The sequence below is a fragment of the Lactuca serriola genome, chromosome 7 (genome assembly GCF_051521515.1).
Source record: "Lactuca serriola cultivar US96UC23 chromosome 7, Lser_US96UC23_V15, whole genome shotgun sequence".
In the NCBI taxonomy this organism is placed as follows: domain Eukaryota; kingdom Viridiplantae; phylum Streptophyta; class Magnoliopsida; order Asterales; family Asteraceae; genus Lactuca; species Lactuca serriola.
The window spans coordinates 7,714,820-7,786,908 of NC_136414.1; the positions used below are offsets into that span (position 1 = coordinate 7,714,820).

At 37.5% G+C, this 72,089-nt stretch overlaps 3 protein-coding genes across 5 annotated transcripts; 2 read left to right on the plus strand and 1 right to left on the minus strand.

Moving 5' to 3' along the window:
- Nucleotides 1-17,628: 17,628 nt before the first annotated feature.
- Nucleotides 17,629-21,155, plus strand: MEE50 (ARM repeat superfamily protein). 3 transcript variants are annotated; one of them, XM_079010119.1, is made up of 4 exons: nucleotides 17,629-17,754; nucleotides 18,454-18,733; nucleotides 19,442-20,095; nucleotides 20,190-21,155. In XM_079010119.1, exons 3-4 carry the CDS (start codon nucleotides 19,489-19,491, stop codon nucleotides 21,032-21,034), a joined length of 1,452 nt encoding a protein of 483 aa, XP_078866245.1. In that variant the 5' UTR covers nucleotides 17,629-17,754; nucleotides 18,454-18,733; nucleotides 19,442-19,488; the 3' UTR covers nucleotides 21,035-21,155. The 3 variants fall into 3 exon arrangements, with proteins under 3 accessions (XP_078866245.1, XP_078866246.1, XP_078866244.1); XM_079010120.1 differs by lacking the exon at nucleotides 17,629-17,754 and adding an exon at nucleotides 18,835-18,906 and having other exon boundaries at nucleotides 18,385-18,733; XM_079010118.1 differs by lacking the exon at nucleotides 17,629-17,754 and having other exon boundaries at nucleotides 18,386-18,733.
- A 1,383-nt stretch (nucleotides 21,156-22,538) lies between these two features.
- LOC145061677 (Pentatricopeptide repeat (PPR) superfamily protein) lies at nucleotides 22,539-25,881 on the plus strand. The gene is made up of 2 exons (XM_079009213.1): nucleotides 22,539-25,507; nucleotides 25,622-25,881. Exon 1 carries the CDS (start codon nucleotides 22,577-22,579, stop codon nucleotides 25,334-25,336), a length of 2,760 nt encoding a protein of 919 aa, XP_078865339.1. The 5' UTR covers nucleotides 22,539-22,576; the 3' UTR covers nucleotides 25,337-25,507; nucleotides 25,622-25,881.
- Nucleotides 25,882-26,534: 653 nt separating this feature from the next.
- On the minus strand, nucleotides 26,535-31,089 carry LOC145061863 (phospholipase D gamma 1-like). Its single transcript, XM_079009442.1, has 11 exons — nucleotides 30,817-31,089; nucleotides 29,202-30,686; nucleotides 29,005-29,121; nucleotides 28,724-28,918; nucleotides 28,395-28,640; nucleotides 28,161-28,229; nucleotides 27,927-28,074; nucleotides 27,701-27,849; nucleotides 27,452-27,622; nucleotides 27,168-27,365; nucleotides 26,535-26,975 (listed from the first exon to the last, which is right to left on the minus strand). The coding sequence occupies exons 2-11, from the start codon at nucleotides 30,546-30,548 to the stop codon at nucleotides 26,682-26,684; spliced, it is 2,934 nt and encodes a 977-aa protein (XP_078865568.1). The 5' UTR covers nucleotides 30,549-30,686; nucleotides 30,817-31,089; the 3' UTR covers nucleotides 26,535-26,681.
- Nucleotides 31,090-72,089: the final 41,000 nt, after the last annotated feature.

Here is a 72,089-nt window from a genome sequence, read left to right on the forward strand (position 1 = left end):
TGTCTCGCTAGTTCGGAGCCGTATAATTTTAGAAATGGACCGGTTAGATCCCTAGCTATGGTAAGCTTGGGGTTCCTCAACATATTGATTATGGAATGGTAGCAAGGATTGGGATTTCTTTTTGAGCATTGAGCAGCAAGGGGTAAGCAGGATCGAAGTGGGGGAGAATCCTCCGAGTGTGCAAAGGTAGGAGCACGTAGACCCAGAATGAGTGTGCGACCTCTGAGAAGGAAAAGAAGTAGTACAACGTTTGATGGATTGAGGAGTTCAGGGTTAGGAGTTTGAGAAACTCCCCATCAACTAGTGCATGTAATGGTGATGGTTAGTACGTGGTTGGGAATTCAGGTTGGAGGATCACCTGTAGGACTCGAGTGAGTCAGAAGGAGGATCTTGAGAACTGATAGCACGGGGTGCTTTCGTGCTAGCGGTCAGTGGTAGAAAGTGTTGTAAGACTACGGGGCAGCCATAGCATTCACTAGCGGTCAGTGGTAGAAAGTGTTGTAAGACTACGGGGCAGCCATAGCATTCACTAGCAGTCAGTGGTAGAAATGTTGTAAGGCTACGGGGCAGCCGTAGCATTCACTAGCAGTCAGTGATGGAAGGTGATGTAAGACTGCGGGTAAGCTGTAGCATTCCATAGTAGCTTCGTTAGCGGAGTTGGGGCGAGGCCCTTATCTCCTAGTGATCAGATAGGGATCAGGAATGGGTAGTGGATAAGAATGGAAGGGAGTTTGCCTGTATAGCCCTAGAGAGGTGAGACCTTGGGAGAGGCCGCTCTTGGATATAGTCCGGTGAGACCCGTGGGCGAGGCCTGTATGAGAGTAGCAGTATAGGTGAGACCTGAGAGCAGGGTTGCTCAGTAGTATGGTTGGGTGAGACCCGTGGGCTAGGCCCGAGCGAGAGTGGTTAGACAAGTGGAACTAGAAGGATAGAGGCGGGTGAGACCCGTGGGCAAGGCCCGTGAGTTTTAGCAGCACAGGTGGGACCTGGTAGGGACCTTAGTGTCAAGATAAGGGATCGAGGATCCCAAGATTATAGTGCCTGAATGGTAGAATAGATTGAGGAGTTATAGGTGGTCGAAGTTTCTTCGAAAGTCGCTGGGAGCGACTAGGAGTTGTGTTGGGACTAGCGACCGGTTGGAGTCGGTAATCCAGATATTGATAGGTTGGTAGGGACCAGGGTGGTCTCAGTTCATCCGGAAGGCAGATAAGGAATAAAAGAAATTTTCAGTCAGTAGCAGTGCGGGTAAGCAGTCTATGGTGGAATTCAGTTAGTTGATCGTGGGGTGCTCGACACCAAATTATAATAGAAAGAAATGCCCAGTGGATACTGGCGATAATAACCCGTACTGGAGGTAGCGGTAGTAATAGATTTGGTGAAGATAGGATCTTCACAGTGGCAGAGGAAATAGTTGGTTACGGAGCATCGCCTTGGGAAGGCAAGGAAATCGCGCAAGGAAAGAAGGGGTGAACCCCTATGGGTTCAATACAGTACTCAAAGAGTACCAGAAGGATTGTCGGTTGAGTAAGTTGTGTTTCCAGAATGTTCAGGGTCAGGGTTGACCCGAGATTATTATCCGCAAGGATTAATGTTAGTCGGAATGACCGGGCGAAAGACCAGCGAAGGTAGGCAGCTGGTGTTGGATCAATTAGTAGAGTATTGGAAGCAGATCGCAGGCGATTGGCCATAGCAAACTTCGAGGACGGAGTTTAGTTTAAGTGGGGGAGAGTTGTAACACCCAAAGTCAGGAAGGCCAAGAAAGGAAAGGAAACCCTAAGTTTAAGGGATGACTCGTCGAGTCCAAGGAGGAACTCAGCGAGTCCGAGCGGTATCCTGGTCAAGGAGTAAGTGACCGACTCCGCGAGTCGGCCAAGGAGACTCGGCGAGTCTGGTCTGAATGAGGAAAACCCTAAATCCGGGACTTGGAGCCTATTTAAACGTCTCATTCTCTCCTTAGGGTTCCTTTACTACCTCTCTAACCCATAACACCGAAACCTAAGCCCCATTGTTGCTCATTCAGGCTTCCAAGCCATTTTTTTGGTGATTTGAAGGAATAAGGAAGAGGGAAATCATTGAAGCTTCAAGGATTGGCCTTAGATCCAGAGTTTGTGGAACCTTTCAGAGTTATTGAAGGTACTAAGTTGTCTCCTTCATTTAGATATGTTCTAGTTATGAGTTTTGGGGCTTTTAAGCCATGTTTAGATATTTATTTGAGTTAGAAACTAGATCTGAAGTTGCTACTTCGGATCTAAACACATTTTGGCCTTGTGAAGCATAAAGTAACTGCCCTTGAGTTGATTATAGAGCCTCCTTTCCTTAAACCCTAGTTTATGGTGTGTTTAGCCTATATCTCCTTCTCTACACGTAAAGTTTGCAACTTTACATGAGGAATAGGCTTGGGAAGGGTAGATCTATAGTTTTGAGTCCATGCATGACTCAAAAGTCCTCTGCATGTATGAAGATCTGAATGGACTCGGCGAGTCCTTTGAGTGGACTCGGCGAGTAGCATGAAGATTAGGAGGAACTCGACGAGTGGGATGAACAACTCGTCGAGTCGGATGAAGATTGCCTTGGACTTGGCGAGTTTGTTCTTGGGCTCGGAGAGTCAAGTCGCGAAACCCCAAACCCTTCGAGTTGAGACTTGAATCAGTGAGTCGAGTGGAGACTCGGTGAGTTGGACAGGTCAGGACTCGAAAATCGGTAGACTTGGTGAGTCATGGACTGACTCGACGAGTCGAGTCGCGATTGGAAGGACTTTGAGCATATGCACTCGGCGAGTCAGTAGGTAGACTCAGCGAGTAGGGTTGACCTAAAAGGTTGACTTTGACCAGGACTTTGACTTTGGCCAGAGTTAACTTGGTTGACTTTTGAGAAGTCGGTTAGGCTAAGTGTTGTATTGATATTGGTAGCTCGGGGAGCTAGCGGAGCCGCGGTTCAGAGAATTGTGGGTCAGCATCCAGAAGGTTATCAGCAAGTTCAGCAGTTCGAGGTGAGTTTCCCTTTGTGTGAATGGGTCTAAGGCCACAATGCCGACCCATGTAGTTATGAGTAGAAGACCCGGGGGTTAGCCCTAGGCACAATTTGATAGTATGATATTCAGGACGAGGTCCAATGATAGCGGGCGGGTGCCCAAGGAATGGTTTATATGATAGTTTATACCTGTTGTCTGTGTAATACATGTATGTGCCTGGTAGGGAGGTGAGTGTGGGCGAGGTCCCGTACCTCACCAATAGCAGAGTGTGGATGGTGTTCCACATCTCATTAGCAGTAGAACAGGGGTGAAGCCCAAATTAGGGAAGGAGTGAGTGTGGGCTAGGCCTGTATCTCACTATTAGCAGGAGCACGGACGGGGTTCCATGACTCATCAGTAGCGGGACAAGGGCGAGGCCCAGGATAGGCGAGGCCTTAGGACAGGATCTGTTAGCATGTGTTTAGTTTATGAGTTGCGATATGTTTATGTGCTATTATATGTTAGCGGGCAGGGCCCAGTGACAGGCGAGGCCTAAGTGAAACAGATTTGTATCCGAGCGGGGCTCGAAGCCAGGCGGGGCTTGGAGCGGCGTGGCCGTTGTAGCGGGCGAGGCCCGAGGCAGGGGGCGAGGCCCAGGATAACGGGCGTGGCCCAGTATGTGCAGTATGTGGTAGGGTGGGGAACTCACTAAGCTTCGTGCTTACGGTTTTTAGTTTTGGTTTCAGGTACTTCCGGTAGCGGAGGGAAGAGCTCTGGGTGATCGCATCGCACACACCATAGATTAGACAGCCTGGGAATGTTTTACTCTGATAACGAACATGTGTGTTGGAAATTAATACTCTGATTATGTTTTGAATTGATGATTTTGCTTTAAGTAATATTTTATTAAAAGAAATTTTTAGTCTTGAATTTTGGGATGTTACAATAAATAACCTACTACCCAACTACCAGGGCGCTGATCCAACAGAACTAGCCATCACTTAACTATCCATTCCTCTAGGATACTAAGCTAACAAGGCATATCCTCATATCATTATCCTATATACCAGGATACTAGGAAGCATATCATCACACAACATAACAAGCTCTAAACAACAATTCAAAGGGTCGGCCTTGGTGCCTTAGACCCTTGAGTACAGTGAGGAAAACTCACCTTGCAATTGCCGAAATCCTGCAAATCTCTGACTGCTGACTCACCGGAAATCCCAACTATCACATGAAAATCATCACATTAGAATCCATCATGACTTTCTAGGCCAAGTGCCCACAACACTCATTAAATCCATCTTCCTTGTATTGGGCCAAGTCCCAAAACCAAGTCCTTATGCAAAGCCCAATATTGGCCCAATTTACTAAATTGAGCCCACATTTCTAATCGAGCCTAGATCCAAGGTCCATAATAATTACTGGGCCAAATTACTCCATCTATATTGTTCAGTCACGGCCCAAGCCCAGCTAGCCCATAAACAACCCAATACTTCACGACCCAAAATCGAAAACCCAACAGAGGGTGTACGCACGTCTGTACCGAAATCCTTCCATGTGCTTAATGGCTTAAGCAATTAAGCCCATATGTCAGATCTAGTGACAAAAAGGGCCTAGGACTCATAAAGTCTTAATCTTTATCCTTTTGGATGTCCATAAAGCTCTTAACTCAAGGTCTTAACCCATTAAGACCTTCCTACTTCTTACATGGGACAACCAAAGCCATTGGGACCTCATTTTTCTTACTCAAGACCTCTCCAATGGTCTGAAAGGACAACTCATCTTAACCAAAATACATCATGCATCATAATGGGGGGTTTTTTGGGACAAGAATGGTGTCAAAACTTCACCACACTTAGATCTACACAAAATAGATGCCAAGCAAGAAGCGTTATACCTTTAGGAGCTCTTGAACTACCAAAAAAACTTCAGATCTATACGCTGGCCTTCTTCCTCTACTCACTAGATGCAACACCTTCTTCTCAAAACACTCCAAATTCACTTCAAAAGCTCACATACTCAAGAAGTTGGCTAGGGTTTGGGGAAAACGGCTCTAAGCAGTGGAGGCTAGGGTTAGGGATGGTTATGAGCTCTTAAAGTCGTTTAAATAGCCTCCACACCCGAAATATTAGGGTTTGTGGATGATAGACGTACGCTGGGCGTACATCCAGTACGCTGGGCGTACGTCGAGGGACTCCCGTGTTCATTTACTCCGTTACGTTGGGCGTACCCAGCCAAACATGTGCATGCATGATTAGCATGCATGGGACACCTTTGCCAAACTTTTCCCCCCCCCTTAGGGACCGTTGATGCCAATATCTTTAATTTACAATACCTCCTTTATCCTAAGTCCGTTCTCGACGAACTTTGTATCCACGTAAAGGTGGCGAGAAGCCCCACGCTTCTAGCAACACACCCCGGTCTGAAACCTTCTCGAATGAAACCCATGGCCCATAAAAGACTGAAACGCCCTTACTCTTGATCTCGGGAATCCATAAATAATTACTTTTAGAATGGGGCGTTACAAAAATATTTTATGTTAAGAAAATAAAATAAAATATAAAAGGTTATAATATAGACAACCATGCCTAATTTCTCATTTATAGCCAATATTATGCACAAATTAATGTTTCCAATGTATCAAGATGAAGCTCATTCCAATGAAGAGTGACGTGTCTTCCACCAATACTAAAGAACGATTCAGAAGCAATTGTAGACACTCGTATAGCCAACAATCCCTAACAATTTGTTGCATAATATTATATTTAAGACCATTAGTCATGAAAGAGGATGAAGGAGTTGTAGACGCTGTTAACTGTTATCCCTTGTTTATTTTGTAGTAATTTGTGTGATATTTGGTTTGATTAGGTCCTTTGAACGAATTAGCATGCGAGGGACGAAACAACAGGCAAGGCCTAAGCCATTTATGGTTTCGTTGGAAAAAATGAAAAAGAATATTTTATATACTGCAATGAAACCACAAGCGAGGCACGAGAGTTAGTCGCATCTATGGTTTTAGTGGCTATTTTTGCAAAATCATTAAGGAAACTTATGTTAAGCCCATGCAAGGCACTTTAAAACTCGAACCGAAACCGACCCAACATGTAGAACCAAACCTTAAAAGTGACCCATGGAACCAAAATCGACCAATTAGGTGTATTATTTATGTAATTAGAAACTTATGTTAAAGCTAAGAACTAGAAGGATGAAATCCATTGAATGACTTTGCGATATTTGTATTATTTATGCAATCTAAGTTTGAGGTTGCAATACATCGGATGACTTGGCAATCTTAGTTTATTTTCAAACCCAAAACTCACATGTTGAAACCCAAAACCAATGAACCCATGGATTAAAACCTAAGGCCACCTGAAGTGGATGGCATAAAGACGTGTGGGAGCTGATGTGTCAGCCCCCTTCACGCGTGAACACCGTCCCAACCTCCGGTGGGTTGGGTGTGATGTGAAGCTGGAGACGGAACAAGATGCATGAGGTGATTTGTTATTCTTTGTTGACCGTTGAATGTTACCGTTTGTAAAAAAATAATTAATTAATTAATTAATTACCACACCCACCCTTCTCTATATATCAACCTTTTCTATCATTTCAAACACACAAACATATTTTCAACACAAACACTTAACCAAAAAAAATATTCTTTCCTCGTGGATCCAAACCAAAATACTCCACCCACCCCGAATACCTTAAACCCTCCAAATGATCCGTTATCAAATATTGGCTACATACAATTGTTATCATCCCCCATTCAACAACAACCTCTGTTCACCAATCTTTCATACCACCCACACTACTACCAATAACAACAACAACCACAATTCGTTCAACCCCAATTTTAAGCCTTTTAACAACAACCTTCTCTGCCATTTCAACCCCAAACTTCCCAACGTCAACAAACTTCACAACCATCTCAAGTTCCATTATCTCAATCTCAATCCATAAACCTCGACAATGTCAATGACGACGAAAGGGTTCAAGAAACAGAACCAATTCGAAGAAGGCAAAAAAAAATCAAAAGATCCAACAAAAAAGAAAAAATACGCAATGGACCGAGGAGGAGGAAACTTTAGCTAAAACTTGGTTTTTCATATCACAAGACGGGGTGTCGGCAACACGCAATCGGGTCAAAGCTTTTGGAATCGTGTTTTAGACCACTTCCACACGTTATTAGGAAGGAAAACGAGTCGGACATACGACTCGCTCAATGCAAAATGGCATGACCTTCGAGCGGCTTGCACCAAATTTAACGACATATTTGACAATTTTAAAAATATGCATCGAATTGGTAGCAACGATTTCCACATTTTATCAACCGCGTTGTACCAATACAAAATTACCAACAATGGTAAACCGTTTGCCAGCCAAAAAGCATGGGAAGTCTGTCGTAATGGTTCAAAATGGGTTCTTTATCTGGAAACGACGCATTCGGGATCTACCGCCGGTTCCAACAAAAGGCCGAGAACATCCGAGTCGGACATTGGTGTTAACCTCGATCACAGTGATGAGTTCGACGCCACCGAAGGGGAGGGTCCATCGGACGTCCAACTTCGTCGATTACCGGGAAGGGACAAAGTGAGAAGGGGAGCGTATTCTAGCGGTAAATCAACCAACGAAGACGTACTAGCGAAGAAAATCGACAAAAATCTAAATATTTTAGAAAAAAATTTTGATTCAACGGAGGAACAACGTCGACGACAATTGGCACTCATCGATCTTCAAATTATAAACACGATGCCACAACCGAATCTCGACCCGAAAAATTTAAGGGTGTTTATGAAAATTCAACAAATAGTTCTCGACAAATATTGCAATTAGATTCTATGTTTTTTAGTAATTTAAGTTTAATTTTCAATGTTATTTTTATGTTTTTTTAGTATTTTAGTTTTCATTTTCTATGTGTTTTTAGTAATTTAGGTTTAATTTTGTATGTTTTTTTAATTAATGTAATGTGGTTTCAATTAATATGAAATATTTTATTATGTTTTAAATTATGTTTTTTATCTAATTTAATCATAAAAAAAAATTGTGGAGTGGTGACCATTTTCTATGTCTAGTGGGTTGGTGGTGAAGGTGATGTAGGGGAAATGTGGCACCACTTTTTCGATGGATTGACGGTGATCGCTCCCCACAGCCTAAATCCCAAAAACCAACCACATAAATGAAAAACCAAACTCTTTCAAAACCAAACCCAAGGGGTTTGAAAAACCTAAAAAGCAAAATTATCGATTTTATTCGGTTCCTTTACTTTTACCTAGGGATGTCAAAAATCCCCATGGGACCCCGATACCGTACGAGACTATTTTTTTTTTTTTTTTTAAAAAAAGGAACGGGAACGGGGGCAGAATTAAACACCGTTTTTTTCGGGACCGGGTTCGGGAGTCGATATTTTTGTCTCGTACTCCTACGGGGGCCTGGGTTGTACATTTAAGTAAAAAATATATATTTAATATAAAATACATATACAAAATAGATTTTCTAATTTTAGGTTTAAGTTAGGTTTGACTTTCCCGTTTACAATTCCACTTTCCCTTCTTCATTGTTCGCTTCAATGTGAAACGAATACGACGAGTCGACGACTTCACCCAAAAGGCCAAGACGCGACGATACGGTAAATTGGTAATTTTGATTTTCTGTTTTTGTGTAATGCTGATATGGTAATGCTGATTTAAGCTTTTAAAGTTTTTAAAATTAGTCTTTTTAGCCTAAATGAAAACAGTTTTTTAGCAAAAAAAAAAACCAATTTTAAGCCTATAAACCGCGGAACGGAGGCGGGACCGGGGGCAGGACCGGAGGCTATCTAGACGGGGATCCGGAGGAGGGGGCAACAACTGATTTCAAGGGCGGGGACGGGACAATTATTTCCGCTCCTGTTTGGTCTCATTTACACCTTTTACCCAAATAAAAAACTAGTCACCCACCTATAAAAAAAAACGATGTTATGAATGAGTGTTGCTATTGGCATCTAATTAAATGGTCAAAACCATATTAAAACCCAAATTGAAATGACAGTCTATTCAAACATATTATATTAACCTATTAAACAATTATATATTAAATTTGATTTTGTATCTAACTTAAAATAAAAAGTCTTATAGTTTACGTATTTTTTTTTTCTTTTCATTTTTTTAACGGCATTTTCCTTTTCATATATATATATATATATATATATATATATATATATATATATATATATATATATATATATATATATATGAAAATTTTCTAATAAAGTTCTAATATTTTGGGTAATAATACGGTTTAATCTTAATTTTTATTTTTTAAACAGAAAAGTCTCGATTATTTTATGTTGTCCAAATTAACGAAACAATCCTTATTTTTTCAACATAAAATGACAGATTAACGTATAAAATTAGATATGCATTATTTAGTATGGGTATGATGGGGGAACTCATTAAGTTTTATGCTTACGGTTTTTAGTTTTGGTTTCAGGTACCTCTTCATCTAAGAGGAATGAGCCGGCGGGGTAGTAGCGCATCACACATTCACAAATGATATTTCGTATTTGAGAAACCTGTGATTGTAATATGATATTATACTATTTACTAATATGGTTTTGAGACTTGTGATTTGTGACTTTATTTTTGAAAGGATTTTAATGATGTTTTCCGTTAACTATTTTTACAAGTAATATAGTCTAAAACAAAAAAATTTGGGTCTCGATTTTGGGATGTTACATGTTGATACTTTTTTTGGATATTTCCAATATATATATATATATATATATATATATATATATATATATATATATTATTATTATTATTATTATTATTATTATTAAGGATATTGCCAATTTCTTGAAAATTAAGAGGTACAATATCTATTATCTCATGTACAATAATATTAAGCTTATAATCACATAGTATAGCTATACACTGTATTAGGTATTAGATGGTACCCTAATCTTCTCTCTACACACAACAACCGCCATCACAAAATAGAAACCCTATTCTTTCTGTCTTCTTCCTACACACAACACTACTCACCAAATCAAAGCCACCTGAGACGGACCCTAAAACTTCAATCAAGATTTTGGGTTCTTTCAATGGATTAGAATGTTTAATCGATGGCACACGTGACATAATCATCTACAACCCATCAACCAGAAGACATTTCAAGCCATTTCAATCACCTCAACAAGTTCTTCATTGCTCAAACCGGATCGAATTCGTGTATGGATTTGGGTGTGCATTAAAAAACCCTAATCGACCGAGCATATGGTGGCGAGCATCCACCACTACCTCCTTTGTGCAAATACTTGATCCACGTCACCTGCTAAGCTTCCGCCTATGTTGTCGGTAGCGACTCCGTCGGAATCTCTGCTCCAATTTGTAACTCCGTCGGAATCTCTGTCGACAGCGACTACGAACCATTCAGGTACGCAAAAATCGATCACATAGGTATTACAAATAGGCAAATGTTTGTAGAAAACTGTTATACCCAAATCAACTTTTCATGTATTAAATCTATTGTTTGGATGATGGTCAGATCTGAGTTTTAGAAGGTATTAAAACCTGCAAACTTAAAATTGGTCCAAATTGCTTCTGCAATCTTATGTGATTTTGTGGAGAGTATGACAAGCGGGAAGTGACAAAGTTAGAGCACATCCCCAAAGCTATTGTTTACCCCAATGGAAATCAACCTTGTTTTTTGCCAAAATTTAAATTTATTGAGTGTTTGTTGATGTTAATTAACCACTCTTATTTATTCTTGAAGTATCTTCCTACAGTTTTCCCAAAATACTCAATCATGAAGCATATTTACCAACATTAATGGAGAAACTGTATAGCATTTCTTTTTTGACCTAAAACACAAAATTTCTTGTTTACATGAGTATTTGAGAGACAGAGAGAGATAGAAAGTGAGAGAGAAGATTAGTTGAATTTTTTCGTTAGTTAAGATGGGGTGATCGAAGATTCTTGTAATGAGGATTTTGTGCATCACTACCCTCATAATTCTTGAATTCAAACTGTTTTTTTTTTGTACTTAAAAAGCTGTAGTAACAAATAATGATTTTTTGGGGTTGATTGTGGTAAGGTTTCCAACTTTACCTAATATTTGTTCTTACATGTATTTTTTCTTGCTTTCTTTGATTATTTTCAGGAAAAAATGGGCAATATCCTTAAGACTAATATTTGTTCTTACATGTATTTTTTCCTGCTTTCTTTGATTATTTTCAGTCAAAGAAACCATGGAAGGCTAATGGAGAGGTTAGACTTTCTTTTATGTTTCAAAGTGTTCTTGATTATGACATATATAACCATTGTAATTTGCTTTTACTTGATACAAACTATCGATTGACAATGGATTAAACAGGTTAGTGCACAAGCCCAACAAACAACTCTTTTGTGATGGAATTATAGAGTGAAATCATCTAAATTGTAAAATCCTTACTGCAACTATTTCCTCTAACCTAACATTTGATATTAAGTCATCACTCACTCACTGCAACTCATATATCTATGGTTTATACACGTATAAATATTACATATAAGATATGATATATCCAAAGTTTGTCAATTTACCGATTTGCCCTTGGCTAAAAAAATACAGGATGGATTCAACCGCATGACTTCAAACGAAGCTCCTACTTCTCCAATTATGGAACAATGCCCACCTGCTTACATCGATTATCAAGGAATGAATATCAGAAACCAAGCCGAAAGAAAATGGGCTCTTGTACTTCATGTTAAGTTTCTTGAAATAATTAAATAAATTAAACATTTTTTTCTTATTGTTTTTGATTTTTCTATTTGATTTTTTTAATTAAATTTGCAGATGCAATTAGTTTAATAAAAATATCTTGCAACAAAAAGTTTTACAGGTAAGCACCTAACTTCTTGGTGTTCTTTAATCATGAAAACCATCCTTAAAAAGTTTGTCATGTATTCTATAAAATGGGAAAAAAATTTGTTTACTCATCTACCTATGGTCTATACACGTATAAATCTTACATATATGATATGATATATCCAAAGTTTGTCAATTTACCGATTTGCCCTTGGCTGAAAAAAAATTCAGGATGGATTCAACCGCATGACTTCAAACGAAGCTCCTACTTCTCCAATTATGGAACAACGCCCATCTGCTTACATAGATTATCAAGGAATGAATATCAAAAACCAAGCCGAAAGAAAATGGGCTCTTGGACTTCAGGTTAAGTTTCTTGAAATAATTAAATAAATTAAACATTTTTTTTATTGTTTTTTATTTTTCTTTTTACAGTCTCGAGCACATCCTCATGAGATAATGACAGTGGTTTTGAAAGCTTTGCAAGAGTTAAACGTGTGTTGGAAAAAAAATAGGTCATTACAATATGAAATGCAGGTGGGTCCCGGGTGTGCCAAAGGCATGGTGAATGATTCTATGCAAAGTAGTCATAATTATTTTGGAGATGAGTTGACTATTGTTGAAAATGATGGTGCGTTGACCTCCCCTAATGTGGTCAAATTTGAAGTCCTGGTAATAGCTTTATTTTTATTTCAGTTATTATCGAGTTATTTTTTTGCATTAAGAATTATTTTGTTTTGTTTGGTATGATGGAATCGGAAGAATGGAATGAAATTGAGCATTCCCAAAGGCATTTGAATTCTGATTCCTTCCATTTTGTCAATTTTCATTATGTCCTGGATTGGAATGAAAATTGTAATATAACCCTTTTTTATTTAAGTTTTTTTTTTTTTTAGAATTTCATGATATTTAATTAAATGATAAGTTTTTTTTCTAAAAATAACTAGAAAGAATTATTTTTATTTTAATGAAAATATGATAACAATATGATTAATTTTGGTATGAATTTTGACAGTTAGTATTTATGGTATGATTTAAAGTATTTTTGGTATGACTTTTGACAGTTAGTATTTATGGGATGATTTAAAATATTTTTGGTATGATTTTTGACATTTAGTATTTATGGTATGATTTAAAATATTTTTGGTATGACTTTTGCTAGTTAGTAATATCCGAAAATACATCATATGATACATTATTCCGTCTATAAATCTAATATATTATATTCTTATTTTTTACTTTCACATCACAATTCACCAACAAGGAATCGGGAACTAGAAGACTACTTCATTGCATTGCATTACATTTCGTGACATGAATTCAAGTTCTCTTTACTTCTTCTATCTGTTTGATGAATCTTCTTCTGTCTTCTGTCTAAAGTGATAAATTTATTCTGTTTGAAATGATAAAAATCTTATGTCTCAAATACAATTCTTGATTTTCTACTTTACAAGATCGAATTTGGTGTAACCATGTGAATATTGTTTTTAAAAATTGCATCCAGGATGAGGTTTAGATTTTGTTGTTTTCATCATGCTTGTTTGTTTGATTATCAATTCAATATATTGTTGTTCATGAATGGTCTAAAGTACTATTCCTGTTGTGATTTTAGTTTGATTATCTCACATATACCTTGGCGAAGAAGTTATAATCAACAGCCCACGGTTCTTCTTCCCTGTTATCTTTCTTCCGTTTCTGTCCCTGTTTTGATTTATGCACATCAACCGTTTCTGTCCCTGTTTTGATTCGTCAATGTCCTCATAACGTATTTTTTAAATTATTATATGTTATTTCCTTATTATAACTTGTATATACATATAATTTTACCTTAGCCCAGTTCTAGAATTTGGAGCCATTTTGGTATAATTAACTACATAAATATAGAGTATATAGCAATGTATAAATTTCAACACACAAAATGAACAATACACATATCCCATAAAATCATAATCTCATTGATACAGTTTTATCTCTACCTAACTATTTGTAAAGGAAAATACAAGAAGATAATAAAAATATTGTAAAGTATTAATTAAAGAATACTAAAACTAGAGAGAACTAATAGTAAAGATTGCATATTTCAACATAATATTGATATATTCAATTGGATCGAGATAATAATTGATTCATATTAGGTCCATTATACGACCATATTTTCTTTTTTGTTGTTGTTGTTATATATATATATATATATATATATATATATATATATATATATATATATATATATATATATATATATATATATATATATATATATGCTTTGGGTTTTCTGTACTATTTAATGAACAAATCATGTAATAAAAACTCTTATTGCCTGAATATTTCAAATTTACAATACATATATTATTATATTTTGGGCATCTTAAATCGACATAGTTTTTTTTATATAAATAATGATGTAAATCAATTCTACATCAATCACATCTGACTTTCGTTTTGTAAAATCATGAATGGTCACATTTACGTTGATGCATTTTCATTGTTACTAAACTACCATTTGTGGTATATTTTGACACCCGTTCATGTGGATTTCATTTGGAGGGACTCGAGAGCAAACAAACTCTTCATGGTTCTCATTGATCAAAATGTATGTTTAAAAAATTATTTACATCTTATTTTCATTTGCATACTTTATCATAAGTATTTTGTTTATGAAAATATTACATTTTCTATTACAGAGAGAAATTGTTAGCAGTTGTTCCACAAATGATGCATGTAAGTAATTTTGTATTTAATATACTGAGTAAATTACACGAATGGTCCCTATGGTTTGGAATAATTTGCATGTTTGGTCCCTAACTTATTTTTTTAACTCGGAAGGTCCTTGGTGTTTGTTTTTGTTACGCGCATGGTCCCTACTGTTTGTTTTTGTTGCACGCTTGGTCCTTGTTTTACCTAAAAAGATTATTATTTAAATAGGGAAAAATGGCGGGGTATGTAAGGTAAGGTGAAGGTGGGTGGGGTTGGAGTGTGTTTATTTAAATAAATTAAAAAAACAAGGGGAAAATAGTCTTTTTAGGTAAGACAAGGACCAAACGCGTAACAAAAACAAACAGTAGGGACCTTCGAGTTAAAAAAATAAGTTAGGGACGAAACGCGCAAATTACCCTAAACCATAGGGACCATTCGTGTAATTTACTCTAATATAATTAATAATTCATATAATATAATTAATAGTCCATATATTATCGATTAAGGGATATTCCATAATTATCGTTGATTTAAGGATATAATTTCTATCTAATTTACGATTCTTAGTCCATCCACAACTGCATCAGTAACATCGATTATCGTTGAAGATAACAATATGTACGTTTTTCAAGCCAAATAAACGATGTCAGACTGGTTTGATTATAGTAGCGACGATACCGACGATGATGATCAATATGGCGATCAATCAATCGAAAATAATCAAAATTATGAAGACGATTACTACCAATCGGATGATCAATCTAGCGGAATAAATCAATACTCCGATAATGCGAGTGAAGGTAACATTATCAATATCATTTACATACAAATCGTGTATTACAATCAATAATGAATTTGGATATATATATGATGAATTCTTTACGTTTACATAACGTTGTTTTTTCTGTTATTTTATTATAATGTGTGTACTTGATTGAGTAAATATGTGTTTATGATTAATCATATACGATTGATGTAGTAACTAATGAATAAAATTAGATAATCGAGACAAAAAATAAATTTTGGGATTAAACCATAAACTTACCCAAAATATTGATACTTTTTTTTGGATATTTCAATATATATATATATATATATATATATATATATATATATATATATATATATATATATATATATATATATGGTTAGGATCGTTTTAGAACCCATATATTCATGAGAACCCAACAACCTTTTTATTTAAGATTTTTTTTTGAAAAAAGTTTATGCATTTCCAAATTCATTTGGAATTTCAGTCATAAGTAGATTTGAATTATACATTACTTGTTGTAGGTTGAAGTATAAACTATGTATGGATGGATTGTACCTAGTTAAAGATTAAAGACTGAGTTGAACGTTAAGGTTCTCATAATATGTGTTGTGCCTACAGTTTTTGGTTTAGATCAAATAGATTAGACCGCATATAATCAGGTGTATAAGTAGAAATACTACGTGTATAAGGATACTCAGTTGGCAGCTCTTGAGTTGGTTGATCTTGAGTTGGTGGGTCATGGTTTAAATTGAGATGAGTTTTTCTGACAACGCGATTTAGTTTAGTAACCTCCTTGCTAAATTTAACTTAACATGTCTTGATTGTTTTTCGTAACAGTGAAAATAGTAAATTACTAAAATTGTTTTTATGGTTTGGTTAAAATTACACGTTTGATCCCTAACTTTTATTTTGCACCCGGATCGTCCATTTGGTTTGATTTTGTTACGCGTTTCGTCCTTATGGTTTGGTTAAAATTGCACATTTGGTCGCTAACTTTATGTATGTAAGGGACGAAAAACGCAATAAAAATCAAATCATAGGAAAGAACCGAGTGCAAAAAAAGTTAAAGACCAAACGTGCAATTTTGACAAAACTGTAAAGATGATTCAATAAAATACTCTAATAAAAATGTCATAAATTGATCATTCATTAAAATTATAAATTTAAAATGTTAAAATATATCATTAATAATTAGTAAAAAAATAAATTTTATTGGAAATGAATTTACATTTAAAGTCACACTAAAAATAAAATATTGAACGTTTTTAATCAACGTTATTTAAAGATATTTATAACTCGGATAATTTCTAAAATTTATAATTATTTTCGATCTTTATATTTTAATATGTTAATAAAATGTACATAGTACTAATTAAGAAATATAAAATATAAATGCCCGTCAATGGTATACATTCTAAGATTATAACATATATTTTTATTTATATATTTCAAATAAATAATCAAATTATTTGAATTTGAAAGTTATTAGATTTTGAAATGAAAAAAAAGTGTAAGGTTTTATTTTAAAACTTATATACAAGTTAAAGGAGCTAAAATAAAAAAGAGAGTAAGAAGAATTGAAATCATTTAAGCAAGGCATTCGATTGGATTGTTCGGATATCAATTCAGTTTTTAATAATTGTTTATATAAGAATCATGGGTAACCAGCTCAGCTAATTATATGACGCAATGGCTAACGGTGTTTTTGACCATAAAAATTTGAGTTTTGTAGAATGACCAAGAGATTCTAAGAACCCTTTTGAGAAAGTCTTTTACCTTCTGAGAAATGTAAATAGTAACGAAGAATTGATGTGGCAGGGAAAAAACAAAAAAAAAAGGTTTGTTGCATAGTTCCTCATCATCAGCACACATCTGAGAAACTGTTCTCCGACTAATGAAATCCCGATTTTTGTCATGATTTATTTTCTTAAATTTAAAATTACATAATAATTATTTAATCGATATTACTAGAATTAAAGTGCTACATTCATCTTATAGGAATTTAATATTCGATTTGATTAATAACTAATTACTTCAAAATGTATTTAACAATATTATTCAAAATATATACTTTTAGAAAAAATCTTGAATATTTCAATTTTTGTCATGGTTAGCCGAAGAACGATTTCTCAGAAATGTGCTGACGAAGAACACATCTTCATAGCCTCAGCCAACTTTCCTCAAAACCCTTCGAGTAAGGGGCTATTTGATAGCCTCTTAATTGAAAAATTAAAAGATAACCTTTTTCAGATTCTGGTTGGGTTACCTATGAATAAATAAAAGCCTCTTCATTTTTTAAAAGCCACTTAAACATTCGGAGTTATACTGAGTATCTGAATAAAAATAAGAGACGTGCTGTAGCACCGCCACCCTCATCGTCACCTTTCTAAGCTACGACCTCCGACGCTAAGCTCTGACAGCGTCGATCTCCACCCTTGCTCCTTCGTCGGTGCGCATCCGCAGGCATTGATAGGGTTGAAATCCAATCATTTTGGAATGGTTCAAGGTAACATTTGTTTTTCTTTCTTGCCCTAAAAATCGGTTATTCTGAAATTGTTATCAAATTAGAACCCTAAAAATCGATTATCAGACGCTAGTGTCGATTGTGTACCCTAAAAATCTATTTTTATGCTAATTCTTTGATTGTTAGCAACTGTAATTTGTTAAGAGAAGACGTGAATGATCTTTGTTATTTATTGAAATCTATTATAGACATATGCTTCAGAAGTCAGCAATGAGGAATACCAAGCTTTGGCATTATCAATTCTAAGATTTTACAATGTTTTCTTTGGTGTTGCAGAGATATATCCATAATTCTTTTTCAAAAACTCTTTTTTTTTATTATTTTTTTTATCTCTTCATTTGTTTTGTTTGGATAACCTGGGACTACTTCAGTTTGAGTTTCAATTGGGATAGATTTGCCCTTATGTTTTTGTTAGTTGTTGGAATGAAGAAATAGCAAAAACATATCAGCTAACTGGATTGTATGACTGTGAGTAATATTTGAAAAGGAATTCTTTTATGAGTTATGCATATGAATTATATGAAAATTGGCAAATGTTTCCAAACAGCCCCTTAACTATGCAAACGTTCCTCAGAAAGGCTTTCGCACCCACTTCCTTTTGTCATTTGATGAAATTGCCCTATTTTAACCTGTAATCAATATACTGACGTTGCTTCTTCTCCATTGATCATCGCCGCTCAGGGTCCATCGACTTGGCTTCTTCTTCTCCATTAGCGCTGTTTCTCGTCATCTGTTCTTCATCATCGACTCCATCTTCTTCATCAAGTTGCTTCAACAATCGATTCCTGATTTCGAACTGCAACAATCTATTTTAGGGGTAAAAAATCAAGATTAGAAGGGAGACGCACAGCAAAGAGGAGAAGGCCTGCTCATCGTCTTGTTTTCTATTCCATTACGCCTCCCAAAGCTTCTGCGCTGATCCATCCGGAATTCGACATCTAGAATCTCATCAAACTCACTAGTAAGTAGCTTCAAATTATTGTTTTTAGTACCAATTGCTAAAGTAATTTAGTACCTGTTGCTGAACCAATTTGATTTTCCTTTTGTGGTATTCTCTTAAAGAATGATTGCAGGAAGGCACACAAACTGTTTGATAAAATGCCTGAGAGAAGTGTCTAGATTTTTGGTTTCTCGGTACTCATTGCTGCTGCTCTATTCTTTATAGTTTAAAGTTCTCTACTGTTGTAGAAGGCTTTGTGTTGTTTCCTATAGCCAGTTCATGCTTTCACTGATGCTAAAATATGATTCTACTCAAATCTTTCATTGAACACTCTTTTAGGAACTGTTAGCTTATAGTGGTGAAAATATTGAAGGAACTATTGGCAATTGTTATCATTTTGGGATTGCATTTGGTTCTGTGGCTTTGCAAGAAGTTTATGATCATGAACATTTGTTGTTAAAGATGAATGTGCATGAATATAAAAAATTATCTAAATAATTATTGAATTTAATAAATTGTGATGTTGTAAATGTAAGTATTTTTCAAAAAGATTATTATTAATGATTCAATTGAAGATAAAGTAATATATGTAAAATAAGAAATAATCCACAATATATAAGCATATCCTTTTGGGTCATTTTACATATACAAGGAGTTTATACCCCACAGAACTATTCCAACAATTATGAGTTTTCTATTTGATCAACTATGTTGCATTCATTTTTGTAGGCACATCAACCGAGTGATTGTTTGTGCTTCTTTTATTGGATTTCAAAATGGATTCTGCAATTTCATTGGAGGAATCTATACCAGAAAGCATCCTTCAACCTTTCTTTTCTGCTACAAATTCATCAACACTAAACAAAGCTTTGGAGAATCTAATAGAATTGGCTAGAACAAAAGAGGGTCGATCTGATCTTGCTTCCAAGAATATGCTCAACCCAACCCTTCAACTCTGTAAATTACTATCATACCCTTCTTCAGGCGACACACTTTTATTGGCTCTTAAACTCATCAGAAACCTATGTGCTGGAGAATTACGAAATCAGAATTCATTTATCGAACAAAATGGAGTTGATATTGTTTCGAATATAATCAGTTGCAAGGAAATTGTTAACGATTCAAATCATGGGCTTATTCGAATGGGATTACAAGTTGTAGCAAATGTTTCATTGGCTGGAGAGGAACATCAACTTGTTATATGGAATCATATTTATACTTTGAAGTTTCTTGAGATTGCAAAGATTAGAAGAAAAGAAACCTGTGACCCTTTGTGTATGATCATCTATGCTTGTGTTGAAGAGAACCATGAACTGCTTGACAAGTTGTGTTCGGATCGTGTTTTGCCTCTTCTTGTTGAAATTATAAGAACTGCATCTGAAGGTATGTTTCTTGATTCTTATTCCTTTGAATTTGTTTTAGTTTTCTCAATTTCTTGAGTTTGACTTTTAACTCGTTTTATTTTTATGTGCACTAGTGGGGTTTGGAGAAGATTGGGTGAAGCTAATTCTTTCAAGAACATGCATTGAAGAATCTTACTTCACACCCATCTTCTCAAACTTACAATATCATCATCCTTCTATTGAAACTACAAATACCTTCACACAAGAACAATCCTTTTTGTTAAGCATCCTATCCGAAATGATAAACGAGCAACTCGAGCATATTACATTATCCAAGCTTTTCACTTTAGATATTTTCAAGATCCTAAAAACCAGTTTAGGTGTTGTTGATTATGCTTCACGCCCAAAATCCGGTCTCCCAACCGGCTCAAATGACATCGATGCCCTCGGATACTCTCTCTGCATATTGAGAGACATCTGTGCATTTGACCCTCGCAACAAAGAGGGTCATGTGGATATGTTGCTTTCATTAGGGTTTATCGAAACGTTTCTTGATTTGCTTCGTGAACTTGAACCTCCTTCAATAATAAGAAAAACAATGAAACACGCTGAGAATGAAGAAACGAAAACAATCAAACATTCGGGTAAAGTATGCCCTTATAAGGGATTTCGTAGTGATATTGTTGCGGTTATTGGGAATTGTGCGTATGGGAGGAAGCGTGTTCAAGATGAGGTGAGGGAGAAGAATGGGATACTTTTGATGTTGCAGCATTGTGTCACGGATGATGAAAACCCGTTTTTGAGGGAGTGGGGTATTTGGGGTGTGAGGAATTTGTTGGAAGGGAATGTAGAGAATCAAAGGGTGGTTAGTGAGTTGGAAATCCAAGGGTCGGTTAACTTACCCGAGTTGTCTAATCTTGGGTTGCGGGTCGATGTCGATCAACTGACTCGACGTGCAAAGCTTGTAAACATGGCTTGAAGCTCCTCCCTCTTACACAACATTGTCTTTGTGTTTATGTTTGTTGACTATTTTCCTAGTGATGTCCTTACATTTTTTATAATTACAAATGCAAATGAGAAAAATATATTGACATACTAAATTTGAGGTTCGATTAGTTTATTCAAATATTAAACACAAGACACAACATATGTATTTTGTTACGTAGAAGTGGTAGAACTAGTGTTCAAACTTTTTATTACCCTTCTAAACAAACACCTAAAATAGTGCTCTCAATAAATAAAAATTCATTATTAATGCTCACATAATATAAGCTATACAATTACCAAAATGTGACGTATAACTCATTTTAGTGTTTAAATAGGAGATTTGAATGTAAATGGTATGTAGCTTGATGGTTTGAGAGTGACTTTGTGACCGTGTTTCGCATCCCCTCCATTCCATTTTTTTTTTTTTTTTTTTTCGTGGGTAAATAAACTGGTTCTGGAATAACCCACCCAGGGATGCGACCATGTACCCCTTCAGCTTTCGGTTTTTACAACTTTGGGCCATCTTGCAAATTATTTTACAAATTGGCACAAACGCTTTTTTATAACTCTCCTAGATTTTTATTTATTTATTTATTTATTTATATACAATTTTAGTCCAACTTTCAAGTGGTATAAATCCGAATATATTATTCAAACATGACATATTTTCGGTTTGAAAACCCATTTTCTTTTATATTGATGTAAAATATGTTTTTTTTTTTTTTTTTTTTTCCCCTTTATGTCGTTATAAATTCCGTTTTCATATTTTACGTAATACTCACTATGATATGCATCAACTATATTCGGCACTGTTGGCTAACCTCCCAGACAATAAAAAGGCAAAACTAGTTTGCTTGATAATCTTCACTTTGCTTTGTATGTCGAACGCAAGGAACAAGTTGATCTTTCAGGGAGTCCTCAAACCGGTTCCAAAACATATTGATGATGTCCAAGTGTATTCTTTTCTTTTGGCAAAAAAAAGTATAAAAATAGTAAAACAAGTTTTGACATTAGACATGCTTTTTCATTAATTAAAATATCATCTTAACGTTGATGCTATCTCGCTTCCATGTAAATCTTCTAGCATCTAGTTAGATTTTATATATAAACATGTTCTAAAAGACATTAACATGGTAATATATACCTAGACAATCATCTTTCGATTACGATATGGATATGGAAAATTGACAAATACATTTCACCTTTCAACATTAAATAACTAATACAAGTTCGATGATAAATAATTGAGTTGATTTTTAGGTAGTTAACTTAGCATCCTAAAGCTTCCTCATCAATAAGACAATAACTCATGATTTTGCAAATTAGTATTATGCAATGTTTCGTTTTTTAGTTAAAATTCCAGCTTTAAAGATAACATTTAGATAATATATTCTGAAAGGCTGAAATACTTCATAGGCCCATGAGGTGATACTGATTAATGTGTGCCCAACCCATTAAGATTTACAAAGCCCACAAACCTTTCAAGATTCCAATTCCCCCTACCTTGCGTCTTTCTTCCCTTCCGCTGCAACCAATGTGCAGACACATCTTCGCCCTCAAATGGATTGGTAACTCGAACTTAATCGTTACATGGATGATGATACGATCAACATGCATCCTCCAACAACAAGCCCCAGATCACTTCATCAACAAATTCAAATATTTCTCTTCATTTCTCCTCCATTACTCTGTGCCTCCTTCTTCACCCATTGAAGAAACGGGAGAAGATTCCGCATCTCATTTACTCTCTCTCCTCTCGCTACCCAATTGGCAGAAAAACCCACGTCTCAAAACCCTAATCCCATCGATTTCCCCATCACATATCACCTCTCTTTTCAACGATAACCCTAACTTGAAGCCACAAACAGCTCTTTCATTTTTCAATATCTTGTCACAGAGATCTAATTTTAGACCTAGTGTTGAGTCTTTTGCATCACTGCTTACGATACTGATCAAGAATCGATTTTTAAATGTGGCTGAAAAGATCCGGATTTCGATGGTGAAGGCTTGCGAAACGGACGACGATGCGAGGTTTGTTTTGGGGTTTCTGAGAAAAATGAATGCTGATGATGATGAAGAATTTGAATGCAAATTTAAGCTCAGTATTAGATGTTATAATACATTGTTAATGTGTTTATCAAGGTTTTCGATGATTGACGATATGAAATATGTGTTTCTAGAGATGTTAGATGATAAAATCATGCCGAATATTTACACTTATAACTCAATGGTGAACGGATACTGTAAATTGGGGAAAGTTGATGCAGCTGGCCTGTATGTTACCAAGATTGCTCAAGCGGGGCTTAGTCCTGATACTCATACTTATACATCCTTGATTCTAGGCCATTGCAGGAATAAAGATGTCGATAGCGCACACAAGGTGTTCGATGTAATGCCTAAGAAAGGGTGTTGCAGAAACGAGGTTTCTTATACCAATTTAATTCATGGGTTTTGTGAAGAAAGTCGTATTGACGAAGCTCTGAAGTTATTTCACCAAATGGGAGATGATAATTGCTTCCCTACAGTCCGTACATTTACTGTTTTGATTTCTGCATTAAGTAAGTCAGGTAGAACAGCAGAAGCATGGGCTTTATATAGCAAAATGAGTGAGAAAAGTTGTGAGCCGAATGCCCATACTTACACTGTTCTCATAGATGCAATGTGTAAAGAGAAAAAGTTGAATGACGCACGAAAGTTATTATATGTAATGGAAGCTAAAGGAGTGGAGGGTACTGTTGTGACATATAATGCTTTGATTGATGGGTTTTGTAAGGAAGGAAAGGTCGAGAGTGCATTCGAGATGCTTAAAAGAATGGAAAAGAAAAGGTTAAAACCAAATGTCCGGACATACAACGGGTTGATTGGTGGGTATTGTAAAGGTGATAACATTCACAAGGCAATGGCATTGCTTGATAAGATGATGAAGATGAAACTTTCACCTACTGTTATCACCTACAACTTGCTAATCAATGGACAATGTAAGCATAATCATGTTGATAGTGCTTATCGGTTAATCGGTTTGATGAAAGAAAATGGTGTTGCTCCTGATGAATGGACTTATAGTTCCCTAATTGAGGCTTTATGTAAACGAGGGAGTGTAGAAGAAGCTCATTTGTTGCTTAAAGAAAAGGGCATAAAAGCCAATGAAGTTACCTACACAACTCTTATAAACGGGTATTTCCAAATCGGGAAAGCGGATCTTAGCATGGGTCTGTTTAAAGAAATGTTGACCAATGATTTCTCACCGAATTCTTGGACGTATAATGTGCTGATTCATGGATTATGTAAAGAAGATAAGATTCAAGAAGCTTTAATGTTAATTGGGAAGATGATCAAGATAGGTTTTGAAGTGGAAATCACTACTTACACAATCTTTATCGAACATTTGTTAAAAAGTTTCGATTTTTTTGAAGCCCATAAGCTGTTCAACCAATTGGGTGCTTCTGGATTGAAGCCCGATGTTTGTACATACACTTCTTTTATACTTGCATATTGTACTCAAGGAATGATAAAAGAAGCAGAAGATATGATGAATGAAATGATTCAAAAAGGTGTCAAACCAGACACCGCCACATATACGGTTTTCATAGACGCGTATTGCCACGCGGGGCAGATAAACCGTGGTTTTGATTTCTTTAAACGTATGATGGATGCTGGATGTGAGCCTTCACAACATACATACGCAATAATCTTGAAGCATCTTTTGAGGAAAAACTACAAGTCAAACACCGGAATCGACAATGTCATTCCAGTGAACACCGTGTGGAAGATAATGGAATTCGATGATGCAATCGAGCTGTTTTCGGAAATGGTCAAACGGGGTTGTGAATTGAAAGTCAACACGTTCGATGCGTTGACCAAGGGGTTGTGTAAAGAAAGGCGGTTGGAAGAATCTTTAAAGTTGGTGAATCATATGTTGACAAACGGGATTTCTCCAAATGAAAGTATATACACGTCTTTGGTGAATTGTTCGTGTTACTTGAAAATGTTTGATAAAGCATTGAGTTTAGTGAACAACATGGTTGAAAACGGGATTTTGGTAGATTTAGAGTCGTATAAGTTGCTTATTTGTGGGTTATATGAGGAAGGAAAGCATGAAAAGGGCGAGGAAGTGTTTTGTAGTTTGCTTGATGGGTATAATTCGGATGAGGTTGTTTGGACAATTCTTCTTGATGGGTTACTTAAACGAGGTTTGGTTAAAAGGTATTTTGAGCTTGTGGGTGTTATGGAGGAGAAAGGCTGTCATCTTAATCGATATACTTATCAAATGTTAGTTGACCAAATGGGTGTTTAAATATAAATACTTACAATAAGATCATCATGCATATTGGGATCTTTGGGAAGAAAATATGATCTAGGGTTCTTTTTTGTAAGAAGAAATTGACTGGGACTGGGACCCACACAATGGAGATTGAAGGTTCATGGTTTATACGATCATTATTCTTTAAAGCTTGTCCATTTTCAGGTAACAAGTTGTTTGTTAACTTTTGTTCTAATGTTGTAAAAAAAAAGAATGAATAAATCTTTTTATGTTGAAAGAGTGGTTATTTATGAAGCAAAGTTGTTATTTTTACTGCAGATGAAGGTAAATCGGTGAACATGGGAAACTGGGTTTCTTTGTTCCAAAATATTGACAAAGATTTTTGAGGTTAGAGTTTGTTAGTTAGATGCGGCTGGCTGGCTGGCTATACATAATTTTGTGAATTGAAATGGGAATCATTTTAACGCTGCTTAATCTGATTGTAGATTTGCTTTGTCTTTTATGAAATATAAGATGTATAAAATTCAACACAAACTAGTAGGTAGATTGGAAATAGATCTCTTGCATTTGTAGTGCAATTCTACCAGATTGCTGCATGAATTTCGTTATTTTGATGATAACTGGATTGAAATGATTTGATTGATGTTATGAGGAAACAAAGTTGTTAGTGATATATGTTATGAATTACAAAACAATAAAAACCGTGTGCCTTAAACTGGTACTTAGCCAAATTTTCCATTATTGGGTTTCAACATAAATAGATTTAGCGATTTTTTATGTTTTTTTTTTGTTTATAAACATTAAACAATATTGTAATTTTATTCTTTTTACAAAGTTAAAACGTTCTTTGTCATTACTATATAAGGTGAAAAACATACTGCATATTGCACACTCATGAGAAAACACTTGTAAATGTTTTCTAATATAAATATTCTTTTCGGTTAATTGCACATTTTGATAAAAGATTTGTCATGATAATAAATACCTAGACTTCAAAATTAAAATTCACGTTACATAATCACAACTTATTTTTTTCATTATAGTATAAGATCCAAATACATGGTGCATACCCAGAATTAGAAAAAAATAATTATGTAATATGAATTTTCCTTTGGGTGATTATAAGACATTTTGATAAAAGATCTGTTATTATGATAATACATGATTTAAATTCACCTCTCGATTACACTTACTGTTACAGAGTATAATATATCGAATCATAAGAGGAAAAAACCGGTCATTTTCATATTTATACATATATTGATGTCAAATATTGCAACAACATTCTGAAACACTAGAATTTGTCCTTTTAACAACACAAACCTTTGATAAAAAAAAAAAAAAGTGAAAGGGGGGAGGGATTTCTTTACAACATGAATCAAATAGTCAAATTCTCTTGAATCCCAAGGAAGGAGCCAATGATTTGACCTCCTACATCCGGAAAGTTCTCGAATCCAGGAAGAGATTTGACTTTGCCACTTCGAACAACCTCCACAGGATACTTCATAAGATGACCATTTATTTCACATATCTCATCTCCTGCAAACTGTTTCCAGTTGGCCTCAGCCATTGACCGAACCTGTCTTACACATTCAATTGACTCCGGTTTTTCAAAACACTCCCGAACCGTCCCAAGATGTTCTGCCCATAGTGACATTCTATACCCGTGAACCTTCAAAATCCATCAAACTCTAAAATATTCAGTCCAATACACTCCAACCTATCATGTCACTCCTAGTTCAATGCATGTCAAACGCAATACAAACTATCATATCACTTTCAGCATGTCACAGAGTCAAACACAATACAATTTGTCATGTCAGTTTCAGTTTCAGTCCCAAACACAAACACTGTCATGTTTTACCTGTCCACGTGGATCCGTGAGGTTTTTAGCCCAAGTATGATGAGGTTGATAAGCTCCCATTGCAATTTCAGTGTCTCGAGTTCCCTCCATAGAGCGTTGATTTATGTTTGCAGAGCCTATAAGCACAAACTCATCATCCACTATCATTCCTTTCGAATGAACATAGATCATGAACCTCCGGCCCTTTCGGGCAAGTCCCTAAAAATAAAAATATAAAATAACTTTCCATAAACAGAAACATTCTTCTTTTTCTAAAAAAAAAAAAAAAAAAATTGAATGTTAACCTGAGGAGTATTATCAGGAGAATGGCTATGTGAACTATCAGTCGGGCTCAGGGCTTCACGGTTTCCAAGACAAAAGAAATTTAAATAATCTTGTGGTGAAAACGCCTCTTCAAGACCAACCTCCACCAAAGCCTTGTAGATAATTTGATACATCATTTGCATTGTTTTGTTCTGCAAATTAATTTACTTACTTTACATTTTACATTTTAAAAATATAGCAGTCAACAAATATTGCATTGTATTTGTTACCTGCCAAAATAAAATCCTTTGAGTTGCGGACCCCGTGGGGACACCCTCTGGCCACATGGGGATCACAATATACACAGCAAATCTTTCTTGTGCTCTGATTTTACTAGCAACCTTAAGTGCAATCTCCATTGGAATTAAATTATTGGCACCTATAATCAATCAAATACTCCGTTAAAGTTCATATTTATTATTAATATCACGTTAGAAAGAAAGAAATGTTCCTTACCCAACTCTCTGTAAGACTTCCAATTGTATGAAGATCCAATAAAATATTGATTTTCAATATAGATGAAATGTTGTGCAGAACGAATGGCTTTTATGTAAGCAGAATGTATGCTCATATCAATCATCACATTCTTTCCACAAACCAGATTCTGTTCAAATAAGTTTATTTATTAATCATTGATAAAAAAAATAAAAAATAATCCATTCAACAAAATGTTTGTTCAAATCTCATCACCTTGGCTGTAGCTACATGTGGATCCTTTGGAAATCCTTTAACAGAGTTTGAATCAATCGAACGGAAAATCTGCATCAATCAAAATAAAAATTCTGCCTTTTTCGTTTTTCTTGTTTACATGTCAAAAAATGTCAAAAAAAACTATCTTTTTTGCTTGACTTTATACATTTTCATACTATTCTTGTTCTTTTTTTAGCAAATTTTCAAGAAAGATGTTTTTTTGGTAATTATTACCTGTACATGCCACCCTTCAGGGTCTTCATCACTAAGGCAAGGTTCATCATTTGCACCCAAAATTTCAGGAAACTTTTCCAACTTCAATAAAGCATCAGATGTAGCCTTAAGTTTTTTAATACCCCTAGGCTTTGAAGCCTTTATCCATCTTTCCTCAAAGTTTGTCATAATGTCATACGCTGCAGGCCCATCAATTTTACTATGCAAATCATGCCATGGTTCTCTTGGACAACCAGTAACACTCCCCTGTCATTATTATTTATTTTTACTTGCATTTTGTTTTAAAACATCTGTCATTGAATGTAATTAATTGAATTTGAAATATTTACTGTGAAAGTTGGATTATGATAGTCATCTGAATGAAGAGTTGTTAAAGTCCTGAATATGGGATGTTGTGGAGTATCATATCGCCCATTACAAAGGTCAAGTCCTCCAATAAAAGATATGATTCTTCTTTTACCATTTCCAGCATCTGTATCGACAATCACGGTTTTCTGATGATGTGTATATATAGTTCCAACTTTCTAAAAAAAAAAACAAAAAAGGTAAATAACCTTTTAGTATCTTTTATCAAATTCAAAACCTTGATTTTTTAAAAAAAAAAAATAACCTTCTTCTTCATCCAGCCATGCTTTTTTCCAGCCATACGAGGACAAAGCAAGACTTGCACCGAAGAATGTTTGAAAAATCGCCTTGTTTCTTCATCATGTGTAGCCATTAATCCATCCTACACATACTAAAAGTCATATACCAATTTCCTCAAATCATTCTCCATTTCAAGAAACAATCAAGTGAATAATAACTTACTGTTTGGTAGCCCATAATGTTTCTTGAAGTAGGGTCATCCCAAACAAGAAGCAACACCCTAACACCTTCTTGTGCTTTTGCTTTCAAAAGATCTCCTAAAGGAGTCGGTGGTGATTCCTCTTCTTCTTCACGCACTAATCTCACTTTATGCCACACAGACCAACCCGTTATGTAAACAAGACGTTGTGCATTAGTAATTGCATCAAATATATCCATCCAACAAGTCCCATGAACATAATGCACATCCTCACTTAGCTTAATATCTGGGAGGGTTGTATTTGGGACATGTGCATCTTGATACAGAGTAACCCTCCCTCCCCTCCTTAAAGGAAAATAAGTCCCCGGAACACCCATATATTGAGGTCCCACTCCAACTCCAAAGTTGTAAAAAGACAATCTTGCCATTGGGAAATATTGCATTGTGAGTGCTAAACCAGCTCCATTCTTACAAGGTCTTCCGTTTGCATTAATTAAAGGGAAAAAACCTTCGATTTTTGATCCCGAATATATATGTTCAACAGCTATTGCAACAGCTCCTATAAGTTGTGACCCCATAACATCCTTATCTTTCACAAGGAAATGGATTTCAGCAGTGTGATGTGCAACTGGTACATTAAATCTTTGATTCCAAATCGGGTTTTCAACGTTTGTAAGAACATATGTTCTTCCAACAACTGCACTTGTTATAGCAATTGAGACATAAGGGTCACTTGTCCCCATTGCTTTATGAAACACATCCATGTTTGGAAGGTTTTTCGCCTCGTGGACAAGAATATCAAGGTTTCCATGTAGGAGAAGGACTTTTAGAGCCTTTTTAGGAGTTGCAGCGAAGGGGACGATTTGGTAATTTTGATTGCTTGCTAAATCTAGTGAAGCGGTTTGTTGTATAGCAAGACATTGGGAGGAAGAGGAGTCGAGGGACCCGGTGAGATTTGGGGCTCCAGCACTTGGATAAGAAGCACTGTGATGATGCCCCGGGTGGTTCAAAGGTGGTTCATTCTCATATGGATTTTGATTTATCAAGTTGTTGTCATCTTCATGAGGGTGGTTAGTGGCGGCAGTAGACCCACTGCCACCACTTTCTTGGCTGTTTAGTTGAGTTTCCAGTGTTGGTGATGGTGTAGGGAAAGGATATGGGTATCCCGGGTACTGATATGGATAGGGTTGAGGAGGGTATACTGGTGGTGGTGCTCCGACAGGTGGTGGTGGTTGTGATTGGTATGGATATGGGTAAGGGTATGGGGGATATGGAGCTGAATTTTGAGGTGGATATGGAGGTTGATTGAAAGTGGATGGAAATGGGGCAAAATTAGGGTCATACAAATACTGGTTGTTATTGTTTTCCATTCAATAACGCATACACAAACATTCGATTAGGGTTCTTCACTTCATCATGTGTTATTGCAATCGTAAGAGATCACAATAACGAAAGGGATTTCGAATTGAAGGTTCATCTGCATTTGTAATCATGTTCAATCTTCAAAGCTACCCACAGATTGAAAAATATGGGTTTCAGAATTGGGATTTCTACATGTGATAAGGTAAATAAAAACGATAGAATCTAATAAATTTTGAGAAATTCAAAAGATGCATACAAAAAAGAACAAAGATATACCTGTAATTTCGAAGATCTTGATGGGGACGATAACAAATTGGAAGAAAAACATGGGGGAAGGAAAATTGGGGAAAAAAAGAGGACCAAGGTGAAAATAACTGCGATTATAACGCAAAATCTTCACCATTTTTGTTAGAAATTTTGTTTTTGTGTAGGGTATACGTGGAGACATGGAACTAACTTGTGGAAATTGCGTTGATTTCGCGCAATTGTTTCAAGAATTTGAAATTATGAGGGAAGATCCTAATCCATCAGTATTCCAAGACCCAAAGTCCTAACTCCTAACGGTATTTCAAATGTTTGAATATCTTTACCACCTTATAATAAAAAAGAAAAATGACAAAAAAAAAATATTTTGTTCAAAAGTATTATCATTTCAAGGTCTTTGTTTTTTTTTTTTTTTTTTTTTTTTTTTTTAATTTCGTAAAGAATATCATTTGATTTTTTTTACTTGTTTGTTATACCATTTAACATTCTAAAATATTCAAAAAGCATCATTTATCAAATTTATTTGTATTTTTTTACCTACCATCTTTCTATTCACTTATGATTTGAACACTTGTCATATTTAATATACTTAATACATTTTTATTGTACTTGTCATCATTTAAAAATGATAAAGAAGATAGAAAAAAAGAATAAATAAGATGATATTTAATATCTCATATAATTAAATGTATATACTTACGTTGTAATTATGTAACATGAGAACGTCTTAAAATGGATAATAACTTTTTTGTTTTAAAAACAAAATTACTCTCTCTGTCTCGTGCATTCATGAAACATGAACATGACTAAAATAAGAAAACATATACTTACAACATGCATAAAACACGAACATTGCTAAGATAAAGAAATAAAACATATATTTAAACTTCAAAACATATACATAGAACACAAACTCAAAATACAAGCATGTACTTACATATTCTGGATACTTTCAAGAAATGCGAACTTATTCTCTATCCTTGCATCAAGTATATTCACCATCTTCAACGAAGCACTTAGGTGTCACACATATCTTTCTAATAAGTCACTTAGGGGTCATTTGTTTTGCACTTATCCGGATCGGTTAGAGCTGACTGCTGACTCGGTCAACAGTCATGTTGTTTGATGGACCTCCAAAACTGTTGACCCGGTCAGCAATAACTGACCAATGAGCTGACTCGGTCCCCACAAAAACAATGTTGACCAAAAAAAACCCATCTTTCCATTTGTTCCCTTGCACCCTAAAAGAAATCATGCATCACATCTTCTTCCATTCCTTCAATTTTTAACACAACTTAAAACAGATTCCTCAGGCGACTTCCTCCCACTTCGATGCTTTCTCAACAAGTTCTGACTATTCCTTCAATTTTGAAATCGCCATCTACAACATCATCGACAACAACAGGTTAGTCTTTGGGTGTTTTTTTTTTATCCTGAGGCCAAATGAAATCATCGCATCTATTTTTTTATGATGTATGAAATCATTTTTCCAATCAAATTGTCTACACGAAATATGACCATGTGTGTACGATATCAGTAATTTTGTATGTGATTTGTTTGTATGATAGTTTTATATGAAGCTGAAATTAGTTTGTATGTGACAAATTATAAGGTTATGAAATCAGTTTGATCAAATCAGAATATGTTTCTATGAAAGTTTAAGGGAAAACTACAAAAAAATCCTTACATATTGGTCTCATAATTGATTTAGTCTTTTGCCCGCACCAAACGACGGATGCGAATAGTTTCTTTCGGTATTATTTCTATTCGGTAACATGTATGATTGGACACCCAACTTTAACACAAAGGTAATGAAAGGTAAACCCCTAACAGTGAAATATAATTTGTTTTGGAATATGGTAACTTATAATTTTGAAATTAACCCATTTTGATATATTATTTTGGGTTTAAAACAAATATATAAAGTTGTGTGGGTTGAAACAAAAAAGTTGTGTGACATTAAATTCTGTTTTTAATTTGAAGAAACATATATTTTTTTATCAGTGATCAAAAATCCTTTTGAATTTTGAATAAGTTATTATTTTATGGTATTAATTCTTATATAACTATTATTTAGAGTATACATTTAAAAGGAGAATTTAATTGTCGATAATTTACTTCTCAAATGATGATTTTTATCAAAAATATGTTTGTATATATATATATATATATATATATATATATATATATATATATATATATATATATATATATATAAAAGCATGTTTGTATACATTTATTTATAAAATACGTGTTTGTATACATTTTATATATAAACGTGTTTGACTACAAATGTGTTTATTATAAAATAGGTGTCTATAAAAAATATATAAGTATGTTTTTACAAAAGACAATAGAAGATTTTTTATGTGAAAAATATGTTTTTTTTTCTAAATATGATTTTACAAAAAAAATATATTCGAAAATTATATTTGGGAAAACGTTGTAAAAAAAAAAACTAAAGTTATGATGAATTCACAACAGAATTCTGAAATTTGGGCCAAAAGGGTAAATTTTGGACCAAATTTATAAAAAATTTGAAATCTAGGCAAAAAGTGTAATTTTTGAAAGTTGGATTATCTGTTGACCGGGTATAATGGTCAAATTGAATACGATTAGCGGTTTTTAGGACTTAATTGAATAAAAAAAATTAAGGACTAAACCGATTAACTGACCAATATGTAAGGACTTTTTTGTAGTTTTCCCAAAGTTTAAATATGAAATTTGTTTGTATGAAAGTTGAAATCTGAATATATATGAAAGATAAAATCTGAAACTTGTTAAAAATATGAATCTTTTGTATGAAAGCTTAAATGTGAAGTTGTATGCTCTTGATTTATGTTGTAAGCATTGTTATATGAAATCTGAATTTGTTGAAATGTTTTATAATCATGGTATGAAATCAGATTTTATTTGTGGTTGCAGTTAAAAAATGATGAAATTAGATTTATGCTATGTGTGTTAAGTTTTTTTTTTAATAGACATGACAGATAAAAAACTAGAATTAGTTAGAAGTTGGGGAGTGTGGACAAAACTTTTTTGGAGGCATGTATACACAAATAAACCACTGATGATCGGGAGGATGGTGGCCTAAAAGAAAGCTCGTGGTGGATTGTAGTCGCAGAGAAATTAAAAAATGAGCATAATTTTGTTGTCGATAGAAAACAAATGAAAAACCGATAAGACTACTTAAAAGCAAAGTATCCAGTGTTGTTAAAACTGAAAATAAAACTGGAAATCTTTATAATCCTTTAATGAACTCTTTCAACATGATTGATGAAGAATGGGAAGCGGAGGCCAAGGTATATATATATATATATATATATATATATATATATATATATATATATATATATATATATATATATATATATATATAATCAGATTATTTTTTTACTAGTTTGATAATATTTATTAAATTTTCAAACAGTTGAACAAGTGTGTAGATAAGCTGAGAAATGCACCCCTACCTTGCCGTTATCTTTGTACCCAACTGTTTGATGGGGCGACCTCGACCAACGTTCATAGTTGGGGTCCATCTTCGACACTACCTCATCCCTCTGAAGTGTTTGGTACACATGATTTTGAGGATAATGAGATGGAGGAGCCAACACCTCATATGGATACCCCAACCTCAACAATACCCAATCATCTTGGCGGAAGAAAACACAGGGGGGGGGGGGGGAATGAAATGGTCCCAATGAAACCACACTTAATGATGAGTTGAAAGAAGTTGGCATAGAAATTGTCAAGCCTGCACAAGCAAACAATCTTCACAAGGAGATGGATGATTGCATGGCGAAGTTGGCAAGGTTGGAGTGGAGAGAATATGATATGAAATACACTTATGTTATTCTGAAAGTACGGGTAATAGGAAAATTTGGTTGCTCCTCAACTTGTCTACTTGTGGGTCGTGGGTAACAAATGCAGGAAAAAAGTTTGAATTAATCGCTTGAGTTTGGTATATTATGGTTCATTGTTTGACTTTAGCATGTTATGGTTCATATGATGGATTTTTATGTTTAGAGATGTTATGTGTTATGAATTTTTTTGTTAGGTTTTTTATGTGTTTTGGATTTTTGTTGTTGGAATTATATGTTATGGAATGTTAAGTGTTTTGCATCATTTATATGTTATGGTTTGTTATGTTATTGATTGTTATGTTATTGATTTTTATATAATTTGTATTTAACATTTTACAGGTCATATATGGATAAACAAGGTCAATTTTTATATTTCCTTTTATTCTCATGGTATTGATTGATGTTGGTCCAGCAAAGGCAACATATAATTAAAAGAATAAGTGCTAGCGAACCGGTAGAAAATGGGCATACGTATACACAAGATTTGATAACCATAGATCCTATACAATGTTACGATATGATGCGTCTTTCACAAGATGCATTTGTATTATTATACAATCATTTTACACAAAGAAATTGGTTGCAACGTAGTAGTACAATAAGTGTTGAAGAGAATATGACTATATTTTTACATGTTATAGGATATAATGAACGTTTTTCAAGCAGTTAAAGGAAGATTTCACTGCTCCACACAAACAATTCGTCAATGTTTTCATGAGGTCCTACGTGCAATATTGTGTTTTTCAAAAAAAATTATAGTGCCAACATCTTTTAATCCAACAAGAAATACCTTAGAATGACATAGACGACTAATAAATATATTTCCTGGAGCAATAGGTGCACTAGATGCAACACTTGTACATGTAGTTTTGCCCGTTTATCAACAAAATCGCTATAGGGGAAGAGGAAAAGGTGAATGTTATCAAAATGTAAGCATAATTTGTGATTTTGATATGATATTCTTCTTTGTATGAGGTGGATGTGAGGGCATATCACATGATTCTAAAGTTTTGAAAGAAGTTGCATTAATCCGACTTCGGTTTTCCATTCCATCCACTAAGTTTGTAATTTTTCTATAAGATTTATTATTTGTACTATTTATATAATAAGTTTTTCAATCATCTACAACTAATATTATCTTTGTGATGCCGCATACACCAACACCTGTGGATTTATAGCTCCATACCACAATACTAGGTATTGGTTAGCCGATTTGCGAAGAAACAAAGTTTTAACTAAGGAAGAAAGGTTCAATCATGCTTATGCACAACTTAGAAATATCATTGAACGTGCATATGGTGTATTGAAGGCGAGCTTTTCAGTTTTAAAACAAGTGGATCCTTATCCTTTTCTAGTGCAAAGAGACATAGTCATTGCTTGTGTTGCGGTCCATAATTTTATAAGGAAATACAATATTCAAGATGACTTATTTACGAAATTTGAACAAAACGCTATGGTTAATCCTAATATGGAAGGTGGAGGAAATGAGGGCCAAAACATACAAGGCATAAAATGGGGTTCAGAAGTTGTTGACTATATGACTACTTTGCGTGACCAAATTGCTAATTAGTTACTTTCAAATGGCTAATGTTAAACTTGTATGCAATTTATTATGTACTTTGGGATTTTGTATGACAATTTGTATTTGAATTTTAAATGATGTATGTTTAATTTGGATTTTATGTGATAGTTTGTATTTTTATAATTATTTTATCTAACACAATCGACAACATAAGGGTAATATGGTCATTTTCATGATTCAACACAATTAGTCAGAGAAATAATCAAACGTCATAAACTCAGTTAGATGTAGACTCAGTCAGCATTTCTAACCCAATTAGCTTCTAACCCAGTCAGCAACTATCAAACGACCCCTTATGTAGACTTGTGTTATGCAACTTTTGGTGCAACAAGGAAAGGCACCAAGTTGTTCCAACATTCATATTTTCTATTTAATCAATGACTCGATTGCAACCCATTTCTTATGGACTTCTTTTTCTTCTTTGTTGATCCATCACTAAATATTGGTTAATCTCACTTCTAAGTTGGAACTTATGAGAGAAAGATAAACATGAAGAAGCTATTTTCAAACTTGTGGAGTAATTTTCTTTGGGGTTAGCGTGTGTGGAACACATATGCAAATCTTGGTTGTTTATAAAGAAAAATGGAGATCAATGCATCATTATTGTTTAAATATGGAGTAGACGTATTCAAGATATGGAGTAGCCATTTTCAGTTTACAAGGGTTAGTGTATTGGATGACAGTTAGGCAGTGTAAATGCATTGAACATAAGCCTTGAAAAGAAGCATTTAAGATAGCATGATTTGTGTAACGTCCCAAAATTCAAGACTAAAAATTTCTTTTAATAAAACATTACTTTAAGCAAAATTATCGATTCAAAACATAAGCAAAGTATTAGTTTCCAAAACACATGTTCGTTATCAGAGTAAAACATTCCCAGCCTGTCTAATCTATGATGTGTGCCATGCGATCACCCCGAGCTCTTCCCTCCGCTACCGAAAGTACCTGAAACCAAAACTGAAAACCATAAGCACGAAGCTTAGTGAGTTCCCCACCCTACCACATACCATGCATAACCACATACTGCACAAACTGGGCCACACCCGCTATCCTGGGCCTCGCCCCCTACCTCGGGCCTCGCACGCTACCTCGGGCCTCGCCCGCTACAACGGCCCCGCCGCTGCAGGCCCTGCCTGGCTTCGAGCCCCGCTCGGATACAGATATGTTTCACTTAGGCCCCTCCTGTCACAGGGCCTCGCCCGCTAACACATAATAACACATAAACATATCGCATCACATAAGCTAAACACATACTAACGGATCTTGCTATAAGGCCTCGCCTGTCTCTGGGCCTCGCCCTTGTCCTGCTACTGGTGAGTCATGGAACCCCGTCCATACTCCTGCTGATAGTGAGGTGCGGGCCCAACCCACCCTCACTCCTTCCCTAACTTGGGCCTCGCCCCTGATCTGCTGCTAATGAGATGTGGAACACCATCCACACTCTACTATTGGTGAGTTACGGGACCTCGCCCACACTCACCTCCCTACCAGGCACATACAAGTATCACACAGACAACAAGTATAAACTATCACATAAACCATTCCTTGGGCACCCGCCCGCTATCATTGGAACTCGTCTTGAATATCATAATAGTATACTGTGCCTAGGGCTAACCCCCGGGTCTTCTACTCATAACTACATGAGTCGGCATTATGGCCATAGACCAATTCACACAAAAGGGAAACTCACCTGCACTGGCTGCACTCACTGATGATCCCACTAGCTGCTGCCCGACAACTCTCTGAACTCCTGCTCCACTAGCTCCCCGAGCTATCAATATCAATGCAACACTTAGTCTAACTGACCTCTGAAAGACAACCAAGTCAACTCTGGTCAAAGTCAAGGTCCTGGTCATGGTCAACCTTCCAGGTCAACCCTACTCGTCGAGTCACCCCACTGACTCGCGGAGTTCATATGTTCAGAGTCCTTCCATTCGCGACTCGACTCGCCGAGTCAGTCCATGACTCGCCGAGTCTACCAATTCCCGAGTTCTGACCTATCCAACTCACCGAATCTCCACTCGACTCACTGATTCGAGTCTCAACTCGAAGGTTTTGGGGTTTCGCGACCTGACCCGCCGAGTCCAAGAACGGACTCGCCGAGTCCAAGACAACCTTCAACAGACTCGCCGAGTTGTTCTTCAAACTCGCCGAGTTCCTGCCCAACTTCATCCGACTCGACAAGTTGTTCATCCCACTCGTCGAGTTCCTCCTCATCTTCATGCTACTCGCCGAGTCCACTTAAAGGACTCACCGAGTCCATTCAGATCTACATACATGAAGAGGACTTCTGAGTCATGCATGGACTCCAAACTGTAGATCTACCCTTCCCAAGCCTATTCCTCACGTAAAGTTGCAAACTTTACGTGTAGAGAAGGAGATCTAGGCAAAACACACCATAAACTAGGGTTTAAGGCAAAGAGGCTCCATAATCAACTCATGGGCAGATACTTTATGCTTCTCAGGACCAAAATATGCTTAGATCTGAAGTAGCAACTCCAGATCCGGCTTCTAACTCGAATGGATGACTAACTATGGCTTAAAAAGCCCCGAATCTCACAACCATAGAAGATCTAAAGGAAGGAAACGACTTAATACCTTCAATACCTCAGAAAGGCTCCCCAAACTTCAGATCTAAGGTCAATCCTTGAAGCTTCAATGATTCCCCTCTTTCTTCTTCCTTCAAATCACCCAAAAATGGCTTGGAAGCTTGAATGCACAACAATGGAGACTTAGGGTTCGATGTTCTGGGTGAGAGAGGCAGTAAAGGAACCCTTGGGGAAAGAATGAGACGTTTAAATAGGCTCCAAGTCCCGAATTTAGGGTTTTCCTCGTACAGACCAGACTCGTCGAGTCCCCTTGGCCGACTCGTCGAGTCGGTCACTTACTCCTCGACCTGGATTTCGCTCGGACTCGCCGAGTTCCTCCTTGGACTCGCCGAGTCGCCCCTTAAAATTAGGGTTTTCTTTCCTTTCTTGGCCTTCCAGACTTTGGGTGTTACAACTCTCCCCCACTTAAACTAAACTTCGTCCTCGAAGTTTGCTATAGCCAACCACCTGCGATCTGCTTCCAATACCCACCAATTATCCCAACACCAGCTGCCTACCTTCGCTGGTCTCCCACCCGGTCATTCTGACTATCATAATCCTCATAGATAAAAACCTCGGGTCAACCCTGACCCTAAACAATTTAGAAACACAACTTACTCAACCGACAATCCTTCTGGTACTCTCCGAGTACTGCACTTGAACTCATAGGGGTTCACCCCTTCTTTCCTTACGCGATTCCCTTGCCTTCCCAAGGCGATGCTCTATAACCAACTATTTCCTCTGTCACTGTGAAGATCCTATCTTCACCAATCCATTATTCCCGCTACTTCCAGTACGGGTCATTATCGCCAGTATCCACTGGACATTTCTTTCTACTATAATTTGGTGTCGAGCACACCACAATCAATTAACTGAATCCCACCATGGATTGCTTACCTACACTGTTACTGGCTGAAAACTCTGCTATTCCATATCTGCCTTCCGGATTAACTGATACCACCCTGGTCCTTACCAATCTACCAATATCTGGATTACCAGCTCCCACCGGTCGCTAGACCCAACACAACTCCTAGTCGCTCCCAGCGACTTCGAAGAAACTTCGACCACCTATAACTGCTCAATATATTCTGCCATTCAGGCACTACAATCCTGGGATCCCCGATTCCCTATCTTGACACTAAGGTCCCTACCAGGTTCCACCTGTGCTACTAAAACTCACGGGCCTCGCCCACGGGTCCCACCCGCCTCTATCCCTCTAGTCCTACTTGTCTAACCACTCTCGCTCGGGCCTTCCCACGGGTCTCACCCAACCATATTACTGAGCAACCCTGCTCTCAGGTCTCACCTACACTGCTAATCTCTGATAGGCCTCGCCCACGGGTCTCACCCAACTATATCCTGGAGCGGCCTATCCCAAGGTCTCACCTCTCTAGGGCTATACAGGCAAACTCCCTATCATTCTCATCCACTGCCCATTCCTGATCCCTAACTGATCACTAGGAGATAAGGGTCTTGCCCCAACTCCGCCAACGAAGCTACTATGGAATGCTACGGCTTACCCGCAGTCTTACATCACATTCCATCCCTGACTGCTAGTGAATGCTACAGCTGCCCCATAGTCTTACAACACTCTCTACCACTGACTGCTAGTGAATGTCACGGCTGCCCCGTAGTCTTACAACACTTTCTATCACTGACTGCTAGTGAATGCTACGACTGCCTCGTAGTCTTACAACACTTCTTACCACTGACTACTAATGAATGCTACGACTGCCTCGTAGTCTTACAACACTCTCTACCACTGACTGCTAATACGAAGGCAACCCATGCTATCAATTCTCAAGATCTTCATTCCGACTCTCTTGAGTCCTACAGGTGATCCACCAACCTGAATTCCCAACCACGCTTTAACCATCACCAATACACGCACTAGCTGAGGGGGAGTTTCTCAAACTCCCAACCTTGAACTCCTCAATCCATCATATGCTATGCTACTTCTTTTCCCTCTCAGAGATCGTGCACTCATTCTGGATCTGCGTGCTCCTACCCTTGTACACTCGGAGGATTCTCACCCACTTCAATCCTGCTTACCCCTTGCTGCTCAATGCTCGAGAAGAAATCCCAATCCTTGCTACCTTTCCATAATCAATCTGCTAAGGAACCCAAGCTTACCATAGCTAGGGGTCCAAACAATCCATCTCTAAAACTATACCACTCCGAACTAGCGAGACATACCAAGTCCATCCCAAGCATGCTACAGTTACTACATCCTATATAACCTTCTCCGATAGGGCACATCCCCTAACTACCATACAAATATCCGAGGTATGCAGATGGCATATAACAAAATCACAAGCAAGCCACACCATAATACTATACTCATACCAAAATGGATGCAGAACCATAACAATATAATCATGCACAAATAAAAGAACTGAAAACAGAATTCGCATACCGGCAGCGTCCGGCGCTGCTCGCGACTCCAAGGTAGCCATCTGAAAAGCCCTGCCTCCTACCGCAGGAGCCTCTGCACGGCCCTAACGGCCGTCTGTGATCCTTAAAGTTGCAGGGGCAGGTGCCATCACTCGTCCTGCTGAAAACAAACTGGGGCACTGGGCCTTCTTGTGGCCCCGCTGATTGCAGTGAAAACATATCAAGTTTGATACCTGTGTGGCGGTAACAGTACAATCCCTGCTGAAATGACCAGTCCGACCGCACTTGAAGCAGCCAGACTCACCACCGCTACCACTCCTGCACGCGCCCCCGTGCGCCCTACCACACTTCCCGCACCGGCTGCGGTCCTGATAATCCCTCGATCTCGAATCCGATCCCTTGGGCCTTTTTCCCGAACCCACGGCTACCTGAACCTCATCCGGCTTCCTCTTCCGGATCTGCTCCAAATCAATTTCCCTCTCTCTAGCCCGAGAAATCATATCTTCCAGCTTCTTACAGCTGGATCTGCTCACGAACTCCCTGATGTCATCCCTCAACATCTCATGGTATCGGGCCTTCTTCATCTCCTCATCCGTGACATACTGCGGTACAAGAAGAGCCCTCTCCCTGAACTTGGCGGTGATCTCCGCCACAGTCTCAGTGGTCTGCGTCAAATCCTGAAACTCCAGTGCCAACTGCTGCACCTCAATAATTGGCGAAAACTCCGCCCTGAACCTGGCCGAGAAATCGCTCCAAGTCATCGCGTCCAACGCGGCATCATCCCCCAACGCATGACCAATCTCCTCCCACCAATCCCTCGCTCTGTCCTTCAGAAGACAGGAAGCGAGTCTGACCTTGTCCCCCTCAGGACACCGGCTCGTACGGAACGCATTGGCAACATCAGCCAACCATCTGCTTCTAGCAATGGGGTCCCTATCCCCATGATAATCTGGTTCCCCGCAAGCCCTGAACTCTCGAAAGGTCAAGGTACGTGCTCCCATCAATGCCATCATCTCGGTACGGAAGGCTCCTAGCTTCTCATCCAAAATCTCCAATATACCCTCCTTGACTGTGCCAAAGATCACAGGAGTCTGATCTAGAATACTACGCGTAACCTCAGCTGATATCAACTCCTTCATCCGCTCCTCGAGCTGCTCGACTCCTGAACTCGAGCCTGATCCCTCTTCGGCACCTGATATGCCCACTGGTCTCTCTCTCAACGTTACCATGCTGAAAATATAATACATCCACTATCAGAATACTCATCACTGCTGCGAGACCAAACACACACCCTACCAGGTTCCCGGTCTTGTCTCGACCTTTCCCGAATCGAGTACGGATCCTCTATTTTCAGTAGTATGGGCCCATACTACCTTCCACATCTATCTGTACTTTCCTTAGGAATTGCTTTGACTCCACCAGGTCCCTTATCCACTACTACTGCTTCCAACACTCTCTCATCCTAGGCTTGCCCTAGGGAAACCTCTGACTCAACTCAAACCAGTCCTCAATTGATGAAGGTCTCCTTGTGATGCCAATTAGCCATCACCTGGATACCATCACATGTGACGAGGCTTAGATAATCCTTCGAGTAAAATACCCGTCCCTACAACGGTTGGACTCAAACAAGAGCTGTGAAATAGGGCCAAATCCAGCACTCTGAGATTATTCGACCCTGATCACATATGACATGATGTATCCACCTTATGACTAACTCCCATCACTCGGAATCCCATATTGCACAAAGCAAGCAGCATTCAGACAAGGGGAAAATCTAACCACAACATACTCAAGTAATCATATCCACATAGCAAGAATCTGAACTAGCATGCAACACAAACTCATAAACTCAGGCATAACCTAAACAGGCTATCCTACTACTGTCTAATCAACACTATCATGCAGCTCAAAGCACATATAATAGGCACATAGGGCATCCTCCCTAGATCCTTAGTCCTAATCTAGCATGCTGTTCTACTAACTGATACTCATAACATAAACTTGTATGGGTATTTTGGGGTACTTACTTGAGCTCGGCTGATTGCATGCACCACACCCTTTTTCTCTTTTCAAAGTTCTTTCCTTTCTAAATTATTTCTGCTTTTCTAAAACTGTTTTCTTTCTCAAAACTCTCTTTTTACAAAACTGTCTTTTCGTTTTGAAAACTTTTTATCCGACCCCTTAGTTTGAGTTCAGCCACACCCGAGAGTATGCCCGAATCCCTCAAACCAAGGCTCTGATACCAACTTGTAACGTCCCAAAATTCAAGACTAAAAAATTCTTTTAATAAAAAATTACTTTAAGCAAAATTATCGATTTAAAACATAATCAGAGTTTTAGTTTCCAAAACACATGTTCTTTATCAGAGTAAAACATTCCCAGGTTGTCTAATCTACGGTGTGTGCCATGCGATCACCCCGAGCTCTTCCCTCCGCTACCGGAAGTACCTGAAACCAAAACTGAAAACCGTAAGCACAAAGCTTAGTGAGCTCCCCACCCTACCACATACCATGCATAACCACATACTGCAAAAACTGGGCCACGCCCGCTATCCTGGGCCTCGCCCCTACCTCGGGCCTCGCTCGCTACAACGGCCCCGCCGCTCCAGGCCCCGCTCGGATACAGATCTGTTTCAGTTAGGCCCCGCTTGTCACAGGGCCTCGCCCGCTAACACATAATAGCACATAAACATATTGCATCACATAAGCTAAACACATATTAACGGATCTTGTCCTAAGGCCTCGCCTGTCTCTGGGCCTCGCCCTTGTCCTGCTACTGGTGAGTCATGGAACCCCGTCCATACTCCTGCTGATAGTGAGGTGCGGGCCTAGCCCACCCTCACTCCTTCCCTAACTTGGGCCTCGCCCCTAATCTGCTGCTAATGAGATGTGGAACACCATCCACACTCTGCTATTGGTGAGTTATGGGACCTCGCCCACACTCACCTCCCTACCAGGCACATACAAGTATCACACAGACAACAAGTATAAACTATCACATAAACCATTCCTTAGGCACCCGCCCGCTATCATTGGAACTCGTCTTGAATATCATAATAGTATACTGTGCCTAGGGCTAACCCCCGGGTCTTCTACTCATAACTACATGGGTCGGCATTGTGGCCGTAGACCCATTCACACAAAAGGGAAACTCACCTGCACTGGTTGAACTCACTAATGATCCCACTAGCTGCTGCCCGACAACTCTCTGAACTCCTGCTCCACTAGCTCCCCGAGCTATCAATATCAATGCAACACTTAGTCTAACTGACCTCCGAAAGACAACCAAGTCAACTCTGGTCAAAGTCAAGGTCCTGGTCATGGTCAACCTTCCAGGTCAACCCTACTCGTCGAGTCACCCTACTAACTCGCGGAGTTCATATGTTCAGAGTCCTTCCATTCGCGACTCGACTCGCCGAGTCAGTCCATGACTCGCCGAGTCTACCGATTCCCGAGTTCTGACCTGTCCGACTCACCGAGTCTCCACTCGACTCACTGATTCGAGTGTCAACTCGAAGGGTTTGGGGTTTCGCGACCTGACCCACCGAGTCCAAGAACAGACTCGCCGAGTCCAAGGCAACCATCAACAGACTCGCTGAGTTGTTCTTCAAACTCGCCGAGTTCCTGCCCAACTTCATCCGACTCGACGAGTTGTTCATCCCACTCATCGAGTTCCTCCTCATCTTCATGCTACTCGCCGAGTCCACTCAAAGGACTCGCCGAGTCCATTCAGATCTACATACATGCAGAGGACTTCTGAGTCATGCATGGACTCCAAACTGTAGATCTACCCTTCCCAAGCCTATTCCTCACGTAAAGTTGCAAACTTTACGTGTAGAGAAGGAGATCTAGGCAAAACACACCATAAACTAGGGTTTAAGGAAAAGAGGCTCCATAATCAACTCATGGGCAGATACTTTATGCTTCTCAGGACCAAAATATGCTTAGATCTGAAGTAGCAACTCCAGATCCGGCTTCTAACTCTAATGGATGACTAACTATGGCTTAAAAATCCCCGAATCTCACAACCATAGAAGATCTAAAGGAAGGAAACAACTTAATACCTTCAATACCTCAGAAAGGCTCCCCAAACTTCAGATCTAAGGTCAACCCTTGAAGCTTCAATGATTCCCCTCTTTCTTCTTCCTTCAAATCACCCAAAAATGGCTTGGAAGCTTGAATGCACAACAATGGAGACTTAGGGTTCGATATTCTGGGTGAGAGAGGCAGTAAAGGAACCCTAGGGGTGAGAATGAGACGTTTAAATAGGCTCCAAGTCCCGAATTTAGGGTTTTCCTCGTACAGACCAGACTCGTCGAGTCACTTACTCCTCGACCCGGATCCCGCTCGGACTCGTCGAGTTCCTCCTTGGACTCGCCGAGTCGTCCCTTAAAATTAGGGTTTTATTTCCTTTCTTGGCCTTCCAGACTTTGGGTGTTACAGTTTGGATTCTCATTGTATTAATACATTTAATAATTAAGTCGTACTACCTAGTTTAAATGGTCGCTTCAAATTTGACCCTTCAAGAATACGATGCCTACTTGTCATTATTTTCCCAAAGAGCGATTAACAAACAAAATATTTTCGCCACATACCTTAAAGTTGACAAATAGTTGATTCATTCAACTTGAGAAGAGAGAATAAAATAGATGGATGCCTTGACGGGTGCACAAAAGAGTCGAATCATGGATTGGATATGATATATCTTTATGAAGAGAACAAAAATTATGATCATGCAGTGGAGTTCCTTGATGGAATCCTTTCAAGCTTTGAAGAGCATAAGAAACAACATGATTTTTATGTTTCCATGAATAAGAAAGTGTAATAGGTTTAGTAATAAAAACGATCTTATTTGTTTTGATGTGAGTTATTATGTTCATCGTATTTTCAAACAAACTTATGTTTACTTTCACTTTTTTACCTATTTTCCGCACTATTAAACTGTTTGACTTTTATTAAAATTTTAAAATGGGATTCTATAAATTGTTTTCAAATAGGTCGTGCGAGAGATGTTTCACTCTACTAGACTTCTCCTTTTTATGTTGAAAATATGACAATTGAGCCTTTATTATTATTATTGTTTTTATGTTTTTCATTTTACCTTTTATAAATAACCCTTTAATCTCTCACATTTCAGAACTATTTCACAATTTGTTTCTAATAATTTGTTTGCAAATATATGAAAATTTAAAGATAGAATCATGTTCATCCTCATGCCAAAGTAATGTTTTCACAACAATCGTTGGAGTAACAAACCAACATTTGGACGATGAAGCTGAAAGTTCGCGTCCAAAAACGAGAATATTTATGTTAAATATATCATAAACATGTAGGGTTTATTAGCATCAATACACTATCAAAATGTAATGGAAACAATCAAAAGATTTTTCTAAATGTACATGCACCCTAGATCTAGGTTTTACTAGTTATAGCAACAAACTTTGGAAACAACAAGAAAGAACATACCGACCTCTTTACTCCTTGCTTGAAATCTTGTGAATGCCAATGATTGTAGTAGATGAAGGATCCAATGTAAAATCCCTCTAATGAATTTCGAATCACAAACTCCAAAAGCAAAAACGAAGAACACTAGATTAGTTTTGGTCAAAATTCTCTAACCCTAGAAGAGAGGCTAGAAATTTCGTATGGATGAGACATGTAGCTAACCTATGGAAATCGGGGAAAAAGAGGACCCATGTGAAAATAACTGCGATTATAACGCAAGATCTTCACCATTTTTGTTAGAAATTCCGTTTGTATGTAGGGTATACGTGGAGACATGTAGCTAACCTATGGAAATCGGGTTGGTTTCGCGCAATTGTTTCAAGAATTTGAAATTATGAGGGAAGATCCTAATCCGTCAGTATTCCAACTCCCAAGTCCCAAACTCCTAACGGTATTTCAAATGTTTGAATATCTTTACCACCTTATAATATCAAAGAAAAATGACAATTTTTTATTTTCAAAAAATATCATTTACAATTTTTTTTATTTTATTTAAAAATTATATTCATATTTTTTCCTTGATTTATATATATATATATATATATATATATATATATATATATATATATATATATATATATATATATATATATATATATATTGTAACATCCTAAAAATTCAAAGTAAAATTTTCATTTTAAATACAATAAACCATACAAACGAGTTGTTCAAAAAATGATCAAAATTAATATATTATTTAAACATCAGAGTAATATTGAAAATTGTCAATCCGGAGAACTCTGGTGGATGCGGTTCAGTCATGTCGGGCCCCATTCCCTTTCGTACCGAAAGTACATGAAACCATAAACGTAAAATCGTAAGCACAAAGCTTAGTGAGTTCCCCAAAATACCTCATAATGTAACGCCCAGATCCCTGATATGCATTATTTATTTATTTACTCATTTTTACAAGGCAACTCGACGAGTTGGTTGCCTCAAACTCGTCGAGTAGAGATCGAGAAGGACATGGGTTTTATTGTCTACTCGCCGAGTTGGGAAGCCCCGACTCGATGAGTAGGACTTCCTGAAGGAAACCCTAATTTTAAGGGTTTGGCCCCATATTTAAGGAACATAACACCCCTTGTGGCCTCCCTCATCGTCCTCCATTGTCCAGAAAATCCTAATCAGTGAATTTGAGCTTTGTGTGAGTGTGTGAGCCATTTTTGAGTGTTTTAGTGTGATTTGAAGCTTGTGAGAAGAAGAAGAAGAAACTAAAGGACTCCAAGAGAAGGTTGTAGATCCAGAAGCAACGTCACTTTTCCTTCACTTTTTGGTAATCAAGTTTATACCTTGGCCATCTGTTTTCTAGATCTTCTTATGGGGTAGTTTAGGGCTTTTAGAGTGCATTTTGGAACCATTCATTGATGCAAGCGTGATTTGGTGTATCATCTGCAAATCTAGAGTCTTTGAGGGACTCCATGGCATAAAGGTGCCAACTTTATGGCCATGGGAGTCCCATGCACCTTATGAGACACCTTTTTAGACCTTATGAGCTAAAAACCCCATGTACGCATGTAAAGTTGGAAACTTTACGTGACATAAGGACCTTAGGGATCGAGATCTATGTTTTGGAGGCAATGAACCCAACTGAAATTGACTGAATAGATTAAGATCATGGGGGACTCGACGAGTTGTTCATGCAACTCGGCGAGTCGGGTCGTGGTCCCCCAACTCTTCTGTTAACGAGTGAACCCGTTGAGTCTAGGAGACGACTCAGTGAGCCGGACATAGTTTTAGACTTAGGGTTTGAAGAACTCGATGGGTCCAAAGAGGGACTTGATGAGTTGAATCGGGGTGTCCCTATTTCATGACAAACAAAACTCGAAGAGTTTGTGAAGGGACTAACTCGATTGACCACGAGTCTGAGTAGTTCCAGAACTCGCCGCATTGGGAGATAACTCGACGAGTTGGGTTGACTGTGAGTCAACCTTGACTTTGAATTTGACCCAAGCGTTGACTTTGACCAGGGGTAAAATTGTCATTTTACCCTAGGAAGAATTTTCAAATTTTGATTAAGTGTTATTATGAAATTGATATCCGGGGAGTTGCCGGAGCAGCAGTCAGAGATTCTTCACTTGAGTTTTCAGCAGTCAGCCTTACGAGGTGAGTTTCCTCCAGTAGGAACGGGTCTAAGGCACCAAGGCCGACCCGTTTAGGTAGTAGTAATTTCAGACTATGATCCGATGTCGGGCGGGGACCGACGTAGGTTTATGTGCTTTTCCGGATTTCAATACGATGTCGGGGTGGTCCCGAGGAATGTTTGTATGCTTGATGTCTTTGTGATTCTTGCATGTGTTTGTATTGTATGTTTCTGGACTTCGGTTCGATGTTGGGGTGGCCTCGAGGAATGTTAGTATGTTACCGGATTACAGTCTGATACCGGGCGAGGCCCGGGGAATGTTTAAGTGTTAATGGTATGTGCTTAGGTTTATGTGTAGTATTGATCATGCTCTTATGTATTCCGGGATTTGCTCGATGCCGGGGGGGGGGGGGGCGATGCCGAATAGGGTTCGATGTCGGGGAAGCCGATGCCAAGCTTGACTCGATGAAGTAGGGGTGGGGCCCATGATATGTTTATGCGTTATGTGTATGGTATATGGTAGTTGGGGAGACTCACTAAGCTTTGTGCTTACAATTTTCAGTTTTGGTTTTAGGTACTTCCACTAGCAAGGGAAAGGGCTCGGGATGATTCCATGGCACACACCATAGTTTTAGCCTGGGATGATTACACTCTGATATTTTTCTCATATGATTTTGATATAGTATTTGACATGATGCTTTGAGATACATTATTCTTGATTTTCTTTATGATGATGGGTGATTTATGGTTTTATTATAAGTTTTAAAATGAAAATTTTGGACTGTATTTTTGGGATGTTTAAAGTTGGTATCAGAGCCTTGGTTTGAGGGATTCGGGCACACTCTCAGGTGTGTCTGAACTCAAACTAAGGACTTGATATGAAAATTTTCAAAAGAGAATCATTTTTACATAAAGAATTTTGAAAAGAGAAAAAGGATGTGGTGCATGCAATCAACCGAGCTTAAGTGAATACTCCCAAATTACCCATACAAGTTATGTTATGATATGTTTATGAGAATTGCATGCTAGTTTAGGGCTAAGGATCTAGGAAGGATGCCTTATGTGCCTGTTATATGTGTATCAGCTTATTGAACTGCATGCTAGTACAGATTAGTCAGTATGATGGCCTGATTAGTATATGTTTGATTATGTTTACTCAATGCTCGAATGTTGCTTGCTTTGTGCTTTTAGGAGTTCTAGTTGTCTTTTACTAACTATTAAATGAATATTTTAAGTTACATATTGCGAGGACTAAATAATTTCAGAAGGTTAGGTTTAGCTCTATTTCGCGGCTCTCGTCTGAGTCTAACCGTTGTAGAGTAGGACCTCTCATTCAAAGAATTATCTAGTCTTAGTGATATGTAATGGTATTCACGAGATAGTTAGCGGGAGATGGCAGGGACTTCTTATGCAGTTGATGGCGAAGAGTGGGTTGGAGAGTTCCCTAGGGCAAGCCTAGGATGAGATTAGTATGAGATCGACAGTAGTAGTAGAAGGGACTTGGTGGAGTTGAGGCAGTTCTTGAGGAAAGTACGGATAGATGTGGAAGGTAGTATGGGCCCGTACTACTGAAAGCAGAGGATCCGTACTCAAATCAAGGAAGGCTGAGATGAACCAAGGAAACTGTTGGATTAGGTGTCTAATCCCATAACTATTTTGGTATGTACTTGACCCGATTATGAGCGTGGTCCTTTTGGGTTGCCTTCACTCATGTAACTTGATAGGATGAAAAAGGAGAGAGAGTAGAATTTGTTATATGAATAATAAATTGGTACTCGAAAATGGTTTTATTAATATATTACAAGTTTAATATATTATTTGGAAATCATATTATTTAATTAGTATTGATAATAAATTAATTTGGTTTTAATTTGGTGATCAAAAGAGACTAATTAAATAAAAGAGAACTGATATTGCAATTAACTGTTAGTTGCTAGTTGGGCTGATGGGCTCCATAGAGTGGAGTGGACGAAATTTATGGGGAAGCCCATAAGATCTCGTCCAAAGAGCTCTAAGGAAGGAATACATGGGCTACTTAGGCCTTAAGAAGGAATTAGGGTTTCCTTCATAAACCCTAGCAGCCCATACAGCTATATAAGGAACCCTTTACATAGGATTTTCGGCCCCGATGAGTTCTATAAGAAACCCTAGCCGAAATCCCTCCCTCTCCAAGTCATCTTGTTGCATTGAGTGTTTGTGATTCCATTAGAGGTGCAACATTTGAGGCACTAGGCTTTTAGAAGTCAAGAACAAGAAGGATTGTGATTATTATTGCTACATAACAATCAAGGTAAACTTTCTAACCTAATCATATGTGTTTTTCAAATTTGTATGCTTGTCAATTAGGATTTATTGATTTGGTATTCAATGTTGTATGTTTACTTAGAAAAACCTAGATCAAAGCAATTAGGGTTGCATGAACACCATAGGAATGATGTTATGCCCATAACCCATCAGAATGTGAGATCCCTTGAGATATGATGAGTATGTTGATGTTTATTATAGTGTATTTTCAGTATGGTGAGGCTACGCACTAAGCCAGTTGGCCCTTCAGGCACTGGTGAGGGATCAGGCTTGGGATTTGGAGTCGAGCAGATGGATGAGCAGAGGAGGGAGTTCATCTTCTTTGAGATCATGCACAGTATTCTTGAGCAGACTCCTGTGATCTTTGGTTCGATCAAGGAGGGTATTTTGGAGCTTATGGATGAGATATTGAGTGCTTTCCGCACTGAGGTGGCGGCCATGATGGGCTCGCGCACACTCACTTATAGGGAGTTCAGGGCATGTGGAGCTCTCGACTATCATGGGGATCGGGACCCTATTGCGAGTACTGGATGGTTGGCTGATGTCGCCAACACATAAGGATGAGATTTAGAACCGGAAAACCGGACCAAAATCAGAATATGACCGGAACCGGAACCGTTAGAACCGGAATATATAGAACCGGTTCCGGTTCCAGGTTTAAAAATTAGCTTTATTCGGGTTCCGGGTAATCCGGGTTTAGGTCCATCAGGTCCGGGTAAACCGGGTCTAAAAACCGGAACCGGTGTTAGGAACCGGAACCACTTTTAGGGCCGAAACCGGTTTTTTGTGAAACGTTTAAAAGATGCATATCTCATTCGTTCATCTTTGATTGACATGCAGTTTTTTTCCAACATGTAGTTTAGGGTTTATACATGACTTTAGACTATAAATTTTCCAATTTTAGGTTTATATTCATTGACTTACATTCCGCCACAGTCGAGATATCAAAGCTGAAAGTTTTTAGTTTTTTAGTTTTTTTGTATTTTGTGAAAGTTTTAAAACATGCATATCTAATTCGTTTGAAGTCGGATTGACATGTGGTTTTCTCCAAATTGTATTTTAGAGTTTGTACATGAGTTTAGACTATAATTTTGTCATTTTTGGTTTAATATTCAATTATTTACAGTCCCCCAAGAAATCAAAACTGAATATTTTCAACTTTTCAGCTATTTGCTTTTGTACTTTGTTTTCTGTGAAAATGTTAAGACATGCATATCTCATTTGTTTAAAGTCGGATTGACATGCGGTTTTTTATAGTGTAGTTTAGAGTTTGTACATGATTTTATACTATTATTTTGTCATATTTGGTTCATATTCAATAAGTTACAGTCCCCCAAAGTCGGGATATTAATATGAAAAATTTCATAGTTCAACCCACTAAGTAGTAAGTAATTACCAAAAAATTCCAGTTTTTTCGGGTTTTCCGATTCTAAACCCACTTTATCCGGTTCCAGCCTACCCACTTTGATGTTTTCGGGTTTCTGGTTCTAGTCCCACTTTACCCGGAACCAAACCCGAACCGATTCCTATATACCGATCCAGTTTCCGGTTCTACAAAATCTCGTTAACCGGTTCTGGGTTTTCTGGGTCCGGGTCCATCCGGTTCGGGTTTGGACCCACTTTCATCCCTACCAATGCATTCCACACCAGCAGATGTCCCGAGGGGGACAAGGTCTGAATTGCGTCCTGTCTTCTCAAGGATAGGGCATGTGATTAGTGGCAGGAGGTCAGACGAGCCATTTGGGATGATACTGTTCTAGATGCTATGACCTGGAGTGATTTCTCGGCCAGGTTCAGGGCGGAGTTTGCACCTATGATTGAGGTGCAACAACTAGCGAGGGAGTTCCAGGATCTTCAGTAGACGACGGAGACTGTGGCGGAGATCACCACCAAGTTTAGGGAGAGGGCCTTTCTCGTTCCGCAGTACGTGGCGGACGAGGAGATGAAGAAGGCCCGATATCATGTGATGTTTCGGAGTGATATCCGCCAATTTGTGAGGCACTCTGACTATAAGACTTTAGAGGACATGATTGCTAGGGCTTGAGAGAGGGAGTTGGATTTGGAGATGGAGAGGAAGAGGAAGAGGAAACCTGATGGGGTTCAGACAGGAAGTTCGGGCAAGAAGCCTAAGGTATCAAATCACATATTGAGGAGCCAGCAAGGTTGCAACTGGTGTGGCAAGTGCGGCAAGATGTACGAGGGGGCGTGCAGGGAGGGGAGTTCTGGTAGCTTCAAGTGCGGCCAAACTGGTCATATGAGTATGGATTGTACAGCTACCACCACCACCACATCAGTTTCAGATCTGATTTGCTTCCACTGCAATTAGAGGGGCCACAAGAAGTCCCAGTGTCCGAGTCTCGCATCAGCAGGACAGGTGGCGACACCCGCTCCTGCCACATTGCAGATTACAGATGGCCGCCAGGGCCGCGCAGAGGCGGCTACGGCGAGGAGCACGACTTCCAACTTACTGCGGAGGAGGCACATGCGGCTCCTAATGTTGTGACAGGTATGTATTCTCTCCCTATCTCCTTATTCTGTATTGATTATTGCTTATGTTTATGTGTTTGTTATAGGATCGTTCTTAGTAAACGGTATATCAGCCTTGGTACTCTTTGATTCAGGTGCAACCTGATCTTTTGTGTCGCTCGCGCTCAACAAGCGATTCGTAGGAGCTTTGAGGGAGTTGGATTGCCCACTTGATGTGGAGATAGCAGATGACAAGACTGTTAGGGTTGCGAGGGTTCACAGAGGTTGCACACTACAGTTAATCGATGAGAAGTTTTTACTGGATCTGGTTCTTATTCCCATGCGAGGGAATCAGGTTATAGTGGGTATGGATTGGTTGAGCCCCAGTGGGGCAGTGATCGACTGTGAGCAGCAACTAGTGAGGGTCCGGACTCCTAGTAGGGGAGGGTTAGTGATTCAGGGCAAAAAGTCACAACGCGGACCAGTTTTATGTTCAGCAGCGAGGGTGAGGCATTACCTTCAGCAAGGTTGCGTAGGTTATGTCGCTTATGTGACGGATACTCGGGATAAGGGTAAGGCAATAGTGGATGATGTACCGGTCGTACGAGAGTACTCCGATAGCCAAGGCACCATATCGGTTGGCTCCTCCAGAGAAACAGGTTGAGTTCAGGATCGACTTAGTCCCTGGTGCGGCTCCGATAGTCAAGGCACCATATTGGTTGGCTCCTCCCGAGATGCAGGAGGTTTCGACGCAGCTGCAAGAGCTACAAGACAAGGGATTTATCATGCCGAGTAGTTCACCATGGGGAGCACCGATTCTTTTTGTGAAGAAAAAGGATGGTTCGCATTGGATGATGCCATTTGGGCTCACTAATGCCCCAACTGTGTTCATGGATCTCATGAACCGAGTGTGCAGACCGATGCTGGATCGGTTTGTGATAGTTTTCATCCATGATATCTTGGTGTATTCCAAACTTAGGAGAAGCATGCGGAGCACCTGAGGGAGGTGCTCGATACACTGAGGAAGGAGAGACTTGTTGCGAAGTTCTCCAAGTGTGAGTTATTAGGGGTGCAAACGAGCCGAGCCGAGCCCGAGCCCGGCCAGGCTCAGCTCGGGCTCATTTAAGTTATATAAGGCTCGAGCTCGAGCTTCCTTGTACTGAGCTCGGCTCGAGCTCGTAAAGATTTATACAGGCTCAACTCGGGCTTGGGCTCGACTCGTTTTTTAACTTACGTGTCTAAATAAGCTTGAGCTCGGCTCGATCTCGTTAAGAAGCTCGTTTACTAATACCCTAAATCCATAATTCCCTAATATGTTTATATATATATATATATATATATATATATATATATATATATATATATATATATATATATATATATATATATATATATAATATAAAGGCTCGTTTAGGCTCGCGAGCCTAATCAAGCTTAATGACATAGGCTTGAGCTCAAGCTCGTTTAATAAAGGAGCTTAATATTAAGCTTGAGCTCGGCTCGGGATCGTTTAAAATCGATTTCAAGTCGAGCTTTTAACGATCCGATCTCGAGTAGCTCGCGAGTAGCTTGGCTCATTTGCACCCCTATGAGTTATAGTTGTGCGAGGTGCAGTTTCTTGGGCATCATGTCAACCAGAAGGGTATTTTGGTTGATCCGGACAAGATAGAGGTCGTGATGTAGTGGGAGGTTCCAAGGTCTCCAACTGAGATTCGGAGTTTTCTTGGTCTAGCGGGTTATTATCGGAGATTCATTCAGGACTTCTCCAAGATCGTTGTCCCTTTGAACCGACTGACCAAGAAGTCGGTGACATTCCGCTGGGGGCCTGAGCAACATGAAACCTTCGAGGCTCTTAGATAACGGTTACGTGAGGCACCGATCTTGACTTTGCCTGAGGGAGTTGATTACTTCGTAGTTTATTGTGACGTGTCGATTATGGGCATGGGTGCAGTTTTGATGCAGAGGGGTCATGTGATAGCTTACGCATCGAGGAAGCTGAAGCCTCGCGAGGCTAACTATCTGACACATGATTTAGAGTTGGGGATTGTGGTTTTCGTCCTCAAAATTTGGCGGCATTACCATTATGGAGTCCGTTGTACCATTTACATAGACCACAAGAGTTTGAGGTACCTCATGAATCAGTCGAATCTGAACATGAGGCAGCGTCGATGGTTAGATGTGGTGAAGGATTATGACTGTGAGATCCTTTACCACCCGGGAAAGGCCAATGTGGTGGCCGATGCCCTGAGCCGCAAGGCAGTGGCGGCTCTGATTAGAGATATATGTTTGAGGATGACAGTGATCACCCCACTGTTGGAGCAGATTAGAGAGGCGCAGGTTGAGGGCCTGAAGGAAGAGCGCCAAAAGTACGAGCGGATAGTGGGTCGGGTGGCCTCATTTGATTATGATACCCGGGGGTTGTTGACCCCTTCATGAGAGGGTATGGGTTCCATACTAGGTCGGAGTATAACATGTTCTGATGGATGAGGCCCATAAGTCTAGGTTCTCCATCCATCCTAGGGCAATGAAGATGTATCGGGATCTTCACCCTGATTACTGGTGGCCCTACATGAAGCGGGTCGTAGCATGGTATGTGGAGAGGTGCTTGACCTGTAGGAAGGTTAAGGCCGAACATCAACGTCCCCACGACAAGATGCAGCCGTTGGACATTCCCGTGTGGAAATGGGAAGATATCACTATGGATTTCATTACTAAGCTTCCCAGGACCGCACGTGGAGTGGATTCGATATGGGTAATTGTGGATCGGTTGACCAAGAGCGCTCATTTTATCTCGATGCAGGAGAGCATATCAACCGAGAAGCTGGCTGAGATATATGTGCGTGAGATAGTGGCATGATCTCCCTTTGAGCGCTCATTTGGCGGCATTAACACTATAGATCGACCTCCCTTTAAGATGCTCTATAGGAGGAAGTGTAGGACCCCCAATCTGGGGCGAGGCCGGTCAAAGAGTTATGGGGAGTATTGACATAATATTCAAGACTACAGAGAGGATCCATCAGGTCCGTAGCAGGCTCCAGACTACTCAGAGTCGGCAGAAGAGCTACACCGACAAGCGGCATTCAGAATTAGAGTTCCAGGTGGGCGATGTGGTCCTCCTGAAGGTGTCACCTTGGAAATGTGTCATCCGGTTCCGGAAGCGGGGCAAACTAGTGTTGGGTTTTGAGCATTCTAACACTCCTAAGTGTACATGCAACCCTAAATACCTTGGATCTATGTTTTCTCTATTATACATGCAAATAAGAACTTCCAAGGTATTATCCTAATCTAGCATACAAAACAATGAGTGTAACAAGATAGAATACATACCTCTTTGATGTAGAAAGTCTTCATGAAGCTTGAGTGCCTAGTGTCCCAAGTGTGACACCTCAAATGGTTCACACAACACCAAATACACTTGGAATAACTTGAGAGAAATCTACACTTCATGAAATCGGCTAGCCCTTCTATTACTCACACTAGTGGCCGATTTTTGTCAAGAATAAGATCTTTACATAGTGTTACAATTAGGGTAAACCCTAATTGTCATGACTTTCCATTTCCTAGGATCCATGGGTTCAAATACACCATGGAGCATCCATGGACCATCCTATGGGTTTTAGCCCAACTTGATTATCCATGGAGCATTAGCCCACTATACAAGTATGGATGATTTACACAATCAACCCATATATTTAATTAGTCTTCTTTTGATCACTTAATTAATCCTAGATTAATTCTTGATCAATACTAATTAAATAATCTTATTATTCTTATTATTAATATACTAGAACTTATAATATATTAATAACCATAAGTGTCTTATTTCTCTCATTTAGTCTATCCAAGTGCATGATGCCATGCAACCCAAATGGACCATGTCGGGTCGAGTCAAGTCTTACTAATTATAGTTATGGACTTAGACATTAATCCAACAGTCTCCCACTTTGATAAGTCTAAAACTAATATTGCGTATGACTTCAGGAACCAACTGGCAATCGTAGCTCTCAAAAGCTTCTGTCGAACTCTGACCTTGTCGATGAACTCTGACCTTTGTCAATGACTTGTCCATCAGATAAGGGATCATATATTCCTCCATTCTAGATATCATATGGACTGAGACATGGATTATAATCATTCTCTCTGTCCATTTGTTGTTTCCTGATTTCTGATTTATGACGACTGACTAATTGAACAAATCAAATCAGTCCTGGCCTGGCCGAGCACTTCCATTTTTCATCATCAAATCATCGAGGGGCCCACAGATATCACTTTTATCCCGAAGGTAAAAGGAATGGATAAACTTCGACTCATATGGCTTGTTCTACTACTTGTTGAATCATACACAAAGACACGTTTTATAGCACCGAGTTACCAAATGCGTTTTCGTGCAATCAATGTACTATCAACTCATAGTAACAACTCATATCTCTAGGTTTGAAGAATATAAGATATTATCGTCTCATGATCACTCGTGATAAAATCCATGAAGTGATTCCAATGAGCGCGGGTTGAATCCAATACTCAGAACTTATGAGCACTCATGAGTGTTGTAGCCCTTTGTCCAACACCTTAGACCTCTACAAGCCAACCCATGACAGTCTTAGTCATTCCGGAAGAATAACCCAGTTTATTCGGGAAGTCAAAACATGCAAAGTGAAACACAATAATAATTGAATCCAATATGGTATCAAAACCTATTAACATAAATAAAACACCTTTTATTTATCACCATATGATTACACATTATTCATTGTATACTGTTTCAGCTATCAACTTTATTCTTGAATTTAAAACAATAGTTGTCCCATGCTCCAAGCATGTACACTATGTTTTCTAAACACTAGTCATGCCATACACCAAGTATGCATACTATGTTTGTCTATGATCTTTACTTTGTGAACTAGATCCAATGAACATAACTTCAATGATTCTCTTTTCACACTCCCAAATCCTTACTGCAAATACAAGAATTCCAAATTCATGTCATTTACTGAAATCTGTTAGATTCTAAACTTATATGCATTGATCCTCTTGTAATGATTATGCACAAAGTCAGAAAGACTTAACGACAATCATTACATAGTATTCCAAAGGAGATCAGCTCCTTAGAAACATCCTTCTTGCATTAAGTTTCCTAATCTTAAACAGATTGAAAAATCTAACTTTGAAACATTTCCAGATTCCATTTTGACTATCACTTCTGAACAAGAGTTGCCTCCTTACAAACTATGTCAATATGGTCCTTCCAGAATTATCACTATACTTCCAACTGTCCTTGAGCACCCAATCTTTGGTAAACCTTAGATTGTCCTCGACAATTGTTTAATCCTTTTAGTCATATCCAGTTCTAAACCTTTTCCCTTCTTAATGCCCCATGCATTTGGAAAATTTTAGAAAGGATGAATATAGCACATGTGATCGATCCTATATCCGAAGCATATGGGAATCAATTCATGATGTCTCACATAAAGACTAAACCAGTCTTTTGCTATAATATTTCCATTTCAATTTGCCAAATTCTCATAATTCAGATTATGAAAAGGGATGCCGTAATCATAATTGAATTTTAGAACGCAAATAATGGACCCATATATAGAATTTCCTTATGTTGAGCCATTCCAACATGAAATTCATATATATTTCCTTGACTAAATGATTAAAACCTCACGATCTAAGCTTATAGATTTGAGATGAAGTATAATTTCCTCTCCCTTAATTATAGCAAAACAACTTTTCCCAATTGAAACCTTTTGTTTTCTATAATTAACATTGCTAGCTTGCAATACTTATCATAATTATCATGCTCCCACTAACATGATGATTATTAACATAACACTTATGCTCCCACTAGCTTTGACGTGTACTCAGAAATCAGCTAACTTTCTTACCAAAGTTCAGATTTCTGATACTAGATTGTTTTGATAAAACTTTATCAAAATCATATACCTTCCCTTAGATAGCACACTTGTGTATCTAAACAATTATGAAGAGGGACGCCGTAATCATAATGGTTAGACCTTTTTTCCACTTCTCACAAGTCCAGGTTAGTGTGCCGGTAAACCACACACGCTCCACTAACGACTTTGAGAATGCAAATATCACAATTGCTATCTAGCTAAAATCTACTTAGTGAAAGTGTTTCCTCACCATCATTTTCATGAATCGGAGAGAAACCTTATGACACTTAGATTTAATGGTGTACATGTTCTTATCCATGTGAATTGTCAAAACCATAGACACAAGACAAGGATAATGACAAATCCACACTCATATGGATTGAACTCAATCTTAATTTCTTGCCACATGGCAGCTCAAGGGCCTGCCATTGCTTCCAAGTTGTTGTGCAACACATTGAGAACTCTAAGAACTCATATGCAAAGCCAACTTTAACTGGAATGGGCATAGACTATGTCAACACGATAGGTTATAAACCTCAAGTCGTGTGCTAGTGAAGAACTTCAGGTTTTATTCTTGATTAGTTCTTGAGACTTTCAAGACCTTTATGACTCCCACTGTCCTCTTGACCTATAATACTCCCTTGTCAAACATCCAAGAGATAGTGCAGATTCTAATCAAGACAAACACTTCACATAATTGGCCTTAGTTGGTCTTTGTTTTATCCAAAATATCACAACTTACCAATATCAAATGTACAAGAGTAGAAAACTTTTACTCTTACATTTGACAAGTGTTTTAAACCTTCTTTGAGACATGTCACTCAAGTTACAATCTTAGAGTATGACTCTAAGACTTGTATTGGAACGAAGTATGACTCATCTTCTTGATTTAACCACTTCAATAATTCATAGCTCCTCTTCTTAGCTATAAGAAAGCACTTAGAGGATGAATTGTGATAAGGTCTCTAAATCATTAAGATGATCATAACAACTGATACGAAAGTACTCTCCCATCTTTTCAGATTTGAGAAACTTCTGTCCTTCTGCCTAAGTTGATTCTTCTTATTCGTTCTGTCATACATTGGAACCTTTTCCATTGTCTCAGAGTTACACTTAAGCTTGTAAGTATAATCATATTTACCGAACTTTAGTAAATTATGACGAATAGTCTTATCAATCTTTTGTGGTGGACTTAATCAGTGCACACGAATGTGTACTCGATCCCATAGTCCTTTACTTGACTCACACATCCATGTGAACAAGTAGTTAGTCTTAATTTTCCAATACTTGAAAGTTCTCAATCATCATGCTATACAACTTGCATGATTCCAAGTTCCGGTCCAATTGAAACTTGGGTGATGAGAATCTTTCCTTATTTGGTAAATTTAGACATTTCCACAAATGAAAGAATCAATTTCATACTTCCACTCTTGCTATTAATGGAATCTTATAAGCAACAAAAATTTCCACAGATGCCATTGTAAGGATATTTTAAAATAAGTAAAATCAAAAATTTTCTTTTATTTTAAAACTTTGCGGAAAAACTTATCCTTACAATCCATATGAAAACTTGTTGTTATCTATTCCTAAGCAATATCTCATAACTCCTAAGAAGTAGCTCAAGAATCCGATCTTCAAGCTACGCGATAGAAATCCATCTACGCGATCAGATTCAGCATATTCTTTCTTTAAGTTTCTTTACTTTTCTTTGATTCTTAAAACATCAACATGTGAACCAGTCATATCATGTATCAAGAATCTCAGAATAGAACTTAACAGAGTTAGATAGTGGATTTTACCTGAAGTAGAGTCAAACTTATTGACTTTAACATCCTTAGGTAAATTTGGCAGTTTCGCAACCAATGCCCCTTTCTTTGGCAATATAAACATATGGACCCTTTGATAATGGTACACGGGACTATCACATACTTAGCTTTTCTCTTTACCATTTGGTCAACCGAGTTGACTATGGCCGATCCCTTTCCATTGGGAAGAGAATGCTTTCCTGGATTTTCTGTGTCACTATTGTCAATGTCCATCAAGTTTTAAGGAAGTTGATCTTAACAAATAGATAAGATCATTAAGGGTCTTGTCATAGTCTGTTTCATAGGTGTCCCAAAGGAACTCACTATGTGACTTAGAAAGTGATTAAACCACCAACTTTCTCAAGACTTTGACACCCAACTCTCCCGGCTTGTCAATATGTGACTACATCTCCAAGACGTGACCACACCTAGACCTTGCCTTGCCAATTGGGCTTGAGTGACCTTAAACTTTTCAAGAACTTGTGGGTTGGGGAGAATAATTGAAGAGGTGAAAGAAGTATGATATCCTTGGTACATCATCTTCATTTAGGAAAGCTTGTTTCAAGAGATTTGGGAAGATCATAAATGTCTAAACCAGACATCTTTTGGGAGATATTCAAGATAGTTGATCTTAAGTCCTTAATATGACAACCAATATGAAATATTAAGGCTAGGACCCAACAAACTATTTTATAACTTAGAAGAGGTATGCCGTAATCCAAGCTATAAAATATTTGAAGGTAGGTGAATGACGATTCACCAATTTCCACCAAGATAAACGAAATGTATTATTAGGTTTTAATTGGTTTTGAAACTCCTAGATCTTTTGAGATTCATTGAACTGTTCAATGGCATGTTTCAATCTCGAGTGTGCCCTTCAGGTTTTGTGACTGGGATGCCGAGGATCACAAAACAAGGTGTGACGTAACCATGCAAATTACTTGGTACCCTTAAGTGTTTACCCCTCAATCAATGTGCCGGTTAACCACACACGCTCCATCGATACTATGATAAACATTAAGTTACCCTTTGCCTACCTTGTTAAATACGAGTTAGTGTGCCGGTTAACCACACACGCTCCATCGATACTATGATAAACATCAAGTTACCCTTTGCCTACCTTGTTAAATACGAGTTAGTGTGCCGGTTAACCACACACGCTCCACTAACTGACTTAAACAAAGTGCAAAGTGTGATTTCATGGATTAGCACCTTATTCACATTTTCCTAAGTAACTAAGATTGGGTATTATTATGAGTTTAGTTACTTAGTATTTATCATTAATACTTTTAATGAAGGGAGAATTATAGTCCTGTCAAACTCGTTCGGCTAACGACCCTCCACCAGTCAAGCAAGCGGTGGGTGAGAGTGGACACCCATTAAGTTGCCATTTTATAGGCAACAACCTTATACCCACCTTATAGACCAGCTTCGTGAATGAGGCGTACTAGCGGTAAGACTGACTTTACTCTTATACATATATATATTATTAACTTATAATATTATAAAGTATAAGGGTTGAATTTTAACTCTTTAAAATTCTAAGGGCTAACTTGGAATTAAAGTATTCATAAGTGAAAACTTTTCAAATTCCAAAACTTGAGGGCAAGTTTTGAAACTATTCAAAACTAATTAATTCCATAACTTATGTGTTTAAAGTAGTTTTAATCCAAAAACTCTTCAAGTTCCATAACTTGAGGACAAGTTATGGAAGACTTTAAACTAATAAAAGAATTAAATTTTCTTTATTTTATAACTTATGAAATTAATTAAGGTTACACTTTATTTATTTATTTATTAATGAAGTGACTCTTGAACCTCCATAACTTAAGGACAAGACTCTTCATCTTTTGTAACCATTGCCAACTTTTATGAGTTTTATGAAACTTAAATGTGACTTTTCATATAACTTGAGGACAAGTTACAAAAACACATTTTAGAATCAACTCTTTGATTAATTTGGATTGAAAACAACTATTTCACTCAACTTTCTATTAATCTAAGCAACTCATAAGAACAAGATAATTCAAATCAAACATTTTCATGTAATTAGTCTAAACCTTAAACTAATACAAAACATGAATTTATTGACAATTATCTTTGAAATTGGATTAGCATGAACATTACCACATCAAAAACAAGTTTATAAGTTCAAAAACATCTTAAGGTAATGTTCCTAGTCCAATTCTAGCCAAAAAAAGTCGAATTTATGCTGTCTGGGGGTCCAACTCGTCGAGTGCACGAACCAACTCGGCGAGTTGGATGCTTTTTGCCTTGGACTCGGCGAGTCTGCTGGGCAGACAACATCAAAACTTGATTTTTCAGCTCCTTTTGCAAGTATAACAAGAAAACAAGCCTAGGCTCTGATACCACTGTTGGGTTTTGAGCATTCTAACACTCCTAAGTGTACATGCAACCCTAAATACCTTGGATCTATGTTTTCTCTATTATACATGCAAATAAGAACTTCCAAGGTATTATCCTAATCTAGCATACAAAACAATGAGTGTAACAAGATAGAATACATACCTCTTTGATGTAGAAAGTCTTCATGAAGCTTGAGTGCCTAGTGCCCCAAGTGTGACACCTCAAATGGTTCACACAACACCAAATACACTTGGAATAACTTGAGAGAAATCTACACTTCATGAAATCGGCTAGCCCTTCTATTACTCACACTAGTGGCCGATTTTTGTCAAGAATAAGATCTTTACATAGTGTTACAATTAGGGTAAACCCTAATTGTCATGACTTTCCATTTCCTAGGATCCATGGGTTCAAATACACCATGGAGCATCCATGGACCATCCTATGGGTTTTAGCCCAACTTGATTATCCATGGAGCATTAGCCCACTATACAAGTATGGATGATTTACACAATCAACCCATATATTTAATTAGTCTTCTTTTGATCACTTAATTAATCCTAGATTAATTCTTGATCAATACTAATTAAATAATCTTATTATTCTTATTATTAATATACTAGAACTTATAATATATTAATAACCATAAGTGTCTTATTTCTCTCATTTAGTCTATCCAAGTGCATGATGCCATGCAACCCAAATGGACCATGTCGGGTCGGGTCAAGTCTTACCAATTATAGTTATGGACTTAGACATTAATCCAACAACTAGGCCCCAGGTACATTGTCCCTTTTAGGGTTATAGCCCGGGTGGGCAAGGTGGCATATCGATTGGATATCGAGTTGGGAAGCCCCGACTCGATGAGTAGGACTGCCTGAAGGAAACCCTAATTTTAAGGGTTTGGCCCCATATTTAAGGAACATAAAACCCCTTGTGGCCTCCCTCATCGTCCTCCATTGTCCAGAAAACCCAATCAATGAGTTTGAGCTTTGTATGAGTGTGTGAGCCATTTTTGAGTGTTTTAGTGTGATTTGAAGCTTGTGAGAAGAAGAAGAAGCTAAAGGACTCCAAGAGAAGGTTGTAGATCCAGAAGCAACATCATTTTTCCTTCACTTTTTGGTAATCAAGTCTATACCTTGACCATCTGTTTTCTAGATCTTCTTATGGGGTAGTTTAGGGCTTTTAGAGTGCATTTTGGAACCATTCATTGATGCAAGCGTGATTTGGTGTATCAATTGCAAATCTAGAGTCTTTGAGGGACTCCATGGCATAAAGGTGCCAACTTTATGGCCATGGGAGTCCCATGCACCTTATGAGACACCTTTTTGGACCTTATGAGCTAAAAACCCCATGTACGCACGTAAAGTTGGAAACTTTACGTGACATAAGGACCTTAGGGGTCGAGATCTATGTTTTGGAGGCAATGAACCCAACTGAAATCGACTGAATAGATTAAGATCATGGGGGACTCGACGATTTGTTCATGCAACTCGACGAGTTGGGTCGTGGTCCCCCAACTCTTCTGTTAACGAGTGAACTCGTTGAGTCTAGGAGACGACTCAGTGAGTTGGACATAGTTTTGGACTTAGGGTTTGAAGAACTCGACGAGTCCAAGGAGGGAATCGACGAGTTGAATCGGGGTGTCCCAATTTTATGACAAACAGAACTCGACGAGTTTGTGAAGGGACTCGCCGAGTTGACTCGGTTGACCACGAGTCTGAGTTGTTCCAGAACTCGCCGCGTTGGGAGATAACTTGATGAGTTGGGTTGACTAGGAGTCAACCTTGACTTTGAATTTAACCCAAGCGTTGACTTTGACCAAGGGTAAAATAGTCATTTTACCATATAAAGAATTATCATATTTTAATTAAGTGTTATTATGAAATTGATTGTCGGGGAGTCGCCAAAGTAGTAGTCAGAGATTCTTCACTCGAGTTTTCAGCAGTCAACCTTACGAGGTGAGTTTCCTCTAGTAGGAAGGGGTCTAAGGCACCAAGGACAACCCGTTTAGCTAGTAGTAATTTCAGACTATGATCTGATGCTGGGCGGGGCCCGACGTAGGTTTATGTGCTTTTTCGGATTTCAATACGATGTCGGGGCGGTCCCAAGGAATGTTTGTATGCTTGATGTCTTTGTGATTCTTTCACGTGTTTGTATTGTATGTTTCTGGATTTCAATTCGATGTCGGGGCGGTCCCGAGGAATGTTAGTATGTTACCGGATTATAGTCCAATGTCGGGCAGGGCTCGAGGAATGTTTAAGTGTTATTGTTATGTGATTAGGTTTATGTGTAGTACTGATTATGCTCTTATATATTCCGATATTTTCTCGATGCCGGGTGAGGCTCGATGCCGAGCGGGGCCCGATGCCGAATAGGGTTCGATGCCCGGCGGGGCCCGAGGCTAGGGAAGCCAATGCCGAGCTTGACTCGATGAAGCAGGGGCGGGGCCCGTTATATGTTTATGTGTTATGTGTTATGTGTATGGCATTGGTAGTTGGGGATACTCACTAAGCTTCGTGCTTATAGTTTTCAGTTCTGGTTTCAGGTACTTCCACTAGAAAGGGAAAGGGCTCGGGATGATCGCATGGCACACACCACAGTTTTAGCATGGGATGTTTAGACTCTGATATTTTTCTCATATGATTTTGATATAGTATTTGACATGATCATTTGAGATACATGATTCTTGATTTTCTTTATGATGATGGGTGATTTATGGTTTTATTATAAGTTTTAAAACGAAGGACTGTATTTCTGGGATGTTTCATAGATCATACATACATAACAGTCAAAACATAATTGAGTCTATTTCACCCCCTTCCGTATCTTTCAACCAGTAATGGGTCTATTTCACCCCCCCCCCCCCCCATTCGGTATCTTTCAACTGGTACTGGTTCTATTTCACCCCTACAGGTAAGCGTACAATCATGGTATCTTTCAACTGGTACTAGGTCTATTTCACCCCCTTCGGTATCTTTCAACAGGTACCGGGTCTATATCACCCCTAAAACTAAGCATGCAATCATATCAACAAGAGTCACAAAGACAACAAGCATATACAGGCATAATAGTAATTGTCACAAAGACAACTATCATTCTACAACATAATCCATTGGGTCGACATTGGTGACTTCGATCCACAAGTACAGTGAAGGAAAACTCACCTCCCAATCTGAAAGATCACTAAAAAGATACTGCTCCGAATTTTAGCTCTACTAATCACCTATTAATTGGAACTTGAACAAACTTACTTATAATCAATATACCCAAAATACCCGTAGGTCAAACTTGGTCAAAACAGGTCAATGTTGAAAAGTCCAAAAAGTCAACCAAGTCAACTCAGCTGAGTACGTCTAGCTAACTCGGCTTGTACGCTTAGCGTACTCAAGCCTTGACCAAAAATAGGGTGTTGACCTCGTACGCCCTACGTACCATAGCGTACGCCCAACGTACATTCAACCATCATTTCCTTCTATTAAGAGTTTAATCCTTAAGCTTGTAACATCCCAAAAGTACAGATAAAATTTTGTTTTTAAAATCATTCAATTCATAAGAAATTGATATCAAAATAGTCGAAAGAGTATTATTATAACATGTTATCAGAGTACAAATTCCCAAAATCACTAAGTATAGAAAAACATAGAGTGATGCAGTGCGACCTGGCCGTGTCACACCCCCAAACCGGAACGATGGAAACGTTCGGGGGCGGATGACGTCATGTACAATATCATAACATTTTCATGCTTTTAGAATTATGATTTTTACTTGTGTTGACTCCTTTGATTCCTTGATGGATTTTCGACTTTATTTGTCTTTCAAAGGTTCATTACAACACAACATTCAAAGTGTATATACATATTAACTTATATAAACATGTTCTCTTGGTCAAATTTATTTTAGGTCAATTTAATAAATTGTGTCAAATTTATTTGTTACTAGTTCTAACAAGGAAAAAATGGTCAGAATGCAACTTTTTATCGGTGTTTAGGATTTTGTTATTAAAAATAATAATTTGTGACTAAAACGTAAACCGAACCAAAGTTTTAGGACTTGATTGGAGATTTACTATATATATATATATATATATATATATATATATATATATATATATATATATATATATATATATATATATATATATATATATATATATATATATATAATGAAAAATATTTCTCAAATTTATGGTCTGATAGCCTGGATGTGTGTAAAACACTTTTGGAATATGAATATTGTACATTTGTACTCATATTTGATAACTTTATGGCGACGTGTTGGGTTGTTTTTTTTTATAATGTTTCATCATTATGATATTTTGTAACTAGAAAAATCATATATTTTGGCAATCTATTTTACAGCAGTATTAAATAATATTTTTATTAGGTTTATGTATTATTAATATTTTTAATACTCACAACTAAAAGGTAATTTTATTATCTTCTAAAATAATACGGTTATTTTTACACGTAATTTTAAAAATATACTACCCTTACGTTTTGAGTAATTTCTTTATTTTGATTTTGATGATTATCTTGTGAAAAAGGAGTTTGAAAATACATTCCACATTGTTAGTGATTTACACTTGACAAAGGTGGATCATGTTTAATGGCATCCATTTGAATATTTGGTAGCGTTTTAATATAACTTATTAAATTTAAGTTGTAACGTGTTCTCATCAAAAAGTGCATCCAATACTTATATTGTTTCGATAAATACAAAAAGTGTTTGATATATGTCCTGCGAAACAATAATACTAATAATAAATATATATATATATATATATATATATATATATATATATATATATATATATATATATATATATATATATAAATATTATTTAATTACAAATAATCTTAGAATATATATATATATATATATATATATATATATATATATATATATATAGAGAGAGAGAGAGAGAGAGAGAGAGAGAGAAAGAGGTTCAGGTTCATTTGAGACTATTCTAATTTTGTGAGACCGTAAGACCAAATCTAAAATAATTTTAAAATGCAAAATAAATGGAAAAATTCAAAAAAAAAAATTAAAATATTATTTTCGGAACTTGAATTAACTAAAAAATAAAAAAATCCCGTTTTTTTTGAAAAAATACGTGAAATATTCTAATAGAATATTACACTGTACATATTCTAAAAAATAATTTTATGGGTCGTTTCCACTTGTTAACATGTCCCAGAAAGGTAGTTTTCTTTGTTTGTAATTCAGTTTTTTTTTTTTTTTTTTTTTTTTTTTTTTTTTGTAATTGTATGGTTTGGTGTAATGGAATTTAGGATGAAATTGTTCATTTCATTACAGAATGGAATGTAAATTTGCAAAACAATACATTTTTTACTGTGTAATTTTTAATGACAATTTTGTTTAAATAAAAGTAATAAAGATAATTAATTGGCCAATTTGCACCATATATAAAAAAAACACTTCACAATGATGTTTAATGCAGTAATTGTACTTACTTTCTTTCGGTTAATGACATATTTTTTGTGTAGGGTTAATGAGAGGTTGCAAAAGAGGGTGGTCGTGAATTTTCTCACAAGAGTAAAGGAATGTTGGGTCGATTGAAGAACAAAGAGGTTGTGGGGTTACATACACATTATTGAATCAACAGTTTTATTTGCTCATTCATGAACTGCTAAGGGATTATAATTTTTTTTTTTATGTTTTTCATTACTATTTGTGTATGTTGTATCTTTGATATTGTTGATGGGTTTTGGTCCTAAGAACATCCTATGTGCTCATACAAACCCTAATGCTTGGATCTAGGTTTCTTTATTGTACATGCAAGTTATCCAAGACTATAAACTCTAATTCTAGCATACAAGCAATCATATTAACATAAGAATGGGTTTAGATCATACCTTGATTGTTATGTAGCAATAATAATCTCAAATCCTTCTTCTATTGACTTTAGAAAGCTTAGAGTCACAAATGTCACTCCTCTAATGGTTCACAAACACCAAAAGCAAGAGGATGAAGAGGAGAGAGGATGGAGGTTGCCCTAAAATGTGTGAAACCCTAGAAGGATGCTTAGCCACGTTTTTGGGTCATAAGGGATCTATATATAATGAGGCTATTAGGGTTATCTAACAAGGAAACCCTAATTTGGATGCTTAAGCCCTAAGCAACCCATGGATCCCTTTCCTTAAGGCCTTGGACGATTTCCTTATGGGTTTCCCCATAGAATTCGTCCATTCCTTAATACAAGGCAATCTATGGCCCAATTACAATTATCTTATAATTACAATTCCAGTCCCTTAAGTTTAATTAATCTCTTTTAGTTACAAAACTAATTACCAATTAATTATTGACTAATATTAATTAAACAATATGATTTCTCCTTTAATATATTATTCCCATAATATATTAATAAATCATATTTAATCCTTTCTCTCCATAATTCATCCTATCAAGTTGCTTTGGTGAAGGCAACCCAAAAGGATCGTGCACCATCGGGTCAAGTACATACCAAAATAGTTATGGACTTAGACACTAATCCAACAGTCTCCCACTTGGATAAGTTTAATAACTATTCTGCGCATGACTTCAGATCCTGATCTGCAATCGTAGCTTTCCAAAGCCGCTGTCAACTCTGATCCTATCAGATACGCGTGTCCTTTAGATAAGGGATCATATATTCCTCCATTCTAGATATCGTATAAGACATGATTTCAAATCATTCTCTTTGTACTTTTCCTCGACTTCTGATTTATGACGACTGACTAATTGAACAAATCAAATTAGCCCTAGCCCGGCCGAGCATTTACATTTGTCATCACTAAATCATCGAGGGGCCCAAAGATATCACTTTTATCCTACTTTGGATAAAAGGAACGGATGAACTTTGATTCAATGCTTGCTTGCACTCACTCACCAAATCACACACAACAATATGTTTTATGACACCAAGTTACTGGTGTGTTTACATATTATCAATGTGCAACCGATTTGCAAGATACAACTCACACATCTCGGTTTCAAGAATATAAGATGTTATCGTCTCACCAATCACTCGTGATACAATTCATGGAGTGCTCCAAGTGAGTGTGGGTTTAATCCAATGCTCAAATCATATTCATAAGTACTCATGAATGTTGCAGCAAACATTTGCTTATGTCTAATATTCTTTAGACAATCCACACAACAATTCACGACAGTCTTTATTCATACCTACTTCCAACATATGAACGACTGTGGCCCGTTCGAATAATTTGACTGTTCTCAACCAATTAAATTATTCAGGAAGTCAAAACATGCAATGTGAAACACAAGAATAATACTAATCTCATATGGCCTCAAACCTTTGAGCATAAATAAAACACCTTTTATTTATTACCATATCGATTACTCATTATTTGTTGTTTCGGGTAATCAACTTCTTACTCGAATTATTACTACACTTGTCCCATGCTCCTAGCATGCATACAATGTCTACCTATGGTTCTTACTTTGTGAAATAGATCAAATTGAACACATTTCCAATCATACTCATTTCACAACTCCGAATCCTTTTCACAAGTGAAAGAATATCTAATTCTTGCCACTTATGGAATATGTTAGATTCTAACATTTTATGCAACGATCCTTTTGTAATGTCACTGCACTAAAGTCACAATGACTATTGCCAATGAAATTACAAAGTCCTCTATCGGAGATTGTTACAATACAATTCCTTAGATATGATGTCTCTCACTCAAAGCACATTCCTTTGAACATCCTTTTGCATAAAAGTTTCTAATCTAGACATAGATTTTCAATATTCAATTCCCAATATGGACACGTTTCCATATTTTCCATATGACAACTCATTCTTAATAGAATCTTATCTATTCATAATAATGTCGATATGGTCCATCCAATACTATACTTCCAACTATTCACAAGCGACCAATCCTCGGCGAACTTTGGATTGTCCTTTGATAGTTGTTTAATTATTTTAGTCAAAACCGATTCTTGTCCTTTTTCCCTCTAAATGCGCTAGACATTTGGAAAATTTTAGAATGGTCAAATATTATAGCATTTTCAATCGATCCTATACCCGAAGCGTATGGGACACGATGCATAATGTCTTACATGAAGATTTGATACTTTATCAATCTTCTGCCATAATATTTTATGTGCTACGTTCCTAAAATTCGAACTATGAAGAGGAATGTCGTAATCATAATCGAAATTTGAAAACACACTATGTATCATTGACTAAATTTATTAACATTCCACAACCTAAGCCTTTAGATTTGAAATGAAACATAATATTCTCTCCCTTAATTATAGCAAAACAACTATTCAACCCTTACAACTTTGCAAGGTATGACTCTTGTTTTCTATAATTAATATTGCTAACTTGCAATACTTGCCTTAATAATCATACAATCATAACATTTATGCTCGCACTATCATGATGATTATTATAAACA

Bases quoted from the DNA above. Each gene is read 5' to 3' on its own strand.
- MEE50 (XM_079010119.1), top strand. From the start codon at position 19,489: ATGGATTCTGCAATTTCATTGGAGGAATCTATACCAGAAAGCATCCTT. The intron at 20,096-20,189 runs GTATGTTTCTTG...TATGTGCACTAG, and splicing joins TATAAGAACTGCATCTGAAG to TGGGGTTTGGAGAAGATTGG.
- LOC145061677 (XM_079009213.1), top strand. From the start codon at position 22,577: ATGTGCAGACACATCTTCGCCCTCAAATGGATTGGTAACTCGAACTTA.
- LOC145061863 (XM_079009442.1), bottom strand. From the start codon at position 30,548: ATGGAAAACAATAACAACCAGTATTTGTATGACCCTAATTTTGCCCCA. The intron at 28,075-28,160 runs GTGATGAGATTT...TTATTTGAACAG, and splicing joins CACATGTAGCTACAGCCAAG to AATCTGGTTTGTGGAAAGAA. The intron at 27,366-27,451 runs GTTAACATTCAA...TTTTATTTTTAG, and splicing joins CTCCTGATAATACTCCTCAG to GGACTTGCCCGAAAGGGCCG.